The sequence below is a fragment of the Chrysochloris asiatica genome, unplaced genomic scaffold (genome assembly GCF_000296735.1).
Source record: "Chrysochloris asiatica unplaced genomic scaffold, ChrAsi1.0 scaffold00120, whole genome shotgun sequence".
Classification (NCBI taxonomy): domain Eukaryota; kingdom Metazoa; phylum Chordata; class Mammalia; order Afrosoricida; family Chrysochloridae; genus Chrysochloris; species Chrysochloris asiatica.
The window spans coordinates 4,177,364-4,249,452 of NW_006408638.1; the positions used below are offsets into that span (position 1 = coordinate 4,177,364).

Here is a 72,089-nt window from a genome sequence, read left to right on the forward strand (position 1 = left end):
GGATTGCATCTCAATGTAAAAGAAAAAATAATCCTCACCACTGGACCAATAAACAACATTCTTATCAACGGAGAAAAGATTGAAGTTGTCAAAAACTTCGTTTTTCTTGGATCAACCATCAACACTCATGGAAATAGCACTCAAGAAATCAAACAACGTATTGCATTAGGCAAATCTGTTGTAAAAGACCTCTTTACACTGTTGAAGAGCAAAGATGTCAGTTTGAGGACTAAAGTGTGCCTGACTCAAACCATGGCATTTTCAATAACCTCAGATGCATGCAAAAGTTGAACAGTGAATAAGAAAGACCATAGAAGAATTGATGCATTTGAGTTGTGGCATTGGAGGAGAATATTGAAAGTGCCAGGGAGTGCCAAAAAAACAAATAGATCTGTGTTGCATGAAGTACAGCCAGAGTGCTCCTTGGAGGCCAAGATGGCCAAACTTCATGTCTCATGCTTCAGACATATTGTCAGGAGGGACCAGTCACTGGAGAAGGATACATTTGGTAAGGTGGAGGGTCAGAGAAAAAGAAGACCCCCAGCTAAACGGATTGGCAAAGACGCACTCCTTGGAAACCCTACACTGAGACACTTAACAACAAACATCTACAATGGAGACTCCTGGTGTGGTGCTGTAGGATCAGCACTGAACTGTGAACCACAGGTTCAGCAGTTCAAACCCACCAGCTGCTCCTTGAAACTCTATTTGTTGTTGTTGTTGTTAAGTACCATCAAGTTGTTTTCCGAAACCCTATACAGGGTCACTATGAGTCGGAGCCAATGTGACGGCACTCAACAACAACAACTACAATGAAATCCTGGTGTGGTGCTATAGGATAAGCACAGCAAGGTTGTTCACTGCAAGGTGGTTCAAACCCACCACCCACTCCTTGAAAATCCTATACAAGGTAGCTGTGAATTCATACCAACTCAGTGGCACTTAACAACAACAACTACAAAATAATGGAATATTGAATAATTTTGGCCTGTAGTTTTTGACACACAAAATTTACTGTTCTGAATTACACTGAGGTCTATGAAAACAGGGGAGTGGTGAATCTTTCAGACTCTTTTGTAACATACTAAGCACTACATAAGTGTAAATTACCAATACTAGTATTAATCAAGTCCTCAAAATTGACATAGGTAGGTCTAGCTTCTAAAAAGTGATTGATTGGTTTGGTTGTGTGCTGTTGAGTTGGTTTCAACTCATAGTAACCCTGCATAGGGTTTCCGCAGCTGTAAATCTTTACAGGGGCAGAAAGCCTGATCTTTCCAATCTCCACTGGTAGGTCTGAACTGCTGACCTTGCAGTTAGTTACCCAATTCATAACCCACTATACTACTGTTGTTGTTGTTGTCATTAAGTGCGATCAATTCGGGTTCCAACCCATAGCAACTCTATATAGGGTTTCCGAGGAGCAGCTGGTGAACTTGAACCACTGACCTTGCAGTTCATACGGCTTTTCAGTCTGGTACATTAACCCACAGTGCCACACCAGAACTCCACTATACTACTGTTGTTAGGTGCCATCGAGTCAGTGCCGACTCATAGCAACCTTGTGCACAGCAGAATGAAACAACTGCCCGATACTGGGCCAACCTCACTATTGTTGCCACGCTTGAATCCATCGATGCTGCCACTTTGCCAATCCATCTCTCTGGGTGTCTTCCTCTTTATCTCTGACCTTCTACCTTACCAAAGATGATATCCTTCTCCAGTGACTAGTCCCGCTTGACAATATATCCGAAGTATGAGAGATGAAGTTTGGCCATCTTGGTCTCCAAGGAGTATTCTGGCTGCACTTCTTCCAACACAGATCTGTTGGTTCTCTTGGCAGTCCATGGCACTTTCAATATTCTCCTTCAACACCATAACTCAAAATCATCAATTCTTCTATGGTCTTCCTTATTCACTGTCCAACTTTCACGTGCATATGAGGTTACTAAAAATACCATGGCTTGGGTCAGGTGCACCTTAGTCTTCAAGCTGATGTCTTTGCTCTTCAATGCTTTAAAAAGGTTTTGTGCAGCAGATTTGCTTAATGTAATACATCGTTTGATTTCTTGACTGCTGCTTCCATGAATGTTGATAATTGATCCAAGAAGAATGAAATCCTTGATAACTTCAATCTTTTCTCTGTTGATAAGAATGTTGTTTATTGGTCCAGTGGTGAGGATTTTTGTTTTCTCGACATTGAGATGTAATCTATAACGAAGGCTGTGCTCTTTGATCTTCATCAGTAAATGTTTTCAGTCTGCTTTCAGTATACTACTAGGTCTCCTTTAAAAGTCTGTATGTTGATTCATGTCCTGAACAGAGCCAACCTGTTGCCATCACCTCACAGAAATGTTTTCCATTCTCTGAACTGCTTGGTTAACATTCTTTGAAGTCAATACAAAAGAAGGTTGTAGAGTGATCATTCCTCACTCAGGGAACTAAATCAGGAGGGATCCAGGATTTGAACTAATGTCTACGTATAACAAACAAGTGGGGGCCATGCTGCACTGGGAGGTGGGAAGCAGGCACAATACTTGTTCCCATTTATTAGGAATTGTCTTAGGAGTCCTGGTGTAGTGCTGTAGGATAAGCACTGGACTGCTAACATTGACAGTTCAAACCCACCAGTCACTCCTTGGAAACCCTATACAAGGTCACAAGCATTTAACCACAACAACAATCTGAGTTTCAAGGTTCCTTGGAGACCGAGTAGGTTAAGCATTGGACTGCTAACTGCATGGTTAATGGTTCAAACCCACTAGTCACTCTGAGGGAGAAAGACAAGGCTGTCTGCTCCTGTAAAGATTTGTAACTTTAGAAACCCTATGAAGGGTTTCAAAAGTTACTCTGCCTTACATGGTCAACTATCAGAATCAACTCGAGGCACTGGATTTGTTTGTTTTTAGCTTAGTTTCCTAGTGTTACTGTAACAATAATAGCACAAGTAGATGGCTTTAAAGAACAGAAAAGGCATGATAGTGGTGTCAGACCGCCTCTGACTTCCCAAGGAAGGAGAATCAATCTCATCAGGCCCATCTGATTCCTAAGAGATTGAGGTCAGACATGCTTCAAACCTTTCTTACCACTTCTGATACCAACTATTCCTCTCACAGCACTTTCATGATTATGGAGTTTACTAGGGGAGTTAAGGCTTCCTGGTGTGGTACTGTAGGAACAATAAATCAACCCAGTAAGGAGCCCTGGTAGCACAGTGAGTTACACAAGGTCAGGTTAGAATCTACCATCCACTTCAAGGAAAAAAGATAAGGCTTTCTGCTCCCATAATTATTATAGCCTCAGAAATCCTATCAAGCGTGGCTATGAGTCAGAACTGACTCAGTGGCTCACAGCCACCACCACTGGCATCAACTCAATACTCTGAAGAGATATGTTTATTCCTTGATGTGAACGATATTCATTCCAGTTAAAACTTTGAACATCTGCATCCATAAGTGAAGTCCAGTCCAGAGCAAGCCACCAAAATTGCAGCAATTTACATTCAACTCACAGTGTCACATATCTTTCTCTTCATTGGGTCAGGTTCCAGTCAGCTCAGCCCTAGCCATCCAAACTAGGTCAAATGGGTACTGGCTACAAGCTTGGGAGTCCACACACACTTCCCTCAACTTCACATTATCACTCCCTCTCTATCCCTCTCTCATCCCTAGCCCCTATGAGCTAGTCAGTACCCATAGACTCAAGAGTTCACACAGCTCCCTAAATTCAGACCACCCAGCCCTTCTTTTTCTCAATCTATCTCTCTCCATTGCTCTACTTAAGCTGAATGGATAAGTAAACAAGTCCTATCAATATGCTGTCTAAAAAAAACACACCTTACACACAAAAAAATAGACTAACAAGAAAAGTTGGAAAAACATATCAAGCTATTTGCAATCACAAAAGAGCAGGAATGATGATATTAATTTCTAATACAATAGACTTTAAGGCAAAAACCAGCATCAGAGACAAAGGGCACTATCTCATGATTAAAGGATCAATTGAACAAGAGGACATAATCATAATAATATCTATACACCAATGAAAGAGCCTCAAAATACATAAATCAGACTCTAACAGAACTGAAGAAAGAAATAGACAACTCTACAATAATAGTAAGATATTTTAATATACCACTTTCAATGAAGGACAGAACTAGAAAGGAGCGCGACAAAGATATAGAAGATTTAACAACACAATCAACCAACTTGACCTCATAGCAGTATACGGAACACACACCCCAGTAACAGCAAAATATACATTCTTTTCCAGTGCACATGTAATATTCAGTCGACCATAGTTAGGCATCAAGTCAAGCCACAATAAGTTTAAAAACATCTCGGATCACATCACTAAATAATTAAAAATCAACAATAGAAAGATTAAGGGAAAAAAATCAATAGAAATTAAAGAAACAGTCTGCTTTGAAATTACTGGGTAATGTTGCTGTTGTTGTTAGGTGCCTCCAAGTAGGTTTTGACTCATAGAAAACCTTATGCACAACAGGATGAAACACTGCCTGGTCCTACGCCATCCACACAATTGTTCTTAAGCTTGAGTCCATTGCTGCTGCCATTGTGCCAGTCCTTTGGGGTCTTCCTCTATTTCACTGACCCCTCCACTTTACCAAGCAAAATGACCTTCACCAGAGACTGGTCCCTTCTGGTAATATGTCCAAAGTATGAGACACGAAATTTCGACATCCTGTCTTCTAAGGAGCATTTTGGCTGTACTTCTTCCAACGCAGATTTTTTGGTTCTCCTGGCAATACATGGTACTTTAATATTCTTCTCTAAAACCCATAACTCAAATGCACCAATTCTTCTATGGTCTTCCTTATTCATTGTCCAGATTTCACATGCATATGAAGCTACTGAAAATAACATGGCTTGTGTCAGGCACACCTGCGTCCTCAAACTGATATCTTTGCTCATGAACACTTTAAAAGAGTTTTGTGCAGCAGCTTTACCTAATCAATACAATCCAGATAATAAAAAAAAAAAACTAAAAATTAATTTTTTTTAAATTCTTGAATCAAATGAGAATGAAAACACAACTCATCAAAACCTTTGGGACACAGCAAAAGTAGTGCTCAGAGGGCAATCTATATGCACACATCCAAAAAGAACAAAGAACCAAAATAACATGTTAACACAACAATTAGGAAAAGAGCAGCAAATGGTCACCACTAGAAAAGAAATCATAAAGATTAGAGCAGAAATAAATGAAACAGAAAAACAACAGAAAGAAATAAAAAGGTTTAAAATATAAATTTCATAGCTTGATAATTTTCTTGGGTAAGTAAATATTGTTACTTGTTTTTTATTTAAAATCTGAGATCTTGACGTATCCAAAATTAATTTGTTTTTATCTTTACCATTTCATAATAGCATTATTTTTTCCAATAATGGCTTCAGGACAGTTATTATGGTTTTCTGCATGATTTTAGCAGAGCACATTGTTTCACTGGCCATAAGCAATTAGTAATATAGTCAGAGTATAAAGAAAGAAAACTAAAGAGCTTGAGTATTTAAGAAAAATATGTAATATTAGAAGTAGGTGCAAACTGTATACGAAATTTAAAAAAGGGCAAGCAAGCATGGGAAGATATTCACACAGTTTACTAATAGATGTGAATGTACTTAAAATGCTTGTGGGGGAGAGAAAGTACTTAACAAAGGCTATAAAATAAATTAAATGCATGTTTCCAATTGTAATTCCTAAAAGAACTATCACCAACCAGACTAAGAAAAAGGATCATAAGAAGGGAAAAAAGAGGGAGAGAGAAAGCTTTTCAGCAATCCTTTCATTTTCAATTCATTTTCCCCCCTACTCTTAAATAACTGAAAGGAAATTACATTATACATTAAATAAAATAATTTTCCTCCCAAACAGATCTTAAAAATATATATATGATTGGACTACTGAGTGGCACAAAGAGCATTTCAAACAGTTAGCAGCTCAACCCACCCAGAGATGCCTCGGAAGAAGGTCTCGAAATCTGCTTCCCAAAGGTCACAGCCTTAAAAACTCTATGGAGCAATTCTACTCTGCATACGGGGGCGTGCCATGAGTTGGAATCAACTGGACAGCAACTACCAACAACAAATTATGATCACAATAAGGGAGGATCATTCAACAGTCAGTTGGACAGCTTGAGTCTGTCAAAAAGGATGAAAGCCATGATAGTATATGAGTATTTCTGTGAATGAAAAATGTCCTAAAAATAAGCACTATTTCATCCTTAAATTTGATCATAGAAATCACAAGACTCCAATAAGTTAAATAATAATACAGAACCGAAATTTACTTTCTCACAGTCTGAAAGTTCAAAGTCAAAATCACAGTCTCACCCATGTTGGTTCCTTCCTCGTGGGTAGTACCAGGTATTCTTCACATGGCATCTCCCCTTCCCGCCTTACTCTGTCTAAACTACTCTTTTTATAATTCAGAAGTGATTTGATTTAGAACCCACCATACTTGGATATAAGGAGCTCTGGTAGCATAGTGGTTACGAATCGGGCTGCTAATCTCAAGGTCAGCGGTTCGAAACTACCAGCTGTTCCACGAGAGAAAGAGGCTTTCTGCTCCCGTAAAGATTTACAGCCTTGGAAATCCTATACAAGGTCACTATGAGTCAGAACAGACTCCACGGCACACCACCACCACCACCACACTTTGTTATAATCCAGTTAACATAACAAAAAAAATGGTTTTTTCCAAACAGTATTACATCCACAGTTTAGGATTCCCACACATATTTTAGGGACCATAATTCAACCCATAACAGTACCTGTTTCTGTTTTGCCTGCCATTGCTATATCTCAGCCAAATGAACAGTTGGTCACCCTAATTTTCATAGTAGGTCTGGAGCAAAATGAGAATGAAAATCATTATCTTTCAATTTATTCAAAAACAAGACTGTAATAAAGCAGTGTTATGAAATATGTGCTTATGGTTCCCTCTTCTTTTAACTTAACTACTAGGGATGGCCAAACTTAATCTCTCCTACTTCAGACATATTGTCAGGAGGGACCAGTCACTGGAGAAGGATATCACGTTTGGTAAAGTGGAGGGTCAGAGATAAAGAGGAAGACCTCCAAGGCTATGGATTGGCACAGTGGTGGTAGCAATGGGCTCAGGCATATCAACGATTGTGAGGTTGGGCCAGGACTGGTCAGTGTTTCATTCTGTGGTGCATAGTGTCACTATGGCACCTAACAACAATAGTGAATATTTATAGAATACTTACTATGTCTAGGCACTGTTTTTAGTACTTTACTTATTATATTAATTACCTTAATCCTCTCAACAGCCTGTGAGACAGGGGATGCTATTACACTTCAATGTATGGTGAGGAAACCGAGGCACAGAGAAGTGAAGTAGCTTTCTAAAATCAGAGAGTTAGTAGTAAATGGTAGGATTTAATTCTGGCAGTTTAGCTCAGAGTTGCTGCATTTAGCCACTTTAAATGCTATCAGATGATTTTGATGAAGAACAAGAAATACATTCCACCTCCCTCCTTCATTTGCTGGACAGCCCCCATTTATTCTTCAAGCTGTAGTTAAGGCACTGTCTCTCAGTATCTTGACCCTGACCATCCAAGTTAAAGTCTATCTTGTACTTACCAAAGCACTTACCATAGTAGACTGAAATCTTACCTGCCAACAGTTGACTGGAAGCTTCGTAAGGGTAGATCCTTGTTTCATTCGCTCTTATTTTTATGTACTTCCAGCCACTAACATGCTGTTGTTGCTGTTAAGTGCCATCAAGTCAGTTCTGACTCATATCAATCCTGTATAGGGTTTCTAAGGAGTAGCTGGGGTTGGAACCACCAGCTTTGTGGTTATCAGTTCATTGCTCATCTTACAAAGCCACACCCGAACTCCATTAATGGCTAACCATTTGAGCTGATGAAAGTCAGGCATGTTCTCTGTGGAAGCCCTGGAGACTCTCCCCATAGGCACACCGTCCAGATAGATTCCATGGTGGACATTGCTCTTGGTATTTATGTTGTCATGGAAGCATCCCATAGTGCTTGTTTCTGCTCACCCATCTTTTCAATCTCTCTTTTTACAGTTACAGAATTTCTAATTCTCTCCATTTTATAGTTGAGGAAAAGGAGGCCCCAAAATGTACATAAGGACATAAAGACAGAGAAGTGACAACAACCCAAGTCTTTCATCTCCAATTCAGTGTTCAATTCATATTCTGTGTCCTGAGAAATATTTGTGAAACACGTGGAATTCCATATGTTTTTATGAATTCTTGTGCTTGTAGCTACTTTTGCTCCTAAAAAGAAAAATCTCTTAAACATTCCCAGCCTTGTTAACTGATGTATCCACAAGAACTGGCATTTATTACAAAATTCTTCATCCTTTCCTTTCTCCACTTCCATATTCTCTGAAAAATGTTCAGTGGATTAACTGTGAAAACCTTATGATTTTTCCTCCCAAGCAGCACATCCATCTCTCTGTCCCTCAAAATAAATTCCACCCCTTAAATAAATGAAACTTCCAATACCAGGATAGCTGTGGTTTGGTTGCTTTCTGTGCTTTGCCTGTGTTCAAAGGGCAGGATGTTACTATACAACCTAATTTTCTAGATGAAGCTGTGGTTGGAAGGAGATGGATTTTAGCAGCTGCCCTCTCTGTGGCTAACAATATATCAGAATGTGTTGTTTTAGGCTTAGCCCCAGCTTCAGAACTAAAAAAATAAAAAAATCAATTAAAATCATTTTTGGGAACACTCCTGTGGAATGATCTCTACTACTCTTGAACCATGTAACAAAGAGAAAACAAATTCGCATTTTTCACTGACCAAGAAATTGTCAGATTTTTAAAGTTCTTTTCTGATTCAGAAATTTCCAGTACTAAATATTGCAACTTTAATAAGACTGCTGTTCTGACTAGAGATTAGCTCTGTGGAAGAGCCGGGGTAAACAGGCCGCAGGGAGGGGTGCGTCAGCTTTGGAAGAAATTGATTAATTATTTTCCAAGTGGTATTGATTTCATTTTACGTATTTTGCCTAATTGTGAAAGAAACTCTAGGGTTTGGTTTTTAACATCAAATAGTTTAAGATAATCTTGTTGCTCTTGTTAAGTGACATCGAGTCAGTTCCGACTCACAGCAACCCTGCATAGGGTTTCAGAGAAGCAGTTAGTGAGCTTGAACTGCTGACTTTGTGGTTCACAGCCCAGTGCTGATCCTACCACATCACACCAGAAGTCCAAGATAATCTTAGGTGAAATAAAACAATTGGTCTCCAAAACAACCAGTTCAAAAATGAAAAATAGGTCAACTTCATGCCCCCTACCTGCTTCTAAACCTACAAAGATACATGTGCACTCACAATATAATTTAATGAATTTTATTTTCAATAAAATAACTGAATGCATTCTATTATTTTAATATTTTGGGAGGATGGATTAGGCTATGATTTATTTCTTGGTTCAGGGATTTTTTTTGTTTATTTTAGTTTCCTATAAAAATACAAAATTTAACAATCTACTGCCTTATTATCTTCTTATAAGAAAGAGAATGCTGGCACAGGAAGTTGACTTGCTTACTAAATCTTCTGAATGTATTTATAAAGTACCAAGTGTCCAACAGAATGGGACAGAGAAAAGAGAGTTTATGGTGCTTTTCAATCTTTCCTAGCCATCATTCGAGGAAAAAAGTGGGAGACACATCCATTGTGTCAAAGGCTCCTCCTCATGCTTCCAGAAATGCCATGCTGGCTGAGAATGCAGCCCATGCATTTACTGTTTCAACTTTCTCAAATTTCAGCAGAAAATTTGCCAGAATTAACTAATTTGAGTTTCACCTAATCTTGAGCAAGATACTGACAAATTTGGAAGACTCTGCAAGATACAGAATTACAGAAAAGGAAAAAACAAGAACTTCTCATATAATAGCCTTGGCCAGGGAAAATCTGATTCCATAAGCAAACCATCTCTCCTCCCTGTCCCTTTCTCCCATACTTAGCTGCAGCCCTAGGACCACTAAGGGCCAGGACCCAAATGAAGGCCATTCGAAAGCAAGTTACCTACTTTTATCTTCTCAACTAACTTGATTTAAACTTTCTAGTCCCTCTGACTAGATATTTTGAGAATGTGCATAGTTTTTGAGAATTGATGAGGCTTGGAATCAATTAGTCCAATGGACTGAGTAATGGAAAATGTGAACATCAATCTCCACAACTCTAAGACCACAAGAACTAGATGGTGCTGGCTACCACTACCAACTGCTCCAAAAAGGATCACATTAGAGTGGGAGAAAATGGGAAACAAAACTCAAAATTACTTAAAAAAAAAGGATCCTGAGACTAAGGCCCTCGACCACCCTTCAGGTCTGGAAAGTAACTCACTCTCATGCCCAACTTTCGGCCAAGCAGTAGATAGATACATAGCAGGGAAAATAACATTAGTTTGGTATGTTCACCATGGAACGGACAATTCAAAATCCAAAGGGCAACAGTTTCCTAAGGACAAAGTTGTGAAGGAATAGGAAATTCCTGGCGTGGAAATAGGAGCTACAGGGAGGAAGCTGGAGGACTGTTGTTGCATGAAGGGAATTGCAATCATTGAGATGAAATGAAGCGCAGGATTTGTTGAATGTAAAACTGATAATCTTGTCTCTAAACCTTCACTCAATTCACAATAAAAATATAGGTTTTTTAAAAATATCATAAATTGCATAATTGTATCATTTTACTTTCTCAATTCATTCATGTTACTTAAAATGGTATTTCTGAAATGACTACTTTGGCTACTGACTCTTTTAACTATTACAGCTTTATGCATATAACAAGCACATTGCTGAATTCCGTTTGGTTGAATGTCTTTGTAATCAACACAAAAGTTCAGAATGAGATAAAAGTGTTTACAGTAAAGTAATCATTCATGAAATGGATATTTTTGCAGTATCTGGTTCAATTGATTACATTAGACGAAATTTCCCCACACACGTCTCTCTCTCTAGTTGTTACTTGCTAATTGCCATCAAGTTAGCTCTGACTCATCATGACCCGTGCACCAGAATGAAGCATTGCCCTGTCCTATGTCGTCTTCATATTATTGGTATGCCTGGGCTATTGTTGTGGCTACTGTGTATTTTGAGTGAGTTTTAACCTAGGGGGACTCATCTTCCAGCATTATAACACATAATATTCTGTTGTGATCCATAGAGTTTTCACTGGATAATTTTCAGAAGTAGATCATCAGGCCTTTCTTCCTAATCTATTTTACTTAGCTTGGAAATTCTACTGAAACCTGTGTACCATGGTTGACCCTGTTGGCATTTGAATTGTAGAAATATACAATACACCACCGTACAACACCACTACTCATCTGTCAGTTGGTCATACTGTGGTGGTTTGTGAGTTGCTGTGATTCTGAAAGCTATGCCACAAGTATTTTAAATACCGGCAGGGTCATCCATGGTGGACAGGTTTCAGATGAGCTTTGAGACGAAGACAGACTAGGAAGAAGGAGTTACAAACTACTTCCGATTATTTAGTCACTGAAAACCTTATGAATAGCAGAAAAACACTGTCGGAAAATAAGCCCTTCAGGTTGGAAGGCACTCAAAATGTGACTGGGGAAGAGCTGCCTCCTCAAAGTAGAGTTGACCACGATGACGCGAATGGAGTAAACCCCTTGGGAGTAAAACCCGTGGGATCTTCATTTGCTGATGGGGCATGACTCAAAATGAAGAGAAACAGCTGTAAACATCCATTAATAATCAAAGAAAAATGTGGCATCAGAATTGGAGAAAGACTCGTTAACAACCTGCGATATGCAAGGTTGTATCCAACCTTGTTTGCTGAAAGTGAAGAGGACTTAAAGTATTTACTGATGAAGATCAAAGACCACAGCCTTCAGTATGGATTGCATTTCAATGTATAGAAAGCAAAAATCCTCCCCACTGGATCAATAAACAATATTCTTATCAACAGAGAAAAGATTGAAGTTGTCAAGGACTTCAGTCTTCTTGGATCAACTATCAACACTCACAGAAGCAGCAGTCAAGAAATCAAACGACGTATTGCATTAGGCAAATCTGCTGCACAAGACCTTTTAAAAGTGTTGAACAGAAAAGATGCCAGCTTGAGGACTAAGATGAGCCTGACCCAAGCCATGGTATTTTCAATAACCTCTTATGCATGTGAACGCTGGACAGTGAATAAGGAATACCGTAAAGACTTGATGCTTTTGAGTTATGGTGTTGGAGGAGAATATTCAAAGTACCATGGGCTGCCAAAAGAACCAATAGAACTGTTTTGGAAGAAGTGCAACCAGAGTGCTCCTTGGAGGCCAAGATGGCCAAACTTCATCTCTCATACTTTGGACATATTGTCAGGAGGGACCAGTCGCTGTTGAAGGATATCATGTTTGGTAAGGTGGAGGGTCAGAGAAAAAGAGGAAGACCCCCAGCGAGATGGATTGACAAAGTGGCAGCATCAATGGGCTCAAGTGTGGCAATAATTGTGAGGTTGGCTCCAGACCAGGCAGTGTTTCATTCTGTTGTACATAGGGTCACTATGAGTCGGTACTGACTTGATGGCACCTAACAACAACAACAGCCTGGTAGATAATGATACCCCTCCTCTACAAGGCCTAAAGATACTTTTATTCTACATTTTGTTGTTTATATAAACTGCACTATTGTAGAGAAGGCAGAAAAATGCTCATTGAGTAGTAATGTGCTCTACCACAACCCGTGGGTCAGACCATGGAATAGAGAGAATTCATCAGAAGCCCTCCCCATTGCTTCCTTTGCTTTACTGTAGAGTTGTCTCTAGATTTTAGATCTTTGGTTTTTCATTCAAATGAAAATTGTTGTAGCTCTTAACACTGACTTGTTGTGGTTATCATTAAGTGCCATTGAGTTGGTTCCAACTCATAGCAACTCTGTATAGGGTTTCCAAGGAGAGGCTGACTGTGCACACCTATTCACTAGCTACTTCTCCTTCCCAAGATGTATACTTCAGATTTTCTTGTCATTCTTATGACAGGAGGCATACATCAATATTTGCTGAATGGCCTAGAAAGAATTTATGAACCTACATCTGAAGGAAGTTTTTCATCATTTTTTGTTGTTGTTGTTGTTGTTAAGTGCCATCGAGTCGATCCCAACCAATAGCGACCCTCTATAGGGTTTGCAAGGAGTAGTTGGTGAGCTTGAACCACTGACCTTGTAATTCAAATGACTCTGCAGTCTGACACATTAGCCCACAACACCACTCCTCATTTGTAGCCACTTTTTAAAAATTGCACAGTAAGCTTCAAATTTTTATTCAACCTTAATTATGCTTTTTAAGTATTTTTTGCTCCTCAGGTTTCTTATTTACATTCTGCTTTTGGTTTCTGGTCAGGTTCAGAGGAATATTTATGGGGAGGGGTTGGTATAAGTTGGGCTCGTCTTGTTCTGTCTCTGTGAGAAAAGAGGTGGGACAGTTGACCACTATTCATAAGAGCAGAAATATTGAAATATAACTGGAAATATGATATTGATCTAAATTTCTGACATCCAGTGACTTGAATATGTATTTCATCGGCTCATTTATTTATACAGTGTGGTCATGCTCTTCATATTCACAATTACCCAAAATGTTAGAAATGAAGAAGACCTTGAAGTCATCTAGCCAATATCCCCATTCTGCTAATATAGGAACTGATGCACAGTCAGGACAGTGTTTAAGTCAAGTCTGGAACTTAGGTACTCCATACTCTGAGAACACTGATGTACTTATAGAATGGAAATAAAAATATTTTTAAAGTTTCTCAGGTGTTTAAGGAGCCCTGGTAACACAGTGGGTTAAGCATTGGGCTTAACCTTAACTGAAAGGTCATTTGTTAAAATCCACCAGCTGCTCCAAACCCACCAGTCAATCCATGGCAGAAAGCTATAAGAGTGCTTTCATAAATTTATAGCCTCAGGAACCCTATGGAGCAGTTCTATTCTGTCCTATAAAGTCACTATGAGTTGGCATCTGTTCGATGGCAGTGGGTTTTTTTTTTTTTTTGGTTTTCTCAAGTCTTTTATAAACTATTTAGCAGCTGACACTATTCCAGTTACAGAAACAAAAGGAGTTAATTGTAGACTTTAAATATGTGAGCTATTAGTCTAAGGAAAATGTTCTCCAGATGTTTCCCACCTCCTCTGAGAATGGAAAAAGGAAATGAGCTTAAAGTTCAACAGGAGAGATTCAGATTAGATATTAGGTAATTTATGTTTGTGAAATCCTATAACTGGTTACTGTGGAATGTGAAATCTCCTTCTCTGAAGAACTTTCGGAATGTGGTGGTCAGTCATCAGTTTTCAGGCGGGTTTTTGTGAATGTCCCCTCTCTAAAGCTGGGGGCACAACCTAACTGACATCTCAAGTTCCCATCGGTCCCCTGAGGTCATGCTCCTCCTATATCTTTAGGTGGGATGGTTGACCACTGTTCATTATAACAGAAGTCAAGGTTCATCCATGAAGCATGTAATTCAGATCCAGTTTTTCATTAATGTCAGTCCTGATAAATGTAAATGTAAAAATCAACTAAAATTAAAGTATGTTTCTTAAATAGTCCTGCCTACTGCCTTGATTGGATTGGTTGACTAACATCTGATAAGCTAATGTCTTTGGACTCCACTGCAGTATATTTACCTTGCCGATGGTTGCCTGTCTTCATGAATGCCTTCTAAGCTTGTGTACCCATCCCAGAAAGGGTGGAGAATCTAGTCCAGGGTTTCACCCTACATATCAGAGAAATACTTCATTTGAACCAAAAAGATAACCTTGGTGATTTTTGGACAAGATAGAGAAAAGTGACAATAGACCTAGATCTATACCTTGTAAAAAAGTAGAAAGACATGTTAGTTAATGTATTGGGGGACAGCTAAAAAAAATAATCATTTTAAATTTCTAACTTGAGATGTAATAATAGAAATAAGTATACAGTCTTGAATTCAGTAAAATAATTAATTATACAAATATTGGGGGAAAAAACTCATTGCCATCGAGTTGATTTTCAAAGAACAGAAGTGTATTATAAGGTTCCTAAGGCTGTAAGTCAAGGAGATCTGGTAGCGTAGTGGTTACGAATCAGGCTGCTAACCTCAGGGTCAGCAGTTCGAAACTACCAGCTGTTCCACAGGAGAAAGATGAGGCTTTCTGCTCCCGTAAAGATTTACAACCTCGGAAACCCTGTGCAGGGTCGCTATGGGTCGGAACCAACTCCACAGCACATAACAGCAACAACGAGGCTGTAAGTCAGTACAGAACAGACTGCCACATCTTTCTTCCACAAAATGACTGGTGGGTTCGAACCTTTTGGGTAACAGCCAAGCTCTTAACCACTGTGCCACCAGGACTCAGGGATGATGATGTATTTGATGTATGAGACAACTTCAAAAAGTTCATGGAAAACCTTCATTATCTTTTCGTACCATTTTTCCAAGAACACTTTGAAACCTCTTGTACGTTCATAGTGTAACACAAAAAACTGTAGCTATTATTATAACTGAGAACTGCATTGTGTTCCAACTTGTTTCTCTACCACAGCCATCCTCTTTCTAGGTTTTCTCACGTAGTCATTGATTTTGCACAATACCAGCCAACACAGAACCATCCTTCTAGCTACCACCAAAATAATCCATTCCCACAAAAGAAGTCATCTTTCTGAAGATTTCAATTTAGGGTAGATAAGCTTTCCTTCTTTGACTACTCCACTGGAGAGTTCCTTATACATCACCACCCCCCATATCCCCTTCCCCACCCAGAGCAGCTATCAACTCTACTCACATTTAACCTCCTCCAAATGTGGCACTGTAGGATCAGCACTGGACTGCCAACGACAAGATCAGCAGTTCAAACTCAGCAGCTTCTCCTCTGAAACCCCATACAGGGTCACTGTGAGTCGAAGCCAACTCAATGGTACTTACCAACAACAAGGTCCCCATAAGGCCGATATTCTCCTTTATTATCTAGAGTTGCTTTCATCTTCCTTCAAAACTCAGGTGCCAGTGCAGCCAGGCCCAGAAGATTCCATTTCTATCCTAAAAATAAGTTTCAAAGAACAGCATCCCACTAAATGGTAGTCAGCTTCTCTCCACCCTCCAATTTTAGGATATATTTTCTTAACTTCCCTATCCTAAAGTAAGATACATATATACTATCATATATGAACCAAATAGCAGCACAAGTTGCACAACAAGGTAGTGAGTTAGTTGCCTTATGAACGTACACATCAATCTGCATGCAGGAAGAAATTATGACGGCTTTCTGTGAAATTTCTAAATGGGGACTGATGCTGAACTAGGTATTTTCAAAAGCCCCTATAAACACTTCAAGTTTTTATTGTGAAGATCCAACTACTGAGAAAGTCAAGATCCACATCACACATTTCCGTTTCCTCAGAGACTTCATAATCATGTCAAAGCTTAAAATAAAAACATAAGCTTGTTTAAAATTACATTAAGTTGAGTGTGTTTAAACACATAAGAGGACTTTTAAACTTTTAATAGGACTAGAAGAGCAATGAAGGCTGAGAAAGTGAGAAAGGCTCATTGAAAAGGTAGGCACTGATAGCAGCCTGGAGGAATGATAGAATTGAAATCTGGAAAGATATTTTAAAAATATAATAGCAGTAATACCCCAGTAGACATAGATGAAGAACATCCCTCTAAAACAGAATTTTATATTAATGAAAGCATTTACAACTACTATTGTAGTAATTAAGAACTAAAACACACATTGTGTCTTAAGAGGGTGACATTAGAATAACTTAAATAAGAATGTCACTCCTCAACTAAATACAGTAAACCCTTTTGTTTTGTTCCACTTAGTTACCAACATTCTTGAGTTGGGTTACCACTCTTGGTAACTGTCTCACTGGAGATGATTAGAATTATGTGTCAATGAGGAGATGACAATCTAACAGGACAGGACACATCTCCATTACTAGCCAAAGGGTTTTACCAACAACCTCCCTCCTGAGTAAACAGAAAAAGCAGTTTCAGTCCTGATTCTCTAGTGCAAGTAGTCTTACACCATATAAAATGTGCATCAAATAGTATATTCCCCCTGGGTAAATTTGTATGGCCCCAGATGCATGGGTGATTTCCTCTCAACCTTTTCTTGTCTGTATAAAATTCACTTCTTCGGAGATCTCCTTTCCTACCAGCCTTCTCAGACAGTTCCAAGTCAATCTCTAGCCTCTTGCTCTGGTTTACTTTCTCCATAGCATTCAAATCTGAAATTACAACATTTATTTTAACTTGTTTATTGTCTTTCTCCTCTCACTTGAATATGAATTAAATACGATCAGGTATCTCATGTCTCTTATTGACCACTGTAATTCCAGTACCCAAAAAACAGTTCCTAACTATTAGTAAGTGTTTAATAAATACATCTAATGAGTAATGCTGTAGGATAAGCACTGGATCTCAGGAGAGCTTGAAGCGAAAGGTCTGCCTTTCAAACTACACAGGATGGCAATGAGTTGGAATCTACTTGATAGCACTTAACAACAATGAGTGAAATGCAATCAGGAGAAAATTTTCTTTGAGAGGCGTGGGAAGGCTAGGAAGGCAATGCTGGTGAATATTGTAGTCTGATTCTGCCTATAGTATGATTGCATCAGGGGGTAGTAAATCTGAGGCTCTTAAGAAACTACAAATCGTGTGCAGGGGACAAATAAAGGGCACAGAGGAGGAGCAATCCAGGAGCAGATAAGAGATACTTGTGCACTCCACACACTTGAACACACATACACACCGAGACAGTCGGTGTTAACTTTATGTAATAGGGAAATTTGGATTTAGGCCATATTTGAAAGGATTGGAGGTTTAAATACTTAAACATTCTTTTTAGACAGCTGGCCATATTCTCATGAGAATAGATGCTAAAATAGAATGCTAAGGAGCATAAAAAATAATATCGGTCACATTACTTTTTTTATATACAATAGAGGTCACATGAAGAAACTGAAACTCTGTACACCTTTGCCCCCAAATAGGAAACCATTAGGACTGTTCAAAACGATTGGCATTGGTAACTCTGACACCCCAGGCTGAATGACTGCCTTGGTTCAGCTGTTCTTTTTCCCAATTTTTACAAGTACATTTTAATGACCTTTATTGTTAGCTTCATGTCAGGTTTACCATTATTGCAGTTAACTTCATATTTACTTTCACATTTTAGGTGGTTTTATTTTTATCATTTTGGTCAAACTCCATTACCAATAACTTAAATTTTAGTAGTATTTTTCAACCTGTAAAGAATTCATGCTTTCGTTTGTATCCCCACCCCCACCCCCACCCCACCCCCATGGCTACAAACAGTTCTGCCAGATAAGTAAAGATTTGTTGTTGTTAAGTGCCGTCCAGTCGGTTCCAACCCATAGCAACCCTGGACAGGGCTTCCGAGGCTGTGAATCTTTGTTGTTGTTGTTGTCAGGTGCCATCGAGTCGGAACCGACTCATAGCGACCCCATACACAGCAGAACAAAACAATATCCGATCCTGGGCCAACCTCACTACCGCCGCCACACTTGACGCCATCAATGATGTCACCTGGCTGATCCATCTCGTTGTGGGTCTTCCTCTTTTTCTCTGACCCTCCACCTTACCCAGCAGGACATCCTTGTCCAGCGACTGTTCTCTCCCGACAATGTGTCCAAAGTATGAGAGACGAAGCCTAGCCATCTTGGTCTCCAAGGAGCACTCTGGTTGTACTTCTTCCAAAACAGATCTATTGGTTCTTTTGGCAGTCCATGGCACTTTCAGTATTCTCCTCCAACACCACAACTTAAAGGCATCAATTCTTCTACGATCTTCCTTATTCACTGTCCAGCTTTCGCATCCATATGAGGTTATTGAAAATACCATGGCTTGGGTCAGGTGCATCTTAGTCCTCAAGCTGACATCTTGGCTCTTCAATACTTTAAAAAGTTCCTGTGCAGCAGATTTGCCCAATGCAATACGTTGTCTGATCTCTTGACTGCTGCTTCCGCGAGTGTTGATAGTTGATCCAAGAAGAATGAAGTCCTTGACAACCTCAATCTCTTCTCCATTGAGAAGAATGCTGTTTATTGGTCCAGTGGTGAGGATTTTTGTTTTGTTTACATTGAGTTGTAATCCATACATAAGGCTGTGCTCTTTGATCTTCATCAGTAAATATTTTAAGTCCTCTTCACTTTCAGCAAGCAAGGTTGTATCATCCGCATATCTCAGGTTGTTAATAAGTCTTCCTCCAATCCTGATGCCACATTTTCCTTCATAGAACCCAGCTTCTCGTATTATTTGCTCAGCATACATATTGAACAAGAATGGTGAAAGAACACAACCCTGTCGCACACCTTTCCCAATTTTAAAACATTCAGCGTTCCCATGCTCTGTTCGAACATGTGAATCTTTACGGGAGCAGAAAGCCTCATCTTTCTCCCACGTAACAGCTGGTAGTTTCGAACTGCTGACCTCAAGGTTCGCAGCTCGATTCGTAACCACTATGCTACTAGAGCTCCTTAAGTAAAGATTAGAACTACTTTTTTATAGATGAGAAAACTGAGACTTAGTGAAGGTAAGGTACCTATCTAAGGTCACAGATATGGAGAACTACAGAGCCAAAACTCAAATCCAGATTTATTTTTTGCTTTTTCTATGATGCTTTATATATTACATGACAACCATCACTAATCCAGTGGGGCTTCCAATGACTCAGTGACCACGCACTTTAGATAGGTCCATGTTCACATATATTCATACATGTAGACACATGCACACACATCAATTGCCAAACAAATCTAATAAAGCATTAAAGAGAACCCACAACTTTGTTGTATTCTGTATCTTGACAAAACCCATTACCACCATTTCTTCCCAGCAGGGATTCCAAAGGTCTTTCGTCCCCTCACCAGATGTTTGTATGGTGTTCCACAAATCTGATATTCTTTTGAGTGATTTGGGCAGAACCACTACACCACTGTGACCACCAGAAATATCCTCAGGTACAGGAGAGAAATTAACAGGGATAAGTCAAGCAGTAAATTCTAACCAGTGCCCATACATAAATATTAAAGTTAAAACTGAACAAAATTTATTTAAGCAAAGTGCCAGATAAATCGCAGATGGCAGACTATGAAGGTGGTTTTGTGGAAACAAAGGCCAAGCCTACTAGAGGAAAAAATTGCAATAAGGCAAGATTCCACTGGGCTTTTGGTATTCAACTGGTCTTCTTCCAGGCATTTTGCCTTCTTCCAGTTTTCCAGTATTTAATTAGCTTGTCCTGATTTAGAGATTATTAAGTATAATCCAGTACATCCAGTGAAGTGATGGAAGGTTGAAGGGTCAACCATACTAGCTTACTATTAAAGACATCACCACATGTTTAGGGTTCAATAATTAAATTCATTCATCCCTGAAGGTGGAATTAAGTCCCCGTTTATACATGACCATGTATCAGCACATATTTTTGGTGTGAATTAACACTACCAGCTCTGTTTGAACCACAAGGTCGGTAGTTCAAACCCACCAGCTGCTCCTTGGAAACCCTATTAAAAGCCCTATGAGTCAGAACCAACTTGATGACACTTAACAACAACAACAACAGTGACTACCTTAGAAACATGCGATATGAGACTTAGACGGAATTTCAGAGACAATTAGAGATTTCTTCTTTTCTTTATTCCTTTTACAAATTAAATTAAAGGGATTTTTTTTTCCAAAACACATGCCTCAGATGAGAAATTAGATCAGAAATTCTGGAATTCTGAGTGAAATAAAGGAAAAGAACTGTGTATAGCATACTGTAATTTGTTTTTTAAAAGCAGTTTATATTATAATATGTCTGTATATTCCTAGACCTTCTCTGGGAAAATATGGAGAAAAAAGAAGGGAAGTCATTGCTTTGAAGGGAAGGGATTGTAGAACTAGAGATCAAAAGTAGGAAATTTTACTTTTATCTTTGCTACTCATTAGTAGTTTACACATCTGATACTCCTATGAAAAAAGTGCAAACTGTTTGAGACCAAATCTATTGACCATATTATATGCATGTTTTTAACCCCTGGGCCTAGGTATTGTTTCCAGTAAGAAGTCAATAAATTATTGTTGTGTGAATGCTTATGATAGATGGTCCTTTTCCATCTCTAAAATTAATTTAAATCTTAATGAGTATAAACCAGTACAGGGTCACTATGAGTTGGAACCAACGACTCCACGGTGGTAATTTGGTGGGTCTTTCCAAATGGTTCAGAAGAATTCATCACTTTTAGAAGGACAGAAAATAGCAGCTTTCCATCATCTTCCATCTTACCATTACATAGGTTATAAATAATATTACCCTTAAAATAAAGAGTTCCTGAACTATTCTGATTTATAAAGCAGAGCAAGTTTTATCAATCATTTTTGCTGGCAAATGCTTATGTGTTTTTTTCTCAAAGGGGAGAAAATGAATATTTTAAAGAATTGCAAAGCAGTGAATTTTGTGGTAGAAATTTATATTAAATATTTTCTCAGGTGCTTTTTATTAATCAATCTTTCTGCAACCTGCTCACACTCTTGGCAATATTCTTGAATAGAATGTCACAAAGTCAAAGCACATTTTCTGAAAAATGAGAAAACATAGTTCAGAATTAAGTAAGGCAGAAGCAAAAAACAAACAAACAACGAAACCTCTCATGATAATGGAAACTAAATTATTTTGCACAGAATTTTGTCAAAAATTTCCAGAAGACATATTAAACATTGTGAGGTACTTGCCACTTCTCTCTCTGAGCAATGAGCATTATCATGGTAGTTGGTGGTTATGTGCCGTGGAGTCATCAGTTCCGACTCATAGTGACCTTGTACAGGGTTTCCAAGGCTGTAAATCTTTATGGGAGCAGAAAGCCTTATCTTTCTCCGTGGAACAGCTTGTAGTTTCGAACTTCTGACCTTAAGGTTTGCAGCCCAATTCGTAACCACTACGCTACCAGAGCTCCTTGAGGATTCTCATAACACTCCATTAAAATTCTGCTTTTCATTAAGTCCCATTATGTGAGCATAGCCCATGCATTCCCAGTGTTAGTATCATAGCATGTGGGATAAACTTGTCCTCTTGGGTGCATTTGCTAACACTACAATTACCTAAGATGTTAAGCCTAGAACATTTTCAGATGTTTTCCCTAGCAGTGTTTTAGAAACTGATTAAAAACAAAAGAACTTTGCACTGAGTCCTTTCCATCTCATAGTGCCCCATCTTTGGAAGACTGCCGACTGCCACAGCTTCCTCCAATGGAGTGACTTCAAACTGCCACCTTTTAGTTAGCAGCTAAGAGATTAACCATGAACAACAAGGCCTCCTAACAGACTGTTGTTAAGTGCCGACAAGTCAGTTCAACTCTCAGTGACCCTGTATAAGGGTTTCTGAAGAATGGCCAACTTTGCATTTCAAATGAACTTTGCAGGTCTAGTGCTTATCCTACAGCTCCACAGTAAATAGATGGTTGCTGTTGTTAAGTGCTGTCAAGTCGGTTCAATTTATAACGTCTCTGAGTTGAGGTTGAATGCTTATCCTATGGTGACACACCAGGGCTCCATAAGCAGATTAGCCCCATTCATATTTACTCTATTAACTGCAAAAAGGTACTGTTAACAAGGAATATCCAAACTTACAGATAGTACTCATTTGACCTAGCTTCAATGACTTGATGACCAGAGCTCGACTAGGGGAAGATAAAGAAATTTGATAAAGGAACCAAGTGTAAGTTGCTACAATTTGATGATCTTGACCTATACTTACAGATTTAGTAGCTCAAAATACCATCCTAGAGGGAAGAAGTCTTCACATCAAGGATCCCCTCAGTACACAGGGTTGTAGGGACAGGCAACTTAGACATTGACTATCTAAAATGGGGAGGGGGGGGCAATAACGGCATGAAGTGACGGGTTTACCAGGTTTCAAGAGGGAGTTTAGTTTCAGAGTGTGTGGGGGAAGGTAGAATCCCCACTGAATAGTTTTCATCTTGTCTAGATGGGTCAGGAGAAAGGAGATGGGGATAGGATTCTTATGATTCAATAGTGAGTAATTGTTTTCGTGACTAATTGTGATTGTCACAACTGTAAAGGTAGAAGTTTCGTAATAAAAAGTGGGGAATAGCTATTCTTACATTCCAGGAACAGAGGACACTAGGACCATCAAGGGAGAAGAGCATGAGCGGAATGTGGGATCCTAACCAGAGAAGCAGTGACAGCAGAGATGGAGGCAGAGATGGGGTCTTGGAGAGAGGGAGCAGCTGAGGACTCCAGACTCATGGAAAGGCAGGGACTTGAGAGCTGGTGGCCAGGAGGCAGACTTGCAGAATGTTTCCTTTAGTGGTGTAAGTTATTATATATGCCTGAATGTTTTTTTTAAAAAAAAAGAGAGAAATACTCTTAACTGATGGTACATGGAGGACACATTCTGCTTGTTCTCTTCTCCCTTGCTGGTCCTAGGATCCTTGTTTCTGGATCATAAGGTTAACTACTCCCCGTTTTTGTTACAAAACTTCTACCTTTACAAGGTAACAACTGCAATTAGTCATGATAACAATTACTCACTATTGAATCGTAAGAATCATATCCCCATGTCTTTTTACCAGACCCATCCAGACAAGATGAAAACTCTTCAGTGGGGACTCTATCTTCCCTCACACACTCTTAAACTAAATTGCCTCTTTACTTTACTCCCATGGGATATCAAAGAGATTGTCCAATGATTTCTGCATTCCATTGGATCACCTCTCTGTGGAATGGGCACAAATACGGACCTCTTCCAATCAATCGGCCAGATAGTTGTCTTCCAAATTTCTTGGCATAGATGAGTGAGTGCCTTCTGTGCTGCCTCACTTTCTTGAAAGATTTCAATTTTTATTCCATCAATTCCTGGTGCCTTGGTCTTTGCCAATTCTTTCAATGCACCTTGGACTTCCTTCTTCAGTATCATTTTTGGGAGCCAATGTCTAAGTTGCCCATCCCTATCTACCCTGTGTACAGAGGGGATAGCACTGATACTTGATGTGAAGACTCCTTCCCTCTCTGTTCGTCTTTAGAGCTACTACATCCATGAGTATAGGTCAAGTTCATAAAATTATAGCTATTTATCCTTGTTTCCTTTATCAAAATTTTTATTTTGTTTTGTTTTTTATCTTCCTCTAATTGAGTTCTGATCATCGAGCCATCGAGGCTAGATCAAATGGGTACTGTCTGCAAGTTTGGGAGTTCTTGTGTGTCTCTCCTCACTTCATATCAGCTGGATGCTTCTCTCTTAGCTCTAGCTGTTTGTGGCTATGTCCTTGTCCATGGGCTCAAGTGTCCCCAGGTCTCATCACACTGGACCAACCATTCCTTCCTCTTCTCTCTCTCATCTCCAGGTCAATGGACTGTGGTTGAACTCAACCCATTTCTTCATTGCTGCCTTTCTTCCTCTTCCACTCACCAGTAGACCAATGTGGTCATCAGCAAGCTTACATCCCTGCTCATGTATTCCCTTTGAGTTTCAGTCTTAGAGAGGGAGTTTGTCCTGAGGGAACTTGATTGCTTGCATTGATGGCTTCCCAGCATACAGTTTGCTTATTCTTGTTGTGGCCAGTCATACTGCCATTTTTGTTTGGATTTTCTTTGAAGATATATCTTCTGTCGCTCTAGCTGTTCCAGGCTGGTCTGCTTGTCCTTTCTAGTGGGAATGTCCCACCTCAGAAGGTTCTAGATAGGGTTCAGGAGACTTCATTATATTTAAATAAAAGAATAGTGGTATCTTTTTACGTACTATAATTATGATAGTGATTTTTTAAATGACATTTTGGAACTGTCACATAAAGCACCTCTTTTTCAATTCAGAAGTCGTCTGCAGTTTTTGTTATTTGTTCTTTTACCTTCACATTTATTTGTGACCACCAGGAAGCAGCCAAAGCATCTGACAGATGAAAAATCTCTGAATCTGAGCTAAAACAAATAAATTAACTGTCCATTTAGAATAGAATTACTAACAAGAGCCTAACTTACCATATGTGTTGATGTATGTCTTCTTTTAACAGGATCTACCCTATCCATAAGGATTAAATTTGATGTAAATGACCAAACATCCAAAATAATAACGACTTAGAGAAGATAGACTTTTATTTCTCTCTTGAGACAGTAAAGTTCAAAGTTAAAGGTTGATACGGAGTCTTCATCTTCAACCAGGGCCAAGGCTACTTCTAGCTTTTGCTCTGCAATTCTCCATGCTCAGCTCTCACCTCATAAGCCAAGATGTCTGGTTCATTTCCAGATAAAATCTCCATATTCCAGCCAAAGGAAAGAGGAAACAAGGAAAAGGAGGACTCCCTTTTAGTATCCTTCTTGGGAATTGCACACATAATAGTGATATCAAGTTGATCCAAACTTTGTCACATGAACATGTGGAAAAAAATATCATGTTTATCCTGAAGCTACTCTGTTGCCAACTAAAAAACAGAGATTTCAATACTATGGAAGACAAACAGAATTGATATTCAGAGCAACTAGCAGTGTCTCCTATGGTCTATATTTCCACCAATTGTCAGATCCTACACCTTTTTCTGGTGTGTTTGTTTGAATGGGTTTTCTTTTTGTTTCCTTTTGAAAAGTAGCATTTTGCTTTTCATTTGCTACCATTTATGAAGCTCTTATGAAAACAGCTGTTTCCTTTTTTTCCTCCTGTCTCTAAATGAACTCCTACCACTTGACCTCCAGGTTCTCACCATGTTGGTACATTCTTTCCTTCCACAGGTGATGGCTTGGCCAACCGTCCCTCTGCAGTTGCTGGGAGTGCTGCTCACCATTGCCCTAGGCTGCATCCGGCTCATTCAGGCTGGTGCCTACTATGGGATCAAGCCGCTGCCACCTCAAATTCCTCCCCAGATGCCACCACAAATTCCGCAGTACCAGCCCCTGGGCCAGCAAGTGCCTCACATGCCGCTGGGGAAAGATAGCCTTGCCATGGGCAAGGAGCTGCCCCACATGCAGTACGGCAAAGAGTATCCACACCTACCCCAATATATGAAGGAAATTCCACAGGGGCCAAGAATGGGCAAGGAAATGGCACCCAAGAAAGGCAAAGGTAACATTAGTGAACAATCATATTCCTGTATTGTTTAAAATAGCAGTTTTTAAAATCCTAAGTTATGGGATCCAGGGGAAGAAGCTAAATATTAGGAATTTTTACTTTCACACTTGTTACTGACATATTTAAATTAAATGCCTTGCTGCTTGTTAGCTACCTTAGAGTTGGTCCCATAGGGGCCCCAAGCACAGTGGGAAAGACTATAGTACTAAAACCTGTTTAGTGTCATAGCAACACACATGTCTCCACTGGCTATGGGGTGGCTGTACATGGTAGACTGATCAAGAACTGAACCCCAGTCTCCCACATGAAATGAGAATTCTACCACTGAACAATCACTGCCCTAGTCTCATCCTAAAGAAAGATACAAATGAAATTATTATGTTAAGAATTTGCCTTGTTATTTCAACTAGTATCAAATGAAACAAAATATTCTAATTACAAATGAATTTTTTCCTTATTACTTATTTGTTCAAACATTCAGCAGTTATTTAATGAACATCTATTTGGGGGCCAGGCTCTGGGTCTGATTCTGAGGGAGAAAGCAGGGAAAAAATTAAGCTAAAAAAAAGGTAACAATTCAGTCTTTTGAACTAAGAGAATGATGTTGTAAAGACCTGCTGTGTTTGGAGAGAAAAATGCATGTGGCATATCCGGAATTCTAGGAAACCTAACATTTGTAGGCAAACAGCTACATCAGAATAGCATTTCTCTTTGAGGAAATAGAGGCCATTTCCATTAGTCCCTGTACTAGCAGAAAACTCTACTTCTGGAGAACCACTGGATTAAGCAATAAAAGTCCTAGATGCCAGAAATGAAAAAGACCTAGTCATTTAACTTCTCTGAGCCTACCTTCTTCATCCATAAAATAAGGTTGTTGAGAGACTCAATGACATAGGGTCAGTAAAAGTGCTGAATAATGCTAAAGCACCATAGGTCCTTCAACAGCTGGCTGCTGAACAGCTGTGTTTCAGCAAACCCTTAGTTACAACAGAAAACATTCCAGAGGCTATGTTAAATACTGAGGAATTGTGCTGCATACAATGTGTTCCTTCCCCCAGATGCTGCTGCTGTTGTTGTTGTTAGATGCCATTGAGTGAGTTATGACCCTATGCACAACAAAAATGCTGCCCAGTCCTGCACCATCCTCACAATTATTGTTATGCTTGAGCCCATTGCATCTGCCACTGTGCAAATCCACAGACTAGTCCCTCCTGATAATGTGTCTGAAATATGAGAGACAAAGTCTCACCATCCTGGCTTCTAAGGAGCATTCTGGCTGTACTTCTTCCAACACAGATTTGTTTGTTCTTCTGGCAGTCCGTGGTACTTTTAATATTCTTCTCCAACAGTATAACTCAAATGCATCTTCTGTGGTCTTCTTTATTCATTATCCACCTTTCACATGCATATGTTGTTGTGTGCCGTGGAGTCAGTTCCGACTCATAGAGACCCTGTACAGGGTTTCCGAGACTGTAAATCTTTACAGGAGCAGAAAGCCTCATCTTTCTCCTGCGGAACAGCTGGTAGTTTCAAACTGCTGACCTTAAGGTTCACAGCCCAATTCATAACCACTACGCTACCAGAGCTCCTTACAGGAGTAGAAAGCCTCATCTTTCTCCCGCGGAGTGGCTGGTAGTTTCGAACCACTGACGTTAAGGTTCATAGCCCTTAAGATTTGTAACCACTACACTATCAGAGCTCCTTTTCACATGCATATAGGTGATTAAAAATAACATGATATCTTTGCTCTTAAACACTTTAAAGAGGTCTTTTACAGCAGATTTTCCTAATGCAATCCATTGTTTGATTTCTTGACTGCTGCTTTCATGAGTATTGATTGTGGAGCCAAGAAAAATGAAGCCTTGTTATTGTTAGGTGCCATCAAGTTGGTTCCAACTCATAGCAACCCTATGTAAAGCACTGCCCAGTCCTGCACCATTCTTGCAGCCATTGCTGTTTGAACCCATTGTTGAAGCCACTGTGTCAGCCCACTTTTTTTTTCTTTTTTTCTGGAAGGTTTTCCCAAAGAGGGGGAGTACATCTGTCCCTTCCCCCCCCCCCTTTTATTGTGTGATAGTTTACATGGGGAAACATTAGCTTTACACTCATTCTATCATACATCATTTCATTGCCATAGTTACCATCCCGTCCATGCATCATCGCCCAACCAAAGGTTATACCCCACAGGCCCCCCCTCTCTCCCCACGGTCCTCAGCACACAGCTCCCTTCCCTCCCTGGATCTCAAATCCTTAGCCACTCCATCTCTTCATGTCATCCTCTCTGTCTCCATCTCAGGCCTCGCTGCTTCTCTGGATGGGGTCCCGATTTCTGTTCTTCTCCAGTGATGGTCCCAGGGGCCTTCGCTCCTAGACTGAAAGGTTAATCACATTCCTCCTTGCTATAAAATATCCACCTTTACCTTTCCAGTCCTCACAATCCATCCTGATAACAAGTATTCACCCCTGCGTCACAAGAGACCCATCAGCATTTCTTTTCATCAGCCCTTCCTAGACAGGTTGGATATTACTCACTTGAGACTCCACCCTACTCCCCACCCTGTCGATCCAGGATCCCTCTTGAAAGCTTGTAAGCCAGTCACTTCTTACCCTAGTATCCCTCCCCCCATTTTGGGTACCCAGTGTTCAAGTCGCTCATCCCTATACTGGACATATTGTAACCCCTTTTTAGGTATGCCAGTCAGTTCCAGGCAGAAGACTGACTTACAGTCTTTCTATGGTGGTATTTCTGGTTATTCCTCCCTCTACTCTCCCGTGACTGTTTTATAATATAATACATGGAAAACCAAGGTTCAAGAGTCAGCCAAGCATCTCAACATTATTCCCCCCCTTTCCCCATTCCAACCATGTCCCAGTCTCTGTATCCCAGAGCCCTGTTGTTCCAAGGCTGTGCCTACATCATTTATTACCTCTATCCCATTTAGCTCTCAGCCCACCTTTTTAAAGATCATTCCCTTTTTCACTGATCCTCTACTTTACTAAACATAATGTCTTTCTTCTGATAACATGTCCAAAGTAGGAGAGACAAACTCTTGCCATCCTGGCTTCTAAGTGGTCTGGCTGTACTTCTTCTAACACAGATTTATTCATTCTTCTGGAAGTCCTCAGTATATTCAATATTCTTAGCCAACACCATAATCCAAAGGCATCAATTTTTCTCTGGTCTTCTTATTCACTATCCAGCTTTTCCAGGTATGTGAGGCAATAAAAAAGACCATGACCTGAGTCAGGCAAGTGGTAACTTCCCCAGATGCTCCCCTGATATAGTAACAATGCATTTTGATGCTTAGAAATAGCATGCCAAAATAAGACATCTATTAGCATTAAATGAAAAGCCCTGGTGGGACAATAGCTAAGGGCTCAGTTGCTAACTAAAAGTCGGTGGTTTAAGCCCTCCCAGAGGCTCTGCAGGAGAAAAGACCTAGATATCATTATTGTTATTAAGTACCATGGAGTCGGTTCCAACTCATAATGACCCTGCACAGGGTTTCCGAGGCTGCAAATCCTTACGGGTGCAGACAGCCTCATCTTTCTCCTGTGGAACACCTGGTAGTTTCGAACTGCTGACCTTGAGGTTAACAGCCTGATTCGTAACCACTATGCTACCAGAGCTCTGAAGGAGAAAAGACCTAGGTATGTGTTCCCATAAATAGTATAGCCTGAAAACTCCTAAGGGGCAGTTCTACTCTGTCACTGTGAGTCAGAATTGACTTTACAACACACAACCGCATAAAAGAAGCATTTCTGATTTACTTCTCTTTAAGAGCTGCATTATCTAGGTCATTTGTTTTCCTTCATTATGTGAATGACTTGGCTGACTTTTGGTACTTCCTGCACTTATTCAAATGAACCCTGGTGGTGCTATGGGCTAAGCACTGGGCTGATAACTGCAAGAACAGTAGAGCAAATCCACCAGCTGCTCCAAAGAGGCAAGATGAGGCTGTCTAACTCTCACCAAGATTTACAGTCTTAGAAAACTTATGGAATAGCTCTGCTCTTGTCTTATAGGGTTGCTATGAGTCAGAATCAACTCAATAGCACTGGGTTGGGATTGTACTTAGTCCAACAAGTGGTTGTGTTGTTAAGTGCTGTTGAGCTGGTTCCAATTCATAGAGACCCTGTATAGGGTTTCTGAGAGTGGCTGCTGGGTTTGAACCACCATCCTTGTGGTTAGCAGTCCAATGCTTATCCTACAGCATCATTGTTGTTGTTAGGTGTCATCAAGTAGGTACCGACCCATAGCAACCTTATGCACAGCAGAATGAAACACTGCCCAATCCTGGGCAAACCTCACTACTGTTGCCACGCTTTAGTCCATCAATGCTGCCACTTTCCAATCCATCTCGTTGGGGGTCTTTCTCTTTTTCTCTGACCCCCCTTCTTACCAAACATGATATCCTTCTCCAGTGACTGGTCCCTCCTGACAATATGTCCAGAGCATCATACCAGGACTCTATTTAGATGAGTACCGGAAAGCAAATCAAGTAAACTGGAAAGAACATGAGTTCTATGGTTCTTTTTGTTCCCTGCTCAGTGAAAAATAAAGTGGTTGAAATTAAGATACCAGTGTAGTACTGTAGGATAAGCACTGGACTGCTAATCAAAAGGTCAGTTGTTCAAAAGTTCACCAGCCACTCTTCAGAAACCCTATACAGATCATTATGAATCAGAACTGATTCAATGGCACTTATAACAGCAACAACTGTTGATTAAAATAATACTTTTGCACTATAAATTTCATTTCTTTATGCTATCCATTACCCCCAGAAACATGGGACATACAGAGTTGTGTTTATCTACAAGGCAGATCATAATTATAAAAAACATGTGCTTTGTATTTTAATAACAATTCACAAAAGCACGACTTCTTTAATGTCTGTTATCTACCTTTGTAGTGTGGGTGTAAGATCGGAAAGAAGAGATGCTAATGACATGAGGTACAAGATAAAGGTCTCATGTCAAGGCCAGGAAGAGAAGCAGAACTCCCTGCTCCTAAACCCAGCTTTCTTCTTATCCAGACTTCTTGTCGTCCTAAAATATCGTACTCACTTTTCCTGTTTAAAAGCCAAATTTGCAAAGGAGAAGTAATTTATTAGGTAAAAGAATTAATACTAGAGATTAATGAAATCCTATACCACATTAGGAATCCTGGTGTGACATCATAGGGTAAGCACTGGACCGAAAGGTTGGTTTGAAAAGACTGACAATTCAGATCCACCAGCCACTCCTCAGAAACCCTATGCAGGGTCATGATGGCACTTAACAACAACAACAACAACAACAGCACATTAGCATTTTTAAGCAAATCTATTTGACTCTAGAGGACCACATACAAAATAACAAGAGTCCTGGTGTGGTGCTATAGGTTAAGCACTGTACTACTAACCTTAAGATTGGCAGTTCAAACCCACTAGCCTCTCCTCAGAAACCCTACACAGGGTTGTCGGTACCAACTCAACAGTACTGAACAACAACATTATTTCCTGAGACTACATGATACTAACATTCATCATCCATATTGTACTATATTGAAGCACATGAAAGAATATTATTTAGCCAAAAATTGTTACAAAAAAAATTAAGGACATAAAAAAATGCAACATATCATTAAGTAGAAAAAGTTAGAGAATTTCTCCACCATTGTTTAAAGACACATGAACACACACACACAAGTACATCAAGAATACATAAGGTTGAACATATAAATGTGAAACTTTTCTTCATGAGTAGTGGAATTATAAGCAATTTTTATTTTTATTTTTTATACATCTTTAAATTTCCCAAAATCCCTGTGTGGCGCTATAGGAATTGCAAGGTCGCAAGTTCAAACTCACCAGCCACTCCTCAAAAACTCTATACAGGGTCATTATGAGTCACAACCAGCTTGATAGCACGTAATTACAACAATTTCTCTAAGTTGTGTACTTGGAAAAATGTTGCTCCATTACTTTTTAGCTTTTTACTTAGCCAACACTGATAAAAACAGATGCATATTACCAATTCTCAAAACAATTCCTCAAATACATGAAAAAAAAAAAAAAATTATCACCTTAATTGTCTTTACATATCCTGGAAGAATGAGTATATATTCCTAATTTTTCTTCCTGATAAATGTACCAGAACTAAATCATTAATTTCATTACTTCATTGGCATGAGGACTAACCAGTATTAATATTTCTCTGTCTCTCTCTCCTTTCTCTTCACTTTTCCAGCAGAAATACCAGTAGCCAATTTACGAGGGGAACAAGGTCCCCGTGGAGAGCCTGGCCCAAGAGGGCCCCCTGGACCTCCTGGTTTGCCAGGCCATGGAATACCTGGAATCAAGGGAAAACCAGGGCCACAAGGGTATCCAGGAATTGGAAAGCCAGGTATGCCTGGAATGCCAGGAAAACCAGGAGCCATGGGAATGCCTGGGGCAAAAGGCGAAATTGGACCTAAAGGGGAGATTGGGCCCATGGGGATCCCCGGACCACAAGGACCTCCAGGCCCTCATGGACTTCCTGGCATTGGGAAGCCAGGAGTCCCAGGGTCGCCAGGGCAACCAGGCGCCAAGGGCGAGCGAGGACCCAAAGGACCAACAGGACCTCCAGGCCTTCAGGGTCCTAAAGGAGAGAAGGGCTATGGGATGCCAGGTTTGCCAGGGCTGAAAGGGCCTCCAGGGATGCACGGACCTCCCGGTCCTGTTGGTCTTCCAGGAGTGGGCAAACCAGGAGTGACAGGCTTCCCTGGGCCCCAGGGGCCTCTGGGGAAACCTGGGCCTCCAGGAGAACCCGGGCCACAGGGCCCTGTTGGGGTTCCCGGGATTCAAGGACCTCCTGGAATATCTGGAGTTGGAAAGCCAGGCCAGGATGGAATCCCTGGACAACCAGGGTTTCCAGGCGGCAAAGGGGAGCAAGGACTACCAGGGCTGCCCGGACCCCCGGGCCTCCCAGGGATTGGGAAACCCGGCTTCCCAGGAGTCAAAGGTGACCGTGGTATTGGTGGTATTCCTGGGGCTCTTGGGCCACGAGGAGAGAAAGGGCCAGCAGGTGCCCCTGGAATGGGAGGGCCCCCAGGAGAACCAGGCCTCCCTGGAATCCCAGGTCCTATGGGTCCTCCAGGTGCTATTGGTTTCCCTGGACCTAAAGGAGAGGGTGGAGTTGTGGGGCCACAGGGGCCATCAGGTCCCAAGGGTGAGCCAGGACTCCAGGGCTTCCCAGGAAAGCCAGGTTTCCTTGGTGAAGTGGGGCCTCCTGGCATGAGGGGTTTGCCAGGTCCCATAGGACCCAAAGGGGAGGCTGGGCATAAAGGTTTACCAGGACTCCCTGGAGCTCCAGGGCTGCTTGGACCTAAGGGACAGCCAGGAATTCCAGGGGAGCAGGGCTTGCAAGGCCCGCCAGGCATCCCAGGGATTGTAGGCTCTAGTGGCCCCATTGGACCACCTGGAATCCCAGGCCCCAAAGGGGAACCAGGACTCCCAGGAGCCCCTGGCTTCCCTGGAGTAGGGAAACCTGGAGTAGCAGGACTTCATGGCCCCCCAGGGAAACCTGGTGCCCTTGGTCCTCAAGGCCAGCCTGGTCTTCCTGGACCCCCAGGCCCCCCAGGCCCTCCAGGGCCCCCAGCTGCAATGCCCCCTACACCACCACCCCATGGAGAGTATCTGCCAGATATGGGACTGGGAATTGATGGCGCCAAAACTCCCCATGCCTACGGGGCTAAGAAAAGCAAGCACGGAGGGCCAGCCTACGAGATGCCTGCATTTACCGCTGAGCTGACTGCGCCTTTCCCCCCAGTGGGGGCCCCAGTGAAGTTTGACAAACTTCTGTATAATGGCAGGCAGAACTACAACCCACAGACGGGCATCTTCACTTGTGAGGTCCCTGGTGTCTACTACTTTGCCTACCATGTTCACTGCAAGGGGGGCAATGTGTGGGTTGCTCTGTTCAAGAACAACGAGCCCATGATGTACACGTATGACGAGTACAAAAAGGGCTTTCTGGACCAGGCGTCCGGGAGCGCGGTGCTGCTACTCAGGCCGGGAGACCGGGTGTTCCTCCAGATGCCGTCCGAACAGGCTGCGGGACTCTATGCCGGGCAGTACGTCCACTCCTCGTTTTCAGGATATTTATTATATCCCATGTGAGAGGAAAAAAAAGAGAAGACAAATAGATTAAATAGAAGAAAAAGAGTGACAAGGACGCATCAAAACAATCCAAATGAAAAACATAAACAATTGCTTCAGAAAGTTTATAAGGTTGGAAAGTTATATTTAAGTGAAAATTTGGACCTTTGTGTACAAGTAGAAACTAAAATGCATGTTTAATGCTCTGCACAGCAGCTTGTAATTGAAAATGATGGAATAAGATTTATATATCAAATCGTGATATGTGTGTTGTACCCACTGGAATCATATTAGCTGATGTATGTTATACGCTCCCATGGTAATCTGCTTATTCAGATCAGTCAAAAGATTTCAGTATGAAAGATCATAGCTAACGAAAGTCACTCACTCATATTGTTTACTTTCAAATATCTATAAGTACGGCTTAAAGACACATAAAGGAGAACCATTACATACCATATTTACTTCTGTAATTTCCTCTGACTTTGTACAGATACTCTGACATGCGGGAGAGAAGTTGGGTGTTACTTTCCCAGCAGGAGGGGCTGGGGAGGATCATGACTCTGCTGTAGTCCAATGGATAGTTCTCTCTTGTCAGAGGCTATGCCAATAAAACTGGGAGTCCTACTCAAAACTGTGTCTCTTTAGAGACCTGGGTGGCACAAATGGCTAAGCACTATCCTACTTGCTGAAAGACTGGCAGTTCAAACCCACCCAGAGGCACCTCAGAAGACAGGGTTTGTGATCTGCTTATGAAAAGTCACAGCCTTGAAAACCTTATGGAGCAGTTCTACTTTGCACACATGGGTTATCATGAGTTAGAGCCATTTCAACACCTAATAGCAGTGCCCCTAAAAGAACAAGTGAACCAGTCAACCACTGTGTATTGGTGTAGCACTGTGGGCTAATGCAGTGGACTGCAAAGTCATTTGACACCAGCTGCTCCTTGGAAACCCTATACAGGGTTGCTAAGGGTCAGAAACGACTCAACAGCACTAACAACAACAATAGCACTGGACCACACACATAAGCAACGATTAACTCATCTATTCTTCAAATTTCATTTTTATTTTTTGTCCTACAGTATCCTTCCCCCCCCCCTTCTTTTCATATAATTTCTACTATGATCCAACTATTACAAACACTTGGGACTTATTAGAAAAATAAATTGTGGAATATTCATCATCAATAAACCTAAAACCATTGCCAATGAGTCAATGCCAACTCATAGAAACATTATAGAACAGAATAGACCTCTCCCATATGGTTTCCAAAGCTTCAATGTTATAGAAGCAGACTGCCACATCTTTCTCACATGGAGCAGCTGGTGGGTTTGAACCATCAACCTTTCAGTTAGCAGCTTAGCACTATAACCACTGCACCATCAGGACTCCTTTCATTATCAATGTTATGATGAGTGCCATTGAATCAGTTCTGACTCATAGTGACCCTGTATAGGGTTTCTGAGGAGCAGCTGGTGGGTTTGAACAACCAACCTTGAGTTTAGCAGTCCAGTGCTTATTCCACCATGCCGTACCAGAGCCCTTCATTATTAATAGTAGCTAACAATTATGTTTACATGCTTATGATAATCTCTCCCCAATTGTCTACACACACAAATGACCACAGTGAGGTTTCAACCATGAAGGACATACCAATATATTTTCAGTAGCTTTTAAATTTTGAAGGAACTTCCTTCTAGTATATGAGTTGACTCACATGAGCTGAGTTTCCAAAGTAAATTTTCAGAATTCAAATCATTCCTTACTTGGAAGAAAGGATTTAGGAACTGCAAAGCAAAATACAATTTTACCTGAAAAAAATAATTGTTAAAATTTAAAATTGGATGTACTGTTTCCTGGTGTAGGTACTAAAATTGTAGGCAAAAAAACTGTCTCTTTAGAAACACTCTGTGAGGGAGGTATCTAGAATGTCAAAGGATAATGACCATCCATGCTTTTTAAGTTGCTTTTTATCAGCCCATCAGGAGCCAGCTGGGCCCAGGACATGTTTGTAAAGGAAAAAAATATTATTCCAGATTTTCACTTACAATATACTAACTGCTTCAATTATTCTTCAGGTATTCTAATCTGGCCTCAAAACACACAGAAACCATTGCAAGTGTGCTGTTTGTTTGCTGATGACATCATTAGCCTCTAGGGGAGATTATGTGGGACTGCAGTGGTAGAATCTTTACATTTTGTTCCCTCAAAATTAGATGGGAAAATACAGACATAAATACGGTATAAATATACATGGAAATGTGTCTATGTCAAATCTGAAGAATTTTTACCATCTAGAGAATTTTCTGCTCTTGGCTCAATATATGTCTTCCTATATGGTATACAGGAGTCCTGGTGTGGCGCTGTGGACCAATGTGCTGGACAGCAAAGTCAGTTTGAACCACAATGTTGGAGGTTCAAGCTCACCAGTCGCCCTTCAGAAACTCTATATAGGGTCACTATGGGTCAGAACCAACTCAACAGCACTTAAAAAGAACAACAAAAAATATGGTATTCAAGTACCATTTTGTCTCAATTTTTCTCTTAAAGAAATTAGTTTATTACCACATGATTTCTTATTCACTGTTAATTATATGACAAACTTTTTTCCCATCAAAAATATGATTACCACCTCCATTTTCAAAGTCAACAGTATTTATGTGGCTGAATATCCTTTGAATTGGTCTTGAAATGGCTAATGAGAATGCTGATTTGGGGATGATGACTTGGGGAGCAACATGGACTCACTGGGCTCCCTCTGCTTAATAAACAAATGGGGTGGGAGGAGGGGTGGAAATGATTCTGACTCATAGCAACTCTATATAGGGTTTCTGAGACTATATATCTTTACAGGAGCAAACAGCCTCATCTTTCTCCTACAGAGATGCTCGTGAATTTGAACTGCCAACCTTGCATAGCAGTCTAGTGCTTATCCTATAGCACTGCTACATTGAGATGGCTGAGAAGCAAATCAAATCAAATCAAATCTGTACATGTTTGGGTTTTTAATGTCCACCAAACAAAGGAGAAATTGTCTCTTTAGTTAAAACCAAATTTCACTTTTCAAAAAATCTTCCAACTTATTTATTGGTTGTTATTCAGTTGCCTCTACATGTGTGTATGTTATCAGGCTTATGCTTCTAACTTGTACATTGGAGAGGAGCAATATTGATATCAGATACTGTATATTCTACAATGGTGCTAATCTAAGAGTTAAATGAATTACTCCATTTAATTTAAAAAAAAAAAAAGAGTTTTAAGTAATTATCTATATGTCTGTGTTTCCCTTTTGAGTGTTGCACACCATGTTAACACATTAGTGTAATAGCAAAAAAAAAAAAAAAAAAAGTTTGGGGATAGTGTTATAATCCCTATTTAATTCAAAATGAACTAGAATTTTTCCATGTGAAATGGACTAAACTGGCATTCTTGTTATTTAAATGTAGAATATTAATGCAGTGTGACATCCCACAGGGAAGAAAAATATCTGTAGTGGGTGACTGTTCTCAAATATTTTACGGAATACTATGAATGGTGAACAGACTGGTAACTTTATTGAGTTTCCATGATCGATTTGAGACTTGTCAATAGCAAATCAATTTTGTATTTAAATTTTTGTACTGATATGAAAAAAAATCATATTAAATATCTTTAAAAGTATGCTTCTAATCTTTTGTATATCACTCAGTTTGCATTGTTTGAACCACAGAACTTGTCTATACCCTATTGCATTAGTTAGCTGCTAAAATAGAGACCTAAAATAACCATAGCTTAAATGGGACAGTTGAGTACTCATTGGCAGAATAGTTCGTAGCATAAGCACCCAGAATTTGTATGCTGGCTCCAGTCAAGGGCCCAAGTACCTTCTATCTTGTTGCTCTTTCACCCACGGGGAATTGCCCTCATCTCTGGGCTCCATCACAGCCACATTCCAGCCAGCGAAGGTGAAAAGAAGAGGAAGAGAGGCATAGGTCACTTTTTCCACATCCTTTTCTTCTGAATCTCATCACATTGCCACAAATTGCAAGGGAGTATGGAAAACTGAATACTTATTCTGGGTAGTCATTTGCACAGTGAAAAATCAGGATGTTTTGGTGTTGTTGTTTAATATGGAAAAAAGAGAGAGCAAATATTAGAGGACAATTAACTGTTTCTGTCACACCCATCATGAAAGAAAAACTGCTACAGAGGTCTCTTCACCCACAAATAAACAATCTCCAAATACTCCCTCCATTCTCTGTCATTCTAAAGTCAAATATTTTGAGGGGAAACAATGGTAAGTACTGCTATAAAGCAGACATAATCCTGTTTCCAGACTTAAAGGTTTAATAAGCATCATTGATAAGGAAAGAATTCCTTTGTGATGAGTGATCAAGTCCGAAATGATCATAATTTATCACATCAAGAATATTATATATGTAAATGTAAGAACAAGGCAGATGGGAAAACAATTAGGCAGGTTTGCATGGCTTAAGTGGGACAGAGGTAAAGAATGATGTATGCACAACCTTGGAACAACAGGGCTGTGGGATACAGGGATTGAGACATGGTTGGAATGGGCAAAAGGGGGGAAATAATGTTAAGATGATAGGCTGTCTTTTGAATCTTGTTTTCCCTGGCATACCATTATAAAATAGATAAAGGAATAGCCAGAAATATCACGATAGAAAGCTTGTAAGTCCGTCTTCTGCCTTTAACTGATTGGAATACCTAAAATGGGGCTGCAACGTGCCCAGTGAAGGAGGCTTCCTAAGGAGCCTCTGCATTTTATAAGACCATAAGTGGAATCCTGAACCCTTTTCAGAATCTTCTGAGGTGGGAAATTTCCACTGGAAAAGACAAGCAGACCAGCCTGGAGTGGCTAAAAGAACAGAAGATACTTCTTGAAAGAAAGACCAACAGGAAAAATACAAAACAATAATGGCAGTCCAACTGGCTACTACAAGAACAAGCAAGTTGCTGGCCCAGGAGACATCAAGGGAAGCAGTCGGGTCCCCTTAGGACAAATGCCCTTCCAAGACTAAGACTCAATGGGAATCACAAGCAAACACATGCTCTGACTGGTGACCATGTTGGTCACCGATAAGGGGAAGTAAGGGGAAAATAGCAATGAAGCTGCGAGCTAAGTCCAACCACATTCAATAGACTCCTGTGAACCCAGGTGGAGACCTGGTTGACCAGCAGTTTGGCAAGACCTGGAGTCTCCTGGGCCCAGAGTCAGTGACATAGCCACAGAGGACTAGAGTGGAGAAGGAAGCATCTAGCTGATAAGAAGGGAGGGCATATGTATAAAAACACCCACACTTCCAGATACCCACTTAACCTGGCTTCAATGGCTGGATGATCAGAGCTTAACTAGAAGAAGAAAGAAGAGGAAAAAAAGAGAAATCTGATACAATTTGATGAACTTGACCTATACCTATGGATGCAGTAGCTCAAAAGAGGAAACAAATCTTTACAGCGAGGATCATTCCCACCCCCTCAATACACAGGGTAGACAGGGATTGGCAACTTGGACACTGGCTACCCAAAATGGGGGGGGGGGGTAGGGGGGGGGCTACAAAGGCAAGAAGTGACTGGCTTACAAGCTTTCAAGAGGGAGCCTAGATCCAGAGGGTACAGAGGAAGGTAGAATCTCCTCTGAGTAGCATCCAATCTGTCTGGGCGGGACTGATGAAAGGAGATGTAGATCGCGCACATGTGGTACAGTAGTGAATAATTAATATCAGGACTGACAGTGAGGGTTGGAAATGTAAAGGTAGATGTTTTGTAGCAAAAGGAAGGAAGTGGTTGAATTTGCAGGCCAAAAGTGGAGGCCCCTGGGACCATCAAGGGAGAAGAGTGGAGTGTGGGACCCTACCCAGAGAAACAGTGACAACACCAGAGATGGAGGCAGATGACGTGGAGAGATGGAGTGGCTGGGAACGCTAGACCCAGATAGGGAGAGGGGCTGTGTGCTGACGACCAGGGGGCAGGTTTGCAGGGTGTACCCTTTGGTTGGCTGATGATAAATAAAGGGGATTGTAACCATGGCAATGTAACGATATATGATAGGATGAATTCAAAACTAATGTTCTCCCATGTAAATTATCACATAATTCACAATAAAATAGTTAAAAAAAAAAAAGAAAAAAAAGAAGAAGAATATCATGAATGGGTTTATTCCAAGAAGCAAGTATATAGCATCAGGCTGGAAGTTCACAACCACTATTTCCATATAACATAATTCTATTTCATTCCATGACAAAAGGTTCTTTCATAACACAGACCAGTCATCTATTATTATACACTGTTAGTTACAAAAGTGGATAGAAGGATAGGTTCAGGAGATGGAGGCAAAGAGGGGGAATGGTTGGAATTCAGAATCTTGGATAAATCTATCATCACCATGACTGAACAAAGTAACTCAAAATATATGTCTTAAAATGGGCCCACTGGTGTTGATTGCTGTCATGTCAGCTCTATCTCAAGACAACACTGTGTACAAAGGAATGAAACGTTACCCAGTCTCATGCCATGACAGCCAGCATGCTTGAGTCCATTGCTGCTTTCAACCTAAGAGGTTCATTTTCCAGCATCATATCAGACAATACTTTCTTGTGATCCGTAGGGTTTTCATTGTCTCCTTTTCAGAAGTAGATCACCAAGCCTGTTTTCCTAGTCTGTTTCAGTTTGGAAGCTGCACTGATACCTGTCTACCATGGTGACCCAGCCAGTAGTTAAAATACTGGTGGCATAGCTTCCAGCATCACAATTGTTTGCATGCCACCTCAATCGACAAATGAACAGACAGCATATCCCAATAAACAAAACAAAGACAAACCAGAACACTCAGCCCCTATTTATTCTGCTAGATCCTATTAGGCAATATGAGGGCTACAAAAGCAGCAGAACACAAAGTCCTTCTGCTTAAAGAATATACCTTATGTTTAGATATTTGTTGAACAAAAAGTTGATTTCCGATTGGTATACAAACAAGTCTAGCGTGGTGTGTTGCCAACTGGATACATAAGTGTTAGGATACCTTGGAAGAAAAAGACTATTCTATCCTGCTTACTGGCTTAGAATGCCTTCTTTGATTTGCCTCCTCCTCCCACCCCTACAGCACTCAGCTGCAATATCACTTCATCCTTAACCTTCTCTCAAGTTCATATTAAATAAAAGCTCTTCCATGTCACTACCCTGGCTTGCACTTGTTTTTGTGTGCCTTCACTTTTTCTCTCTGTTTTTTTTTTTTGTTGTTGTTGTTGTTGTTGTTGCAAATCAACAGTTTGCCTCCCTTATTCAAATATAAACATCTTGATAGCAGGCATCTCATTCTTTCATCTTTGTATCTACAGCCCATCACAGAATATTAGTTCAGTACAAGGTTTCATAGGAATTCATCTTCCGAGGATGCTTTGGGAAATAGTCCTAAACTGGGTATGAATTTCAACTGATAGAGAGTAAACTCCATTCCTGCTCTGGAATTCTGAGATTAAGCAGAAAGTCACTGTGTGATAAAACTTAATATCAGATCATTTTTTAAAGAAGATGATTTTTAAGGAAGTGTAGAATTTGGATGGATGAAGCATGAGAGAATATAAAGAGCATCCCAAGAGGTCTAGAAAAAGCATGTTGGTGGTGGGAGTGCGGGGGTGGAGTACATAATGGGTGAAGAAGGGAAGGAAATTTAGACAAGGAAACTAGATTGGATGATCTATTCAAGAACTAGTAAAGTAAACGTATAGTAACTAAAGGAGGGTCAAGTGATTGGGGAGCTTTACATATAGGGAAGAGACAGATATATTTTATCTATGTACATTTAAGAAGATGTTATAGATATCTACAGTGGTTTTCTACAATCAAGGAAGTAGTATTACAAATAATTATTTAAGAAAATTATTTTGATGGTTCTATGGAGTTCTGGAAGAAGTGCAGCCAGAGTGCTTCTTAGAAGCCAAGATGGCCAAACTTCTTCTCTCATACTTTGGACATATTGTCAGGAGCGAACAGTCGCTAGAGAAGGATATCATGCTTGGTAAGATGGAGGGTCAGAGAAAAAGAGGAAGACCCCCAACGACATGGATTGATTGGCCAGGTGGCAGCATCAATGGACTCAAGTGTGGCAACAGTAGTGAGGTTGGCCCAGGATCGGGCAGTGTTTCATTCTGCTGTGCATAGGGTCACTATGAGTCGGTGCCAACTCGATGGCACCTAACAACAACAACAATATGGAGCTCTGGTAGCATAGTCGTTACAAGTAGGGCCGTTAACCCTACTCAAGGTCAGTAATTTGAAACTACCAGCAGTTCCACGAGAGAAAGATGAGATTTTCTGCTCCCATAAAGATTTACAGCCTAGGAAACCCTATATAGGGTTGCTATGGGTCGGAACCAACTTGACAGCACTTAACACCAACAACAAATGGAGATGGGGCATAGTGATTTAAGTACTTAACTGTTTAGTTGGGCATTTGAACCAACTTGTGGATCTATGGAAGAAAGTGGCAGTCAGCTTCCATAAAGATTGTTGTTGCTGTTAGGTGCTATTGGGTCAGTTCCAACTCTTAGCAACCCTATGTAAAACAGAAAGAAACACTGCCCAGTTCTGTGCCAACCTCACAATCCTTGATACACTTGAGCTCATTGCCGCTGCCACTGTGCCAATCCATCTCACGGAGGTTCTTCTTCTTTTTTGCTGACCCTCCACTTTACCCAGCATGATGGCCTTCTCCATGGATTTCTCCCTCCTGATAACATGCCTGAAACATGAGAGATAAAGTCTGGCCATCCTGGCTTCTAAGAAGCATCTGGTTTTACTTCTTCTAAGACAGATGTGTTTGTTCTTCTGGCACTCCATGGTATTTTCAATATTCTTCTCCAATGCCATAACACAGATGCATCGATTCTTCTACAGTATTCCTTACTCAATGCCCAACTTTCACATGCATATATGTTTATTGAAATTACTATGGCTCAGGGTAGCCTCACCTTAGTCCTCAAACTGGTATCTTTGCTCTTGAACACTTTAAAGAGGTCTTTTGTGCACATTTATGAAATGCAATACACCATCTGATTTCTTGGCTGCTGCTTCCATTTGTGTTAATCGTGGATCCGAGCAAAATAAAGTCTTTGACAACTTCAATCTTTTCTCCATTAATCATAACATTATTTATTAGTTCAGTAGTGACGTTTTTTGTTTTTTTCACATTGAGGTGCAACCCATATTAAAGGTCTTTGATCTTAAGTATTTCAAGTCCTCTTCGCTTCCAGAAAGCAAGGTTGTATCATCTGTATTTCACAAGTTAATTCGTCTTCCTCCTATCCTGAAACCATGTTCTTCTTCATATAATCCACTTTCTCAAATTATTTGCTCTGCATACAGATTGAATAAATTTGTTGAAAGGATACAACTATGGCACACAACTTTCCTAATTTTAAACCAATCAGATTCCATGGCTGTTCTAACAATTGCCTGTTGGTCTATGTACAGGTTCCTCATGAGCACAATCAAGTGTTCTGGAATATCCATTCTTTGCAATGTTACCTATAGTATGTCATGATGCACACAATTGAAAGCCTTTGCATAGTCAACAAAGCACACTTCTCTGCTTTCAGCCAAGATCCATCTGACATCAGCAGTGATATCCCTAGTTTCACATCCTCTTTTGAATCTGGCTTGAATTTCTGACAACTCTTTGTCAATGAATCATTTAAAAATTATCTTCAGCAAAATTTTACTTGTTTATAATATTAATGATAAGGTTCGATGAATTCTGCATTCTGTTGGGTCACCTCTCTTTGGAATGGGCAGCAAAAAAAAAAAATGGATAGATGAATAAGTGTCTCCAGCTCTGCGTCAGTTTGTGGAAACATTTCAATTTGTATTCCATCCATTCCCAGAGCTTTGTTTTGTTAGCTAGTGCCTTCAGTGCAGCTTGGGTTTCTTTTAATACCATGAATTCTTGTTCAGATGCCATGTCTTGAAATGGTTAGCATTGACCATTTCTTTTTGGTATGGTGACTCCATGTCCGTCTTCTTTTGATACTTTCCAAATACTTTGCCCATAGAATCCTTCAATAGCGCGCGTTGTGGCTTTAATTTTTAGGCAGTTCTTTCAGCTTCAGAAATCCCATGTTTGTTCTGCCCTTTGGTTTTCCAAAACCAGGTCTATGCCTATTTCATTATAATACTTGACTTTGTTATTAAAGCTGTCCTTTGAAAATTTCTGTTTAGCTGTTTTAACTCATCTTTTCTTCATTTTCCTTTAGTTTCTCTATACTCAAGCACAAGTCTCAAAGTCTCTTCTGGCATCCACTTTGGTCTTTTCTTTCTCTCCTGTCTTTTTAATGGCCTTTTGCTTTGTTCGTGGAAGATGTTCTTGATGTCATCCCACAACTCCTTTGGTCATCAGTCAGTAGTGTCCAAGGCATCAAATCTGTTCTTGAGATGGTCTCTAAATTAAAGTGGAATATATTCTAACTCTCTTAGACATGTTTAAATTTTATTCTGCTTTAGCCTGAACTTGCTTATGAGTAATTGATGGTCTGTTCCAATCTGCCTCTGGCCTAGTTTTGGCTGATGACATTGAGTTTTTGCCCTGCCTCTTCCCATACAGTTATCTTGACCCTTGTGCACATCTGGTAAGGTCCATGTGTATAGTCATCTTTTGTGCTGTTTAAAAATGGTATTTTTGATGAATAAGTCATTGGTCTTGTAAAATTCTATCATTTTTTCATGCTATCCCTAAGGCCATATTTTCCACCTACAGATTCTCCTTTTTTCTAGCTTTACATTCCAATCACTTGTAATTATCAACGCAGCTTGATTGCATACTTTATTGATTTCATCCTGAAGATGTTGATATATATCTTCAATTTCATCATCACTGGATTTAGCTGTTGATGCATAAATTTGAATAGTATTGGTATTAACTAGTCTTCCTTGTAGGCACATGAATATTATCCTATCACAGACAGTGTTGTATTTCAAGACAGATCTTGAAATGTTCTTTTTATGATGAATGCTACACCATTCCTCTCAAATTTGTTGTTCCTAGCAGAGTAAATCATATGATTGTCTGATTCAAAATGGTCAATACCTGTCCATTTCAGCTTACAAATGCCTATGGTAGACTCCTGGTGTGGCACTGTAGGGGAAGCATTGCACTGAGAACCACAAGGTCTGCAGTTGTTCCTCAGAAAACCTATGCAGCGCCACTATGAGTCAGAAGTGACTCAACAGCACTTAACAACAGCAATGCCTAGAATATAAGTATTCCATTTCATTTTTGAAAACTTTCTATTTTTCTAGATTTATACTTCATGCATTCCATGTTCTGATCATTAATGGATGCTTGCAACTGTTTCTTTCCATTTTGAGTTGTGCCCCATCAGCAAATGAAGGTTCCAAATGCTTTATTTCATTCATATCATTATGGTCAGCTCTTTTTATCTTTAGCATCTTCATTTTGCTTTAGCTTCTGTACACTCAAGAGCAAGTTTCAGAATCTCTTCCACAGTCATATTTAAGTGCCTTTCAACCTGAAGGGGCTCATCTTCTGGCATTATATCTGACAATGCTCTGTTGTTATTCATAATTTTTTTCATCTTTTGGCACTACGTTGGGCAATGTCCCACTGCTAATCATAAGGTTTTCAATGGCTAACCATTCAGAAGTAGCTTGCCTCTCCTTTATCCTATTAGTCTGGAAGCTCTGCTGAAGCCTGTTCATCATGGGTGACACTCCTGGTATTTAAAATATTGGTGGTATCGCTTCCAGCATCACAGCAACACACAAACCACCACAGTACAACCCACAGACAAGTGGTGGTCCATAAATATGACAGCACTGGAGAACCCATGAGGGATTTCTACTCTGTCCTATCAGATCACTTTGAGACAGAATCAACTTGAAGGCAACAAGTTTAATTTTTTTGGTTATGAAGACAATACTGGAGAAGGGAAGTACAATTAAGTAAAACCAAGAAGACCAGAAAAGCTTTAATGATAGGTTGATAATGCAGTGTCCTCAATAAGTCTTGCAAGTAAGGACCAGATAGGTTCATCTGTAAGGTTGAAGGACTTCATAAAAACTAGAGTTATTTCATGGACAAGGAATCACAATAAAGAATAGATAAATTGGAGAAACAATTGAAACACTGAACTTGAACTTGGGGACAATGCCAGATGGCCTTGTGAGGATGAAGAAAATGATGACCTGTAAATAAACTTGAAAAGCAGGGGAGGTGTCATGGTCCACCATGGATGTAGTTCACTAACAGACTCATTCAGGCAGGAAAATGAGGACAATAACCTGTTGGTTTATTGACGTGTTCAATTTGACCTGCTAATGGGAGATGCCTGTGTTCCAGATGTGCATGACAGGTAGGGAGATGACGGTGGGGTGGGGGTGGGGGGAAGGGAGGGAGTGGGGGAGGAGGAATGTGGAATGAGCCTGGAGAGACCCTGTGTATATTGTTGTTAAGTGCCATCAAGTTGGTTCCAACTCATAGCGACACTGTATAGGGTTTCCAAGGAGCAACTGGTGAGTTTGAAACCCCGACCTTATGGTTCAAACCAATCTTGAGCTCTTCTTCTACTTACTACAAGTTCGTTTTATTTAACAAATCCTTTCATCAATTATGAAAGTAAAGGTAAACTTCATGATCATCCGTATGGAGTTACAACAAATTCCAACCATGCAGTGTCAACACAGAGTTCATATGAACCATATCTTACTATATTTTGGATTTTTTTCTTTTTAATAGTCCTTGTGACTCTTAAAAATGCAAATTTCACACTTCTTCCATATTAGAAAGAAGAAAAATATCTAATGAGTTCTTTCTTTTAACAGAGAGTTACATAGATGTTCTGATGTTTTCTTTCATTTTCAAAACCAGTATTTGTGCCCGGATAAATTTTAGTCTCTAACAAGTTGTTTTTTATGGTATTAAAATAATGTTAATGTGTTTAATAGATTTTTTTTTTTTCTAATTCCTGGGGATGAATATAAGGAATATAAATCAAAAGTGGGGCACAACATCCTGATTTAACAAGTTATTCAGAAGCTTCTCATGTGTGTTACTGAAACACCAAGACCATCTAGTAATCAAATTTTCCTTTGAGACATCCAGAACTTTTCCAGAAAAATTTTCCTTGCTATCTTACTGCAAGTAAAAATAGATTTTTATTAGAATCAAAAGCATTGCTAAATTAAAGTTTATGATTCCTACGGAGACCTGCATTTCATGGGCCTTGTTAAAACACCAAGGCCTAAAAGTCAGTTTTGTAGTGAGCATAGCCAAGTCACTTCTCGTTTGACAAGTGAATGGCTGGAGACAATGTTCACATCTGCTCTTCGTTCATGTGATGGGAGACACAATGGGGAAAACTGATGGAACATTTGCAATTCTCTAATTACCTACCAATAATAATAATTGTCTTTACTTGCCAAAGACAATGCTATCCTTGTCACTTGTTTGGCCAAATCGAGTCATCAATATAGAAAAGATTAGGAAGGAGAGGGATCTCTGGTGAGACTGCCAGAGCATAAATGTCAATTCCTCTCTTGTCGTTTTTAGGTATCTTGGAGTTGTTACCTACTCATAGCGACCTTATGCACAACAGAATGAAACACTGCCCGGTCCTGCACCAACCTCACAATTGTTGGTATACTTGAGCTCCTTGTTGCTGTCACTGTGCCAGGCCATCTCGTTGGGGGTCTTCCTTTTTTTCACTGACCCTCTACTTTACCAAGCATGATGTCTTTCTCCAGAGACTGGTCCCTTGTGATAATGTATCCAAAATATAAGTGACAAAGTCTGGCCATTCTGGCTTCTAAGAAACATTCTGGCTGTATTTCTCCCAACACAGATTAGTGTATTCTTTTGATGGTCCATGGTAGTTTTAATATTCTCCTCCAACACCATAACTCAAATGGATCATTTTTTCTATGGTCTTCTTTATTCACTGTCCAGCTTTCACATGCATATGAGGTTATTGAAAATGCTATGACTTGGATCAGGAGCACCTTAGTCCTCACACTGACCTCTTTGCTCTTGAACACTTTAAAGAGTTCTTGTGCAGTAGATTTGCTTAATACAATCCATTCTTTGAGTTCTCGAGTGCTGCTTCCATGACTGTTGATGGTTGATCTGAGCAAAATAAAGTCTGTGGAAACTTCAATCTTTTTTCCATTTATTTTTATGTTATTTATTGATCCAACTCTTCTACCAACTGTGATACCTTGAGTCAGTTACTTAACCTCTCTAACTTTCAGCTTTCACACCAGTAAAACAGTAGATGATAATAGTAACTGTCTTATACAGTCATCTGGATGTAGAAGTTGTGAGTATGATATAAATGAGTAGCAATTGCTATCCTTCACCGAGTGCCAACTATGTACCAGAAACTGCTGATTTTGTCTTCCTGTATTTATTGCTCCTTGCTGCTTTATTATTAATTAGCTCTGTTTCACAGATGATGAAATGAAATATGGCAACTGGGTCTAGGGTTAGTAAACAACAAAGCCAGGATTTGAACCCAGGTATCTGAGTCAATGATTAAACATGTTGCCTGCTAATCAAAAGACTGGCAGTTCAATTCCACAGGAGAAAAAGTATGAGATTTGCTCCCGTAAAAATTAACCTACTGCCTTCAAGTAGATTTCAACTCATAGCATTACCTTATAGGACAGAGTAGACCTTCCCCATATGATTTCCCTTAAAGAATCCTACTGTCTCAGCTTTCTCTTTTGGAAGGTTGGTGAATTCCAACTGCTGACCTTTCAGTCAGCAGTGCTTAACCCACTATGCCAGCGGGGTGCCTCTATAAATATTGCTGTTGTTGTTAAGTGCCGTTGAGTCTATTCTGACTCATAATGATTGTATAGGGTTTCCAAGGAGTAACTGGTGAATTTGAACTGCCGACCTTGCAGTTCAAACAGAACTTGCAGTCCAGTGCATTATCCCACAGTGCCACACCAGGGCTCTTTGTAAATATTACAGCCTGGAGAACCTTATGGGGAAGTTTTACTCTGTCCCATGGCACTACTATTGATCAGAAAACAACTTAACAGCACCTAACAACCACCACCAAAGCATCTGGATTCATAGTCCGCTCTTGGCCATTACACCATACTGTATTAAGGAAGAAGGAAATATCTATCGTCTGTCCAAGAAGCAAATAAACACTAATGAAGGCTCAGGATATTAACTTGCCAAGAAAGAAAGAGAGATGACAGAGTCCTTGGTTATCAACCTTACCAGACGCAGCCAAAACAACCAGCTACTGGAAGACTGTATTGACAAATGGCATGTGGTATTTCCAACCATTAGGAGATAGGAATCCTAGACTTCAAAACTAAAGGGGAAAACACTATCAATAAGAATAATGCATAATGATATAGGAGCTCATTAGCAATGACCTCCAACCGCCTCCCTTACCTTCTGTTGACCACAAGTTGAACCAATGGGTGAGGACTAGAAGCAGCACCTTGTGACAATCTGGAAGCCATAAAGCCCAGCCTGTCAGGAGATCCTTTGCAGATTGCTGAGGACACTGCCTCTGTTACAGCGACACCACTTCTAGGGACCCAAAGGACTGGCTATTCTTCTGCCTCATTTCTAAGCTCACTCTGCCTCATCCACTGACCACCAAGGTCAAAGTGGGTTTCCTTCCTTCTTCAAGCCCAAATATGTAATCTCCCTACCAATTTTCTTGTTTCAGACAAAACGATTAGGTTTTTCTTCCTCTAAATAAGTAGATCTTTACAGAGTGAATAGATTCTCAAATTATGAGATTATCAAGAATAAGTTTGGTTTCAGCCTCCTAACCTCACCAGGCTCTTCCTAGATTCAGAGAATTCAATACTAATCAAGGTTATCAACAACTTGCAGGTCCACAAAGAACAATGTCTCCCTCTTGTGGTTAGAGGAGAAACAGCAGTTCCACAAGCAGTTCCACAGCATTTCAGCAGGCTTTTTTTTTTTTCTTTCCCATGCATTCTATGGATCAGAAATTCCAGAATGGTTTGTCGCTGTTTCATGAAGTCTGAGACCGCATCTGGGGATGAATCAGCAGCTGGGGCCTGGAGTCATCGGAAGCTGTCTTCATTTACATAACTGGACATTAATGTTGGCTGTCAGATGGAGTCTCAGCTTACCTATAGTCTTCTACATTGTTTCTGTGTGTGGGCTAGCTTGTACTGTCTCATAGCATGACACCTGGGTTCCAAGTGAGCCTCCCAAGGTAACAAAATGGAAAGACATAAAATTTATTTAAGATCTAGCCTCAGAAGCCACAGAGCATCATTTCTACCATATTCTATTGATTGAGAATAAATGTCTGTCCACAGAGACATTTGGCTCAAAGAGAAAAAACATAGATACCACCACTCAATGGGAGGAGTGTCAAAATCACATGGTAAGGAGAGTAGCCGGATGGGAGAGATTGGCAGTCATCTCTGGAAAATACAAGCTGCCACATTGTCCACCAGGTGGTTCTGATGGACATTCTTTGGTGGGCACAGACACAGCACACAAAGATCCATCCACTCCTTTAGGTCCCTTGATATGCCTCTTCCCTAGACCTCGGACTTCTAGTCTAATATCTTCTAGCCCCTTAATCCAGTTACATACATCATTTTCCAGTGCTCAGGACTCTGTGCATCTTAATCTCAAACTACCTCTGTCTTCATTCAAAGATGATGACTAATTGTATGTCTTCAAGCACGACTGCTCCTCCTCACCATTATCCTTTAGGTTCTCTTCCTAACAGTCTATTTTTATCTACTCTTGCTGATGTTGTTAGGTGCCATCGAGTCAGTTTTGACTCATAGTGACCCTGCATAGCGTTTCCAAGGAGTGGCTAGTGTGTTTGAACCACCAACAATGTGGTTGGCAGTCCAGTGCTTTTCTTACTGTGCCATACATATTGAACATATTAAATCTGAACCCATCTTGAATATTTTCCTTCAGCTTCATGAGCTAGCTTTAGGGAATACCCCATAGTTACAAGCTGAGGGATACAATAGACATGGATCTCACAATTTTTGTCTCACTTGAGCCCATTGATGCTGCCACTTGGCCAATCCATTTCGTTGGGGGTCTTCCTCTTTTTCTCTGACCCTCCACCTTACCAAACAATATCCTTCTCCAGTGACTGGTCCCTCCTGACAATATGTTCGAAGTATGAGAGATGAAGCTTGGCCATCCTGGTCTCCGAGGAGCACTCTGGTTGCACTCATTCCAAAACGGATCTATTGTTTCTTTTGGCAGTCCATGGCACTTTCAATATTCTCCTTCAACACCATAATTCAAATGCATCAATTCTTCAACAGTCTTCCTTATTCATTGTCCAGCTTTCGCATGCATATGAGGTTATTGAAAATACCATGGCTTGGGTCAGACGCACCTTAGTCCTCAAACTGACATCTTTGAGCTTCAAAAATTTAAAAAGGTCTTGTGAAGCAGATTTGCCTAATGCAATATGTCACCTGATCTCTTGACTGCTGCTTCCATGAGTGTTGATAGTTGATCCAAGAAGAATGAAGTCCGTGGCAACTTCAATCTTTTCTCCATTGATAAGAATATTGTTTATTGGTCCAATAGTGAGAATATTTGTTTTCTTTACATTGAGATGTAATCCATACCCTATACCAAAGGCTGTGCTCTTTGATCTTCATCAGTAAATGCTTTAAGTCCTCTTCACTTTCAGCAAGCAAGGTTGTATCATCTGCATATCCAGGTTGTTAATGAGTCTTCCTGCAATCCTGATGCCACATTTTTCTTTATATAACCCAGCTTCTTGGATTATTTGCTCAGCATACAGATTGAATAAGTATGGTGAAAGTTATCACGAGTATTTACGGACAACTGCTTGAGAAATCCAATCTGTATTCATTTTAGAAAGAGTGGGGCTTTCTTTATTCAATTTTGCAAAATCTGGCACTTACTGGAGAGGACCCCTATTGTTATGTAAATCAACAATCTATGTCTGGTCTAACAATCTCCTGGGCCCTTTATTCCTGAAGATGGACCATCTTGAGAATTTCACCACTCTGACTCCACAAGGGGAAATTAAGAACAAACTCAAAATCAGCCCAAGGCCAATTCCTATGAAGTGTAGGTCAGGTATTCCTGTATCAGTGCATTTAAATTAGTTAAGCTTAAGTACCAACCGAAAAATGTCCTCGTGATTTTGTTTCTCTAGAAACCCACTCTCGGTACCACATACCTTAGACTGGGTAAGCAAAACCAGTGAAACATATATATGTATATGTATAGGAAGACGTGCAGCCAGAGTGCTCCTTGGAGGCCAGGATGGCTAAGCTCCGTCTCCTGTATTTTGGACATATTGTCAGGAGGGAACAGTCGCTGGAGAAAGATGTCATGCTGGGTAAGATGGAGGGTCAGAGAAAAAGAGGAAGACCCCCAATGAGATGGATCAGCCAGGTGACATCATTGATGGCATCAAGTGTGGCAGCGGTAGTGAGGTTGGCCCAGGATCGGACATTGTTTCGTTCTGCTGTGCAAGGGGTCACTATGAGTCGGTTCCGACTTGATGGCACCTGACAACAACAACAACATAGAGAGAAGTTTATTATCAAGGAAAGGGCTGACAATTGTAGAGTCCCAGATCCCTAGTGGAAGACAGAGTCCTTCCCACTTGTCTGTTATATTGGGAGCAGGTTACACCCCCTAGGAAGTGTCATTTCAATTGCTTGGCTGCTCATAGCCACTCATCATAGAGCTAATTATGCCAGTTTTAGTTTTCATCACCATGGGAATAAGCACATCCCAACTGACACAAAATCCTAACCATTACATGCACCTAACAACAACAACAAATGGATGCTATTACTCAGGTTCACTGGTCAATATAATCTAGGATAAGCAAATTTTTTCTCTGTAAAGAACCAGATAGTAAATACATAGAGTTTCTGTCACCTTCTCTTGTTGGGATGGTGTGGAAGTCCCAGTGACCCACAAATGAACCTTGTGTTTAGGATCATATAGTTGGATCTGATTTCTTGGATGGGATATGAATGTAGGCTGACTCCCTTCTGTCGTTATCTTGATCCAAAAACCTATCCCACAGGAGACAGTGACCTATTAGCACATTCCTCCTTTCTTGCCCTGAGCATGTCAACATTCCAAAGAACTGCTTAGTTAAGTATGTATGTTATTCTACATATATATTGCTGTTATTATTTGTGCCATCGAGTCGGTACCGATTCATAGTGACCCTATGCACAACAGAACGAAACACTGCCCAGTCCTGAGCCAACCTCACAACTGTTGCTACGTTTGAGCCCATTGATGCTGCCACTGTGCCAATCCGTCTCATTGGGGGTCTTCCTCTTTTTCTCTGACCCTCCACCTTACCAAACATGATATCCTTCTTCAGTGACTGCTCCCTCCTGACACTATGTCTAAAGTATGAGAGATGATGTCTGGCCATCCTGGCTTCCAAGGAGCTTTCTGGCTGTACTTCTTCCAAGATCTATTTGTTCTTTTGGTACTTTCAATGTTCTCCTCCAACACCATAACTCAAATGCATCAATTCTTCTATGATCTTCCTTATTCACTGGCCAACTTTAGGTCTAGCACCACAGATTTGCCTAATGCAATACGTCATTTTATTTCTTGACTTCTGCTTCCATCATTGTTGATGGTTGATACAAGTAAAATGAAGTCTTCGACAACTTCAATCTTTTCTCCATTTATATGATCTTCGGTCTTTAGTGTCTAGTGCATGAAATCTGTTCTTGAGATGATCTCTAAATTCAGGTGAGATATGTTCATGGTCATATTTTGGCTTTCATGGACTTGTTTTAATTTTCTTCAGCTTCAGCATGAACTTGCATATGTGCAATTAATGGTCTGTTCCACAGTCTGCCCCTGACCTTGTTTTGGCTGATGATACAGAGCTTTTCCACCACCTCATTCCAATTTGATTTCTGTGCAGTCTATCTGGTGAGGCCCATGTATATAATCATCTTTTATGTTGTTTAAAAAAAGGTACTTGCAATGAACAAATCATAGGTCTTGCAAAATTCTATCATGAGATCTCCAGCATTGTTTCTATCACCAAGGCTATATTTTCCAACTACTGATCTTTCCTCTTTGTTTGCAACCTTTGTATTGCAATCACCAGTGATTATTAATACATCTTGACTGCATATTTGATCAATTTCATACTGAAGAACTTGATAGAATTCTTCAATTTCATCATCATTGGCCTTAATGGTTGGTGCATAGATTTGAATAATAATGGTATTAACTTGTCTTCCTTGTAGGCATATGGATATTATCCTATCACAGACATCGTTATGGTTCAAGATACATCTTGAAATGTTCTTTCTGATGATGAATGTGACGCTTTTCCTCTTCAATTTGTCATTCCTGGCATAGTAAACCATGTGTGATTGTCAGATTCAAAATGGCCAATATCAGTCCATTTCAGTTCACTAATGCCTAGGATATTCATGTTTATACATTTCGTTTTTGACAATTTCCAACTTTCCTAGGTTCATACTTTGTACATTCCATGTTCCAAATATTAAAGGATGTTACAGCTGCTTCTTTTTGTTTTGAGTTGTGCCCCATCAGCAAATGAAGGTCCCAAAGGCTTTACTCCATTTGTATCACCATCAAGGTCAACTCTATTTTGAGGAGGCATCTCTTCCACAGTTGTATTTTGAGTGGATTCAAATCTGAGGGGCTTTTCTTCTGTCACTATATCTGACAATAGTCTGGTGCTCTTCACCATGTTTCATTTGTCAATATTCTGGTGTTAATAGCGTTGCACTGCTATTCATAAGGTTTTCAGTGACTAAATATTTGGAAGTAGTCTGTCTCTCCTTCCTAGTCCATTTTCGTCTGGAAGCTCATCTGAAATCTGTCCACCACTGTTGACCCTGCTGGTATTTAAAATACTGGTGGCATAGCTTCCAGAATCACAGCAATATGCAAGCTACCATAGTATAACAAACTGACAGCCAAATAGTGGATATACATAGAGTCTTGGTGTGGTGCTGTGGGTTAATGCGCCAAACTGCAAAGCCGTTTAAACTACAAGGGGGCGGTTCAAGCTCACCAGCTGCTCCTCGGAAACCCTATGCAGGGTCGCTATGGGTCCGAACCGACTCTACGGCACATAACAACATCATATATATATATATATATATATATATATATATATATGTTGTTGTTAAGTGCCATCGAATAGGTTGCAACCCATAGCGACCCTGTATAGTGTTTCTGAAGAGCGGATGCGACCTCCCAGTTCAAACGGACTTTGCAGTCCAGCGCATGAACCCACAGCGCCACACCAGGATTCCATATGTGGTGTATATATGTGTACATATATATGTATGTACATATATATGTACACATATGTAAATATCATTGTTTGCTGCTGTTAAGTGCCATCAAGTGAGATCTGACCCTGTATAGGGTTTCTGAGAAGCAATTAGTGAACTTGGACCACCAGCCTTGCAGTTCAAACCAACTTTTCAGTCCAGCACATTAACCTACAGCACCATACCAGGACTCTGTATGTGTGTGTATGTATGTGTATATATATATACCAATTCAGCCTATATCTCTGTCCATGTATCTGTCTGCAGAACACTGTTGTTCCAATTGTGCATAGATCACTATTTACTCCTATTCCCTTTAGCCATGCATACCTCTCTGTGTCTTTACCTGTCTTCATCATTCTTCTGCTAACTTCCCTCTTCTTATATTTGCCCTCTCCCTTGTTATACATTGTTCTTCCTATCACCTGTTAACATTTATATCTTGTTCTTAGTATTAGTTCTACATACAGTGTTGCAGCAGATGGCATAATTTTCATGTCCAACCACTAAAGATAAAATCGTATTTATAAAGATTGTTATTACCATTGAGTTGGCAGCTGATGAGCTTGAATTGCCGACCTTGCTGATCAAACTGACTTTGCAGTACAGCGCATTAACCCAAAGTGCCACACCAGTACTCCATTTATAAAGCAATAATAAAAAGCAATAATAATGAAAACAAAGTTTTTAATAAAGAGGCATTGGATTTATTTCAGAACCAAGTTACTAAGGAATGATGGGAACTTCCAGATAGGGCTGTATAAACAAATTCTGATCTCTACTAGTTAGTGGTATCTGGAAGGCAGGACCATATCCTATTAACCTTTAAACTACTCCAAGCACAGTGCCAAGCACATTGCTTGCATTTAATACATGTCATATGATTTTCAACTGTGAGCACAAGGAACATACTAAAAAATATTACCCACTTTATAGCTGGCCCCAATACTTGGTTTTTCTTGCCCATCCTTGCCACTTCACGTTGGAAAGAAGCCCGGTAGGCTTCTTTAAGGTGCACTGGTGGCACTGTGGGCTAAACATTCTGCTGCTAACTACAAGATCTGCTGTTCCAGCCTACCAGTCCCTCCAGGTGGAGAAAGATGAGACTGTCTGCTCTTGTAAAGATATAGTCTTAGAAACCCCAAGAAATACTTCTACTCTGTCTTATAGGGTCTCTGTGAGTCAGAATCCACTAAAGATAAGTAGGCTTCTTTCTTATAGACAACAGTTGGCTCTCTTCTTCCATAAAACGGGGCAAAACACAACCTGGGAAGTGAGGGAAGACTGCAAACTCCAAACTCTCAGGATCACTTACTCAAGACATCTCCGTGGAAAAGTCTTTTTGGTAGAATAAACATTCTCTTTACTGATGGTGTATAAAAGGTTAACAACAAATGCTCGAAACTCATGGTCACGATTTTGTTGCAATTTTTAAAGTGCAAACTGTAAAAATACCAGATCTCCAAAACGTTATGCGTAAAAACACACACGCACGTGCTCGGCTCTCCGCTGCGGCTCAAAATCTTTGAAACCAAACACAGCGAAAGTGCCTGAGCATTCGGTTTCACACTTTCTGCATTATATTTTCAGTAAAAGTAAAACCCAAGCAAAAAGCTTAGAAAGAATTCAATTTTTAAAAATGGCGGTATATTTCTGTTTATATGCCTTTTTGTATTCGTATTGGGGAGGGGTTAATTTGGGTTTCCAGATTTACTCTGCCCATCATCTCAAGTGTAGAAACTGCTGCGAAACTGGTAGAGAAAGCTAGAGAGGTGGAGCGGAGACGTGACGTCATCGTCGCGAGGCGGAGGCGACAGTGTGTGTGAAAAGTGTCCGCGTGCTGCAACCCCGGCAACTGCTCACAGAATCAGCTTGAGTCCCAGGCGCCGCCGCGGTCTTCTCCGGGTGCCCAGTCAACTGCGTGTCTGAAGCAGAGATGGCAGACGATCTTGGAGACGAGTGGTGGGAGAACCAGCCGGCAGGAGCCGCCAGCAGCCCAGGTACCCACTCTGCCCTCATTACTTCAGGGCGCTGGCCACTGTACCCTTCCTTTTGCCGCTGCCCTCGTTCTTGTCGGTGGTACCCAGCGTCCCTGAGGGCAAGCGTAGTGGGAGAGACTTTTCAATACGTGAAATTGACAAGTGTGACCTTAGCTCAATCTGCCTGCCAGTCAGGAAGGACACGGTTTTTCTTTTTTAAGAATGAATAAGAAAGACAGTTTCTGTGAAGGGAGACGGTTGCTGTGTAGTGGTAAAAGGCAGCTAGCTCCTGGATTAAATTCAGATACTCCAAATCACTACTCCAGCACTGTGATACCATTCGCCTCATCTGTAAAGTACTTTTCGACATCTGCCTATTTAATAAGTTTGTGAAGATTAAATGAAAATAATGTGTGATACATTCTAGCACAGTGTTTGGCGCATATTTTGTGGGGAGTAAATATTAGCCATATTTTTTCTATTTTTAACCATCATTAATTATTGTGTTATGGAATATTAGTACTAGAAAGAGGCTTAAAGAGCACCCCTTCGAACTCACCAGTTTACAGATGAGGAACACGAGACCTGAAGCAGTCAAGCATCTTGCCACATTTGCATAGATAAAACTAAATTCCAGGTAACAACATAATTCAAACAACATTTACTATGTGCATAAAATGCAGAAGGCATTTTATTAGAGAGTAGCACTAGACTCCTGGTGTGCGCTGTAGAATAAGCACTGGACTGCTAACCACAAGGTTAACTGTTCAAACCCACCAGCTGCTCCTTGGAAACCCTATACAGAGTCTGTATGAGAATGGACTGGACAGCACTTAACAATGTTGTTGTTGTTGTTAAGTGCTGTTGGGTCGATTCTGACCCATAGTGACCCTGTATAGCGTTTCAAAGGAGCAGCTGGTGAGCCTGAACCATCGACCTTGCAGTTCCAATGACTTTGCAGTCTGGTGCACTTAACAATAGAGTAACTTAAATAACTTCCCACTCCAGGCTGTCATTCAAGTCTTTAAGTCGTATAAGGCTGAATATGCAGTCATATTTATATCACTCATATAAAAATAACAAAGCTTACAGAGTCATACAGTATAAGCAACATGTGGATCAAGAGCTTCCCTAACAGTCTCTGAGTTATGTATCACATCATAAAGACATGAGAACAGAGAAAACATAGTGTATATATTTTTAGACAATAAGTAAACAGACATATTGTTGTTAAGTGCCATGGAGTAGGTTCCGACCCATAGCAACCCTGTATAGGGTTTTGAAGAGCGGCTGGTGGACTTGAACTGCTGACCTTGCAGTCTAGCACATTAACCCACAGTGCCACACCAGGATTCCAAACAGACATATAAGACCTGTATTATACACAATGTACAAGCAACAAATATTAATGTACTATTACTGACTTTGACTTTCAAGATAAAACACAATTTACACATTCTAGGCTAATCTTTTCCCTGATCATTCATTCACTGAAGAGATCACCATTTGCTTCTCTTTTTAATCCATTAACTAGGTAGATTGTCTAGTAGGCAGTTGGATATGTGACTCTGTGGTTCCTGGGCCAGGTCAGGGCTTGGAGATACAGATTTGGGGCTGACTGACTTATAGGCGATTTACTTTAAAGAGGAAGAGGATGTTCTTAGCAATTTGCAAAGCTCTTAGGCCCCACTTCTTTTGAAGAGGGTTTTTATGTGTTTCCACAGCCAACTCATTCTGAATCTTGTCAAATGTCTTTACAAGAGAACTGAAGTGTGCAAATACTTCTGTGTGTAATGATGGGAGACTGCAGACAGTAATGTTAACTTGAATTTGTGGATTGCTTCCTATGTGCCAGACACTAATTACTTTTCATGAACTAGTTCATTTAGTCAGTACAAGAACACTGTGAGACTGTTATTGTTATCCCCATTTTACAGATGAGGACGATTAAGTGAAAGGTTAAGTGATTTGTACAATGTTATTCATTTGGTAACCGGGATTCATACGTAGGCAATCGGAAATCAGATTCTGTGCACTTATATTTTAATAAATAACTGCTTTGATTGTCAATGGTAAAAATATCTCTAAAATACTAGTCCTTTATTCCTGTATAGAGGCTCTCAGTTTATAAACTTCCTTGTTTGTATGCATCATTTTTCTCAGACTGCATCTGTTAAAACCCTTAGTCTTCTAAAGTTTACTTTTCCAAAAATCATTGGTAACTCAGTTACAAATAAGCAACTTGTGCCATTGGATTTGAGAAGCATCTCTGCCAGTAACTCACACCTGATCCTGGAGAGCAAGGCTCACTCATATAATGCCTGTCTCAAAAAGTTATTTAATAGGAATGTCAAATGTAATGTGGCCAAGACCCAATTACTGAAGTGTTCCTCAAACCTGTCTTTTCTCCAAACTTCCTCATCTCCATTTCACCAACACAGTCTAGGAGTATTCTGATATATTCATCGATGTATTTCCATCGCCCCTCACATTTGATCTAGCAAGTCCTTTGACTCTTCTCCATAACATATCCTGAGTCTTTATTTCCACTTCTTCATGATCTCTATTAATGTATACACACTGTAGTAAAACTCTTACCTGTACTTCCAATTTCTGTCTTGTCCCCTTAACTCAGCAACCAGAGTGGTTCTTTTAAGGGAAAAATCATCATATTCCTGCTCAAACCTTTCGGTGGTCCACAGAATAAAATTCAGAATATTTAACAACATCTGGACTCTGTCAGACCTGCTTACTCTCTTGTGGTGTTTTCTGTCCCAGCCATACCAGCCTTCATTCTGTTCCTCAACAAGCCAAGCTCATTGTCCTTTGCAATAGATACTGATGTTTCTATCTGTGCTAAACTTAAGAATTTTCAACAACTGGTTCTTTCTTAATATGAAGAACTCAGTTCACACATCACACACTCAAGCACTTCCTGGTAAGCCAGTTTAGAGGCGCCATCCACTTGCTCCAGTACATCATCACTCTATTTTTGTTATCGGCAGACCACTTATCTCCAGTTATTTTTTCCTTGTTAAATTGTTATGGTCTTCCCTAACTAAGATGTAAACTCCATACAGGCTGTATCCTCAGGCCTAGAGTAGTATTTCAGTATATAGAAGGCACTCATTAAGTATTCATTATTTAAGTAATTGAGTCCTGGTTTGGCATTATAGGATAAGCACTGGACTGCTAGCCATAAGGTCACCAGTTCAAACCTGCCAGCCGCTCCTCAGAAACCCTATACAGAGTCACTGTGACTCAGAACTGACTTAATGGCACTTAACAACAGCAATAATTAAATAATTGTTAATATGTTAAAGCCACATCTTGGAAACTCAACCTAGACGTTCCACATCCACAGGGTCTTGATTTACTGAAAGAGTTGTTGAATTTCCACCCAGGTTTTATATATGATTTGTCCAATGTTGCTTTTCTCTGTCTAGGAGTACATTCAAAGCCTTGTTAAACAACAATGTCATTAACATTTCATTATAATCGTATTTGGGTTTTATTTTATAAATTATGCTTTGAAAGGGAAGGACAACAGACTTGTTTTGTAAATGAGCCAACCTTTACTACTTGTGACAGTTTTTGTTACCAAGAATCAATGTGGTTAGTTTTTTTGATACTGCTAAAATGAGCATTGTAAATATTTTTTGATCTTGTTATAATTTTGTGTTATCTCCTTCAAGTTGCATTGATTTATCTATCCTATATTTCTGGAAATTATTAAGTGGGGGTCTGGTAGCGTAGTGGTTACGAATCGGGCTGCGAACCTTAAGGTCAGCGGTTCGAAACTATCAGCCGCTCCGCGGGAGAAAGATGAGGCTTTCTACTCCCGTAAAGATTTACACCCTCGGAAACCCTGTACAGGGTTGCTATGGGTCGGACCCGACTCGATGGCACTTAACAACAACAACAACAACAACACCTTGTAGCTTTACTTTAAACCTGAATAACTTTCTGTTGATTTATTTTACTTTTCTCAGAACAAAGTTAAGACCTTTACAATATTACTTTTTATGTACTCAGCCATGCAGAGTAAACGTTGTGCTTGGCCCAGTTTTATACAATGGGCCAAGCACAAGCACAAAGGAATTGTTGTTATTGTTGTTGTTAAGTGCCATTGAGTTGGGTCTGACCCTTAGCAATCCTGTATCGGGTTTCTTAGGAGCAGCTGATGAGCTTGAACCACAACTGACCTTGTGGTTCAAACCAACTTTTGGTTCAAACCAACTTTGCAGTCCAGTGCATTAAGCCACAGCACCACTCCAGGTCTCTGTAAAGGAATTGGGGGGTGGGGGGTGGGGGAAGGGACTACAAAAACAACCTATTTACATGATAAGATTTGTACGTTGATTACATTGATGTGATCTTATACAAAAATGTCTAGTCAAACTGAAAGGCGTATTCTTTAAACAGATGTTCAAGGGCAACAAACAGGAGCAGGATGACTTTTAAGGGAGAGAAGGAAAGAGGAGAGACAGTCTTCTGAAGACAGTTAACAAATGCCCCCAAAATAACCTTCTTAGGCTAGTTTATTCTTTATCATTTCCACGATTCTTGCAAGTGACTCAATGAATATGTCTTGACAACAGTTATGGAAGTTTAATGGTTTCGCACATCTTTCTCCAAGTTACATGTATGTAAGTCATGGTGTAATTTTGCTAAATGTTCATGAATCTTGAAAAATGCCCTTCAGAAATTCGGAAGGGCTAGAGATAATTTCATTTCCCCCCTCAGATTCAAAAGTTGTACATTACATCATTTTGTAGTATAAATACTTTGAACTGTTCTTATTTGGTATTCATTAGTTGAACACTTAAATGCATTCATAGAATTACACATCATATAAAATATATGACACACAACTTGAAATATAATCTCTTTGTTTTAATTAGTTTTCATAGTGTTTTTTTTTAAGGTTTTTATTGTGGATTGAGTGAAAGTTTACAGGGTAAATATCAGTTTTACATTCAACAAATCATACACCCTGTTTCATTACAATGATTATAATCCCCTTCATGTACCATCAATTGACAGTATTTCTCTCTATTCACTTTAGCTTTTTAAAAAAAAACACTCAGTCATATATAATAATTTACACCTCCAAAGGACACATTCTGCAAGTCTGCCTCCTGGCCACCAGCTCTTAGTCCCTCTCTTTCCATGAATCTAGAGTCCTCAGCCACTTCCCTTCTCCATGACTCCAGGACCTTGGTCTCTGGCATCACTGCTTCTCTGGATAAGTTCCCACATTCTGCTTGTGCTCTTCTTCCTTGATGGTTTTCATAGATTTTTAAATATAATTCTTAAATTGTTAGCATTGCTTTTAAAGTGTAGTTGATTAAGGCTTTGTTAAGCTGTTATTTCCGAGTTCTTTGTTAGTCTAGTTCAGACTAGACCAGGGGTCAGATAACCTTATGAAGGCCAGATAGTAAACATTTTAGGCCTTGCAGGCCAGACTGTCTCTTTAAGAGCTACTTAGCACTACCATTGGAACATGAAAGCCACTATAGACACTATGTAAATCTATGTCTATGGTTCTGTTCCAATAAAACTTTACTTATGAACAATGCAATTTGAATTTCATATACTTTTCATATATCACAAAAGATTATTCTTTTAAAAAAAATTCCCCAACTATTTAAAAATGTAAAAACCATTTTTAACTTGGCTGGTTGGCTGTGTGCTGTGGAGTTGGTTCCGACTCATAGCGACTCTGTACTGGGTTTCTGAGGCTGTAAATCTTTACGGGAGCAGAACGCCTCATCTTTGTCCTGTAGAACAGCTGGTAGTTTCGAACTGCTGACCTTGAGGTTCACAGCCCAATTTGTAACCACTGCGCTACCAGAGCTCATTTTTAACTTGCAGGCTAACAAAACAAGGCAGTAGGATGAAATTGACCTATGGGCTATACTCCTACCAGGGACTAAGTCATACCCCGAGTTGAATATCAAATATGTCTGGAAATAGACGGAATTTGAAACATACCTAAGAGAGAATAATGTTTTTCATCAGTTACTCCATTAGTCAGCCATAATTATCATTCATATATGTAGATCCTTTGCTTTCCTATATAAGTCAGGGACTTTATTCCAAAAGGTTACAAAGAAATTAATCCAGGATCTGTTGATAAATAAATGTAGGGTTGAGGGAGAGTCTAGTATTAAAAGGTTTTTAAAAATTTTTGTTACAAGTTGGATTTTTATTCATTTGTATTTTTATCTGCTAACTTAAAAGCTTTCAATTAACTACATAAAAAACCCTTCTAGAGTGGTCCTTGAAGGCCAGGATGGCCAAACTTGTCTCTCATACTTTGGACATATTGTCAGGAGGGACCAATCCTGATATCATGTTTGGTAAGATGGAGGGTCCGAGAAAACCAGGAAGACCTCCATGAGATGGATTGGCAAAGTGGCAGCATCAATGGGCTCAAGCGTGGCAACAATTATGAGGTTGGCCCAGGATCGGGCAGTGTTTTGTTCTGTTGTGCATTGAGTTGCTCTGAGTCGGTACCAACTTGATGGCACCTAACAACAACAACAACAACAGAGTTATTAGGACAGCCCCCTTTATTTTCATTGTTCTTCAGAGGACCCATGTTTCTGCAGAAACATGTTTTATGTTTGGGAGTGCAGGAGTTTCGTGTTTCACTTGTGTTACAGAGCAAACCCCATTTTGTTAAACTTCAAATAGTATTCCTGGTTCTTAGTTGTAGTTGCATTTTTATTTAATTACAGATTATTTTTCATCGGCATTTTTAAAATTTACAATCCTTTTGTTAAAACAGAATTTTGTTATTTTAAAGACTTTTAATGGGAGTAGAACTATGTTGTTATTAGCATCTATTGTGTCATTTCTAACTCATTGAGACCCTTGCTAGGTTTTCAGAGGCTGCACATCTTTGCAGGATCAGAAAGCCTCATCTTTTTACATGAAGCAGCTAGTGGGCTTGATCCACCAACCTTGTAGTTCACAGTACAAAGCCACTATGCTTCCTTAGAAGTATTGTTATTTTGTTGTAGTTAAGTGCCATCAAGTCAGTTCCTAATCATTTGTTGTTGTTGTTAAGTGCCTTCGAGTCGGTTACGACTCATAGCGACCCTGTACAGGGTTTCCGAGGGTGTAAATCTTTACGGGAGTAGAAAGCCTCATCTTTCTTCCACGGAGCGGCTTGTAGTTTCGAACCGCTGACCATAAGGTTCGCAGCCCAATTTGTAACCACTACGCTACCAGAGCTCCTAATCATAGTGACCCTGTATAAGGTTTCCAGGGAGTGATTGGTGGGTTTGAACTGCTGATCTTAGGTATGTAGCCCAGTGCTGATCTGACACCTGCTTGAAAATATGCTGTAGGGCAGGGATGGGGAATGTCCGGTCGTTGGACTTTAAAAGGCCCTCGAAATCATTTGGTTTGGCCCTGCCAAGACTACTTGCCGTAGTTCCAGCCATCACATTGTTGTTGTTTAGTGCTGTCAAGTCAGTTCCAACTCATAACAGCTTGGATAGGATTTTCAGGGAGCAATGGTGAGTTTAAACTACCAACCTTGTAGTTCAAACTGACCTTGTGGTCCAGTGCTTTATCCCACAGCGCCACACCAGGACTCTAGCCATCATGTTGTTGTTGTTGTTATGTGCCGTCAAGTCGGTTCCGACTCATAGCGACCCTGAACAGGGTTTCCGAGGCTGTAAATCTTTTCGGGAGCAGAAAGCCTCATCTTTTTCCCTCAAAACAGCTGGTAGTTTCTTTTTTTTTTTTTTTTTTAATTAAATGTTTTTATTTTGCATTGAGTGAAAGTTTACAGGGCACATCATCAGCTTCACATTCAACCATTCATATAGCTTGTTTCATTACATTGATTATTATCCCCACCATATATCATCAGTTTACAGTGTTTCTCTCTATCCTCTTTAGCTTTTTTTTTTGAATGCGGGGGACTTGGCTTTTTGGAATTTACAGTCTCGGCTTTTAGGGAAGGTTTTTACATTTGTCTGTGGATATCCAGGGCTCATGTATGAGATTACTAACAAGCATTACTGAATAATCAGATGAGGGACAGTTTGCTATGTCTACTAGGTGGCTAGAGTCTGATCCTCAGAGCCTATGGTTTGGACGGTCAACAACACTTGGGCCCACAGGGGCTTGGCCTCCTGACCGGGTCTGTACTGTCTGCATCTGAATCCTCCTTATTTATTGATTGTTTAAGGGACGCTGCCTGTCTTAGGTGGTCAGTGCGAATTCCTCAGTCTTACCAGTCATTGAGACTCATTGCAGCTTGGGAATGTCTCTGTCTTAAGTATTGTCGAGGTTCCACGTGATCCTTACCCGTCTCTGGCCACACGTCCAGCATAAACAGCCACCATCCGAGGAAGGCAGGGAGGGAGGAGATCAGCTGGGGACCCCATGCGACCGACGTTGCCGGCCCACCACCTGCTCTAAGGTGACCAAGCAGGATCACTATGCTGAGGTTCAATCAAGTTCTTAGGGGATCTTACTCTCTAGCATGGGTAGCAAATGAGTAGCCACTCAGTGTTCACTTTGAGAATTACTTATATCATAAATTTGAGCATGTAGCTGGTGAATATCCCCAGAACAGCTGGTAGTTTCTAACTGCTGACCTTGCGGTTCACAGCCCAATTCATACCAGATCTCCCATATGTTTGACCAAACATAGCAGACTAATTTTTTTTTTTTTTTTCAAGCTTTTATTGTATATTAAGTGAGTGAAGGCTTACAGGGCAGATCACCAGTTTTACATTCAGAAAATCATTGTAATGATTACAGTCCCCTCCATACACCTGTAGCTAACAGTATTTACATCTGTTACCTTTGTTTTTTTGATGTACATATACCACATTGTAAATATATACTCATTCAAATGTCCAAAGGGCACATTTTGCATGCTAAGCTCCTGCCTGCAGGCACACTGCTTTTCTCACAGTCTATGAACCTATGATCCACTGCTAATAGACTAATTTTTTTAAATAAGTTTTTATTGTGAATTGAGTGATAGTTTACATGGGAGAACATCAGCTTTACATTCGTCTTATTGTATTTCATGTCATTGCAATGATTACAATCCACTCCATACATCATCATTCAACAGCATTTGCTTCCAATCCCTGTTTTTCTGTTTTGTTTTTTGGATGTACACCAAAGCACTCAGGAATATATAACCATTCAAACAACCAAAGGGTATACCCTGCATGCCAGCCCCCAGACACCAGCACACAGCCCCTCTCCCTCCTTGAATCTAGAGTCCTCAGCCACTCCGCCTCTCTACATCATCGCCTCTCTACATCATTGTCTCTGCCTCTTATCTCTGGCATCACTGCTTCTCTGGATAGGGTCCCACACTCCGCTCTTCTCCCTTGGTGGTCCCAGGGTCCTCCACTCCTGGACTGCAAGATCAACCACTCTCCTCCTTTTGTTACAAAATGTTTACCTTTACATTTGCAACATTCACAATCAGTCCTGATAGCAATTATTCACTATTGAATCACACGAGTCTTATCCCTATCTCCTTTTACCAGTCGCATCTAGACAGGTTGGAAACCACTCAGTGGAGATCCTACCTTCCCCTGCACCCTCTGAAACTAAACTCCCTTTTGAAAACTTGTAAGCCAGTCAGTGCCTTTGTTGCCAGCCCCCGCAACACCACCACCACCATTTTGGGTAGCCAATGTCTAAGTTGCCCATCCCTGTCAACCCACTGTACAGAAGGGATGGGAATGATCGTTGCTGTAAAGATTCATTCCCTTGTTTAAGTATAGGTCAAGTTCATCAAATTGTGGATTATACTTTTTTTTCTTCTTGTTTCTTCCTCTAGTCGAGTTCTGATCATCCAGCCATTGAAGCTAGGTCAAATGGGTACTATCTCCCAAGTGTGAGTGTTCTTGTGCATCTCCCATCACTTCATATCAGCTGGATGCTTCACTCTCCACTCTAGTCCTCCATGGCTATGTCCCTGTCCATGGGCTCAGGAGTCCCCAGGTCTTGCTATAGTACTGGCCAACCAGGTCGCGATCCAGGTTGACAGGAGTCTATTGAACGGTAGCTCACAGCTTCATTGCTGTTTTCCCCCCACTTCACCTTATCCGTAGACCAACGTGGTCACCAGCAAGATTACATGCCTGCTGGTGTATTCCCTTTGAGTTTCAGTCTTGGAAGGGGTTTGCCCTGAGGGGACATGATTGCTTGCCTTGATGGTTCTCTGGTGAACAACATGCTTGTTCTTGTAGTAGTCAATCAGACTAGCAGACTAATTTTTAAGTTGATAATTTTGTATGGATAACAAAATGATGTTTTAAATTTTGGCAGAAAAAAGATTCCCCACCCTTGCACCTTTATTTCAACAGTTTTGAAATCTCAAGCATTTAACATACTTTGTACTCCTCCTCAAGGTAAAACTTTCTGTATGTATTTTATGTTTCTGCGAGCATTTCTGGTACCAAATGGTCCTTCTCTTCCTCACTTTTCTTCTCCACTAAGGACTGACTTTATGTCAGGCAAAGCACTTAAGCACTCCACACATGCATTTTCTCACCTGTCACTGTCCTATTTCTTTCTGAATTGTCTCTTTCTTGCATTATTTTTGTGTCAGAACTTCATTACCTTCTTTTCCAGTCCGCTTCCTCCCAGTGTTCTCATCTTGCTCTCAGTTTTTCCATGTCCAGCTTTTAGTTTACTCCCTATCCCTGCCATTTCCCACTGCCGCTTTCTGCACAGACTTCTGTACACCACCCCACTTTCTGGTGTGCGTAGCTCTGCCCAAGCCTCCAGCTCTGTCTCTTCCTCCTTTAAATAAGAGCAAGGGTGGGGTATTTGTACAGTGGCATCAGTGCATTGAAGCAGGCTGTGTTGGAAGAGTGTTGGGTACAGCATTTTCTTTGCTCCTGGTCTGCTGGCTCCATCCCTGGACAGCCAGGCAGCATGGTCCTTAGCCTCTAGAATTTCTTCCGTAGTCATGTCTCCAGTTCTCTGTGCAGGGGCACAGAGGACATTGAGTCATGTTCTTCACTGAACAATATTTTGTGAGATGTAACTGTCTCATGTCATAAATACTTTATTTGTATTAAAACCTCATTGTGTTACTCTGACCATACTGAGTTACACCTTTCTCTTAATTCACTGAGAAAAAGTTTTCAAGGTGATTGGATTACTGGGGAATATGCCCAGCCATGTGAATAGCTAGTTGAATTCAACATTCCTTAGTGTGATAATTTTTTGTGCTTTTGTATTTTTAAAAAAACTTCCTAGAAGAGTGATGCCGTCTCCCTGAAAGATCTCAATATTGGCAACTGCTGATTCAGATGCCCTGATTGTTCTGGAGAGCAGCAATATCCTTCTAAAATGGTTTGTTTTATGAGTCTAGAAAGGGGAGGCTGTGGCCTGGTAAATACAGTGGGGGCAGTCTACTAGGAAAGCTGTGCCGGAAGCCAAGTTGCACACTGCACCAGTGATTACCAAGGAGGCACCGCAGCTGTTACTCACCCAATTTCTTTCCTTTTAACCAAGAATTTCCACTACCCCCCACCCCCATCATAGAGAAACTTAATTTTAGACCTAAAAGAATTACTGTAGTTTTGTTATTTTGCAGGAAATAATAAGATTTTCTTAAAGCAGATCAGGAATTCTTACTATCACATTTTCCTGTCAAAATGTTATTCAACAATATTCTATGCAATGAAAGATTACTTCTATCTGTGTTACCAGGAAACTTGTGAACTGTTTTAGTGAATTCAAACCACTGGTTGTTGTTGTGAAGCGCCATCGAGTCGATTCCAACCCATAGCGACCCTGTATAGGGTTTCTAAGGAGTAGCTGGTGAGCTTGAACCACCGACCTTGCAGTTCACACGACTTTACAGTCTGACACATTAGCCCACAGCGCCACACCAGGACTCCCAAACCAATGGTACATATCCCAATTTTTCCCTAGATTAGAGCAGAAAAGATGAAGAGTTGGGTGGATTTGGTGGGGGAAAGGAGATGTACTTGTAAATGTGTATGTGTGTACACACATCTATTGTTGTTAAATGCCGTCAAATTGGTTCTGACCCATAGCAACGCTGTATAGGGTTTCCGAGGAGTAACCGGTGTGCTTGAGCCACCAACCTTGTGTTTCAAACCAACTTTGCAGTCCAGCGCATTAACCCATAGCACCACACCAGGACACCTCTATAGGTATAATAGATGTGGATGTGTTGCCCTTTCAGGATGATCTTCACCAGGTTCACCAACCTATGATGAAGCTATCTATCCGTTTTCTGCTTCACCTTTTCTTGGAGGCGTGGCTCTTCTTCTTTGGGCCTCCCATATGGTGATTTCAGCTTTCCAGATATTTCTTTCTGTAGGTGCATGTCTCCAGATGGTACATTGGCATGGCTTACCTTTTCCCTCCTATGTGGAGGAATGTGTTGGAGGTGACAGTCCTGGTGATGTGCAGCTTCCCACAGCCAGCCTGGTGAACAGGCTTATCCATAGGCCTTGAGGAGGTAATCTTAGTAGCAAGTTTAGTGATGGTTGTTGGTTTGGGTTTAGGGATCCGTGTTGGAATTCTTTGCCTGTATACCTCCTTGATCTTGAAATAAACAGAAGAACAAAAGATAGTTAGTGGTACAGTTGGTGGAGAAACAGACATTGTTCAGGACATGAAGTCATTTTGGAGGATTTGGCTTCTTTGAAAGCACTACATTCTTGGACACATAAGATTATACATTGTAAACTATAATAGGTTGAATAAAACTGTTCAGCGAAGCAGTTTTGCGGACGTGTTGAGAGTGTGTTGTATGCAAGGCCCATGATAGTAGATAGTGAGAGATAAAGAAAGGAAATAATCTGATTTTCTTAAGACAGATTAGGAGTTCTCACTATCACAAGTATAGTGTGCCTCTGGACTTCTGGCAATCACAGTGTAGCTGGAGATAAACAGAAGTGCTGTTCCAAATTAATCTCAACTAAGAGCTATGAGATTATTAGAAAGAGAGGTTAATTCCAATTGAAGGATCTAAGGGAACTCTATGATGAAAGTAGCATTTGAGTTGGGTCTCCAAAGACTTTTAGGATTTTAAGCAACAGGAATAAGGGAGGACATTCCAGAGTTAAAGAGTACGAGAATACTTTTAACAGTAATCCTGACACAGGAAAGTATCTAATATGGCCAAGAAACTGAATTTCTTCCAGATAAATTATATTTAAGATGTTGGGTGGGAACATAAACTGGGGCCAGATAGTGGAAACTGTACGTACTAGAAAGATGGTAGATGTGCGTGTTTGGTGATGGTGGTAGGGAGTGATGTAAGATGAGATGGGATAGTATGTCATGGGAGAGGCACTGTGGAGGTAGAATTGTGGTGGTGGTTATGTGCCTCCAAGTAGGTCCTGACTCATAACGACCCTGTACAGGGTTTCCGAGGCTAAATCTTTATGAGAACAGAAAGCCTCATCTTTCTCCTGCAGAATGGCTGGTAGATTCTAACTACTGGACTTGTGGTTAGCAACCCAGCTGAATCCACTACGCCACCAGGGCTCCTTGGAGGTAGAATTGTTGTTAAGTGCCGTCGAGTCAGTTCTGACTCATAGAGACCCTGTACAGGATTTCTGAGGAGTAGCTTGTGAATATGAACTGCTAACTTTGTAGTCCAAACTGATCTCGAGGTCCAGTGCTTATTCTACAGTGCCATACCAGGATTCCAAGAAGTAGAATTTGTTGTTGTTATTAAGTGCTGTCAAGTCAGTTCTTACTCATAGTGACCCTGTTTAGGGTTTCCAAGGAGCAACTGGTGGGTTTGAACTGCTGATCTTGTGGTTCACAGTCTGATGCTGATCCTACAGCACTTGTGGTTCACCATCTGGTGCTGATCTACAGCGCCACACCAGCAGTCCAGGAGGTAGATTCTATTTTGATGAACATATGAGGGGTGAGAGAGAGTCAAAGATAGTCTGAAAGATCTAGACTGGAGTGTGAAAGCGTGAAGGCAAATTACTTGACTGGGTTCATACCCACTACTATGGAGTCAATTCTGACTCATCGCGATCCTACAGGACAGAGTAGAACTGCTCCCTAGGGTTTCTGAGGCTATAATCTTTATGGGAGCAGACAGCCTCAGGAGTTCACCATTATTTAGAAATATACTCTTATTTTCATCTTTAAAAAATAATTAATTTTGTTGTTGAGACTAGACATTAGGAAAAACACACATACCAGTTCGAGTTTCTACATGTGCATTTCAGTGACATTGATTACGTTCATGAGTTGTGCAGCTTTTCTCACCCTTGTTTTCTCATTCTATCTCATCTTTCCAGTTGTTTGTTACCAGTTTGATCCTATATAGATAGTTCTGAAAAGTGCATAATGCTCAAGTTAGACGTTATTTATCAGTTAAGCTCAACTATTATTTGTTTTTTAAACTTCAAGGGATTATTTTGGTGTGCAGTTTAAAGATTGCTTTAAGGCAGTAATTTCTGGAGGTCAAGGTTCTTCTATAGAATTCAGAGACATTGATTACATTGATCAAAGATTCTACAGGAGAATCTTTG

At 40.4% G+C, this 72,089-nt stretch overlaps 1 protein-coding gene across 2 annotated transcripts; it reads left to right on the forward strand.

Moving 5' to 3' along the window:
• Positions 1-25,757: 25,757 nt before the first annotated feature.
• On the forward strand, positions 25,758-34,820 carry COL8A1 (collagen, type VIII, alpha 1). 2 transcript variants are annotated; one of them, XM_006868607.1, is made up of 2 exons: positions 25,758-26,088; positions 32,329-34,820. In XM_006868607.1, exons 1-2 carry the CDS (start codon positions 25,761-25,763, stop codon positions 34,233-34,235), a joined length of 2,235 nt encoding a protein of 744 aa, XP_006868669.1. In that variant the 5' UTR covers positions 25,758-25,760; the 3' UTR covers positions 34,236-34,820. The 2 variants fall into 2 exon arrangements, with proteins under 2 accessions (XP_006868669.1, XP_006868668.1); XM_006868606.1 differs by having other exon boundaries at positions 32,326-34,386.
• The last annotated feature ends 37,269 nt before the right edge of the window (positions 34,821-72,089 follow it).

Coding starts and splice junctions, on each gene's coding strand:
- COL8A1 (XM_006868606.1), top strand. CDS start 25,761: ATGGCTTGGCCAACCGTCCCTCTGCAGTTGCTGGGAGTGCTGCTCACC. Junction 26,089..32,325: donor GGCACCCAAGAAAGGCAAAG/GTAACATTAGTG, acceptor TCACTTTTCCAG/CAGAAATACCAGTAGCCAAT.